This window comes from Ascaphus truei, chromosome 1, assembly GCF_040206685.1.
Source record: "Ascaphus truei isolate aAscTru1 chromosome 1, aAscTru1.hap1, whole genome shotgun sequence".
In the NCBI taxonomy this organism is placed as follows: domain Eukaryota; kingdom Metazoa; phylum Chordata; class Amphibia; order Anura; family Ascaphidae; genus Ascaphus; species Ascaphus truei.
In genome coordinates this window covers 143,688,742-143,760,830 of record NC_134483.1, presented here as the reverse complement: position 1 = coordinate 143,760,830, position 72,089 = coordinate 143,688,742, and positions in this window count along the sequence as shown.

Below are 72,089 nucleotides of genomic sequence, written 5' to 3'. Positions count from 1 at the left end.
TTAATTTAAAGGGCAATACTCCCCTGATCATAAAACAACCTGACAATAATCAAGGCTTCTGCCACACCTCTCTAGAAAACACCAAATTCTTATTGTGATTTACAACCTTCATGACTGAACATGTTACATCCAAATGTCATAATTGTGTGATTTTTAACAACAATTATTAATATTGGCTCGCATCATCACTTTGACTGTGGATTATTGAATGGTGTTTATTTTCGGATTTCATCATTTTATATTATGTGTGCAACACATCACATTCAAACTATAATGACTGCTTGGATTAATAAAATTCACATGTTCTAGATACTATAAAACACATGTGGTCTCGTTAACACTAATGTGGTTGATGTCTGCCTATTTAAAGATACATGGAAACACTTACCTTGGAGGGTGAAATGGTGGTCATAGGCAATTATGCGGTGATAGAGTTCGTATTGAGGAGGAGGAGAGAGATTATTTTACAGTAGCAGGAGAGCAGGGAGAGCAGGGAGAGGAGGGAGAGGAGGGAGAGGAGGGAGAGGAGGGAGAGGAGGGAGAGGCAATTACATTGGCGCCACGTAACTTTAGAACAAGATGCTCCTAGAGGGGTTAAGTGAGGCCGAGGTTATCAGCCGCTATCGATTGAGCTCAGCGGCTATCTTGGAACTCTATGAAGAGTTAAGAGAAGATTTAGAGCTAATCACAGACAGGAGTCATGCAGTCACAGAAAACACACACAGCGCAAGAACTCTTCTCAAATGTGGTAAGTTGTCGATCAAGTAGAAATCTGGTAAAATGCTGATGGTAATCTCAATTTCCAGTATGCAAAAAAAAATATAGTGCAACACAATTTATTACAAAAACAATTCTATAGCACAGAGCTCATTACACTCACATGCTCGAATAAAAACAGGCAAATTGATCACTCTGGATTCTGTAGTGTTGGATGCCGTTATGCTGTATCCTAGGATAGCCCGCATGTCCTCCAAAGAGCTCACTTCCGCGATTACGATGGTGTGTGATGTCATAAGCCCTCTCCACCAATCAGCGTCTGCAGCTGCAGCTGAATCTCCTTGGACTCAGCAGCGGCGGCGGGGATACGGGCAGGCAGATGGAGGACACCTCGTGGACTATTATCACTCTTGAATCCTGTGGAGCTGTTGGTGTAAATTGCCTGTCGAGATCCTTTGTGGCTCAGGTGTCCTCCATCTGCCTGCCCATATCCTGGCCGCCGCTGCTAAGTGCAAGGAGATTCAGCTAAAGTTGCAGCTGCAGACACTGATTGGCAGAGAGGGCTTGTGACGTCACACGCCAACCTAATTGCGGAAGTGAGAATGGAGATGTCAACATCTGTGAAATAAGTAGATATGTAATGTTACTTATAAATGTACACGTTTAAGAAAACATTTCAGCTGCATATAAACACACATGATACGTGTTTTTTGATTGTAACAGTTGTCTATTACACGTGACATTTTTTGTATTTAATAATTTGGGCCCATCTTCCAACTAAATATTGTAATATTTTTTTGCTTTGTTAGGCATGAATATGTTATCTAACAAATAGATGAATTTTAAACATGTTAAAATGCACAAACTGGCTGGACTCAAATGTATTGTGTCACACATACTATCACTGCAACAATGTTATATACACAATGCTTCACTACATTAATTAGCTGTGAATCATACTACATATTACCTGTAAATCTGCCGCATTTCTGCATATTTATCTAAGTGACTAACACAGAATGAGCAGATCAAACATATCCTAATGTACCCATAGGCAAAGTACTCCAATATTAAAGAATATATCTACTGCATTTCTGCACATATGATATTTGTTCAACTCATGAAAAATTATTTTCCTTTTTTTTCCCACGTTGTGGAATGACATTTAAGAGATGCATAGGAAGAGCTCAGATTTCCAGTGCCATTGCACAGCACATTTAACTATCTTGCCACGGATCTCGTTAACTGGATCTTACCTTCTTTCAGAAGTCTGTTCCGGCATCTTTTGCGCTTCACCCGCGATCTCTGTAATATTAACAGATGACAGAGAAGAGGTAAAAGGGGCACTGAAATGTTTACAAACTTTTAACAAAATTTAGCAATGTTACGCGCATGCATAATGGCTGGAACGCATATGCTTGTCCTTCGGAAAGAAGCGATTCACAGATTGTATACAGTACATTTGTTATAGTTACCTGCATTATATTGCATTCATATTAAGTTCAGGTATGCGAGGGGTGTTTTGGAGGTAGCTGCTGTAGTCAATCAATTGGTTGTTCTCTGTGTTCATTTCGATAAAGTTGGAGCTTGCTCTGTAAAAGTTTGGCTATTGTGTCACGTACTGAGGCGGATACAGATAGTTACTTTGTGGCATTTCATCTGCTTGAGCCAGGTCGTTAGTATACATGTTAGCATCATAGCTAACTCCATCATGGTTCTGGAATTGGTTGTACACATCCAGTTGAAAAGAATAACAATTTTGCGGAACATTTAAGGCACCTATATCATGGTAGTTGGGTCTGCAATTTCTCTCTCTTCTTCTTAAACTTCCATTAGCAAACATATGCATACATGATTCATGCAGTGATCAACTGCAACCCCTCTTTCAGGGAGACAGAGGCTTCCCAATAAAACAATCATTGCTTTATAATGTTCGTCTGATCGAATTTCGCCATGCTTTGGATGATTTGTATAAAATGAGTATTTGGCAGTGATATATTCATATATATCTGACACAGTTGTTGTTTTCTCTGTTCGATATTGAATAGCGCTATATATTAGATATAACACAACAAAGGTTTCTTGTTTGAAGACATTTCTAACGGCATGTGTTCTCATGGAATGGAGGAAAATAACGTTAAGTCTTCCTTTAAAATCATCTTGTGTACAAAAGTATTTTTCGTAATGTGTTCAACCCGGTTCAAGACAAAGGAAGAAGTGTCCATACAGGTGGTCAGTGTATTGCATAATTTTACAGGCCACATTCAACATAATTCATTAGGCAAACTACAAAACACACATTTTTTGGAAATAATATTGTGTATAAGGAAAATTGGCAAATGTTCCCAATTAATTATTATGTTTATCTGTGTATACTAAATAATTATATCTTTCTCATGTCAGCATAATGATCCTTCAACAGAAAATGCCTAATATGAGCCATACTGCACCGACACACTTTATTCGAGCAAATACCCAGTATGTACCTGGCAGATACCTGGAATGCGCCGCTCCTCACCTCTGACAAGCCCCGTTGCGTTTGCCTTCCCAGCCTGGGTTCATGCCTGGCTGACGGGCGGCTGATCTGTTAAATGATAATGATTAGGATTTAATAGGCTGCAATGCTTCGCGTGTCTACCAGATGGCATAAATTCATGAATTGTAATGCAGTATATATATATATACTGTGCAGTATTGCAGCCAGCGGGAATAAAATGCTTCAATCCCTGCCTGGAAAATACCTCAATGCACTCGGGCAGAAAACAGTCACAAACCTCAATACACCCGGGTATACCCGAATTCGTGGGACTAGCCGAGCTCAAATAAAGTGTGTCGCCAGTGTATTCCTAGAATTAGTCCCATTTGGTCTTACCCAAGCTCATACAGTATATGTATGACAAATTGGGAAAAAAGATTTGTAGATGGAAATTTTGGAATACAATTGGGCAGACAGTTGGGCTAATGTCTCCAACACATCCATATGCAGAGTAATAAAGGAGACTGGAAGCAGAAAGGGGAAAAGCCTCTCCCCAAACAAGTTAAATCCTTCTGTTTCTTTCTCAAATTGTAAAGTTCCTTATTTTTGTTTGTTGAAAGCGGCCAAGCCGCCCCAACCCCAGTCAGGGTGAACCTCGGTTAAGTTATTGCTCAGATGAGCAGGGTTTTGTTTTGCTTGTGTTTTGCTTTTGTACAGGCATACCCCGGTTTAAGGACACTCACTTTAAGTACACTCGCGAGTAAGTACATCTCGCTCAATAGGCAAACGGCAGCTCACGCATGCGCCTGTCAGCACGTCCTGAACAGCAATACCGGTTCCCTACCTGTACCGAAGCTGTGCGCAAACGGGGAGACTATAGAGCCTGTTACCAATGCGTTATTTACACCAGTTATGAACGTATATGATGATTGCAGTACAGTACATGCATCGATAAGTGGGAAAAAGGGAGTGCGTCACTTTAAGTACATTTTCGCTTTACATACATGCTCCGGTCCCATTGCGTACGTTAATGCGGGGTATGCCTGTATTTAGTGTTGCAGTCTCAGTGCTTGGGACTGAATAAACCAGGCAGGATCCTGTTTAAAGGAACAGCACGTTACGCCTCGTCATTTAACCTACCCTAAAAGACCGTGTATTAGCAGTCCCGGACAGACAGCGGAGCCCTGGAGTAAGCCGTTTGTCACAATATATTTATATATATATCTGAAAAAACAAGAAAAAAACAGGTGCACTTCTATTGTATTAAAGTACAAAAAATATTTTATAGGACTAAAACATATAAAAAGCGCACTCACAAACAGAGCATAAAATCAAGCATTTATGAGATATACTCAATTGCCATAGACTGCAGGATTCCACGCCAGCCACTCCTTAGGTGCCTCCTCTGCTGTAACCGATCACTCTTCAAGAGGATGATGTCATCACTCCGCGTCTCGTTGAAGGTTCCCTCCGGTAACAACAATCTCTGCTGGTATTAGCCAACATGAAAAACTGCACACATCACAGCTAGGGGGGAATCGGCAATCCAAATGCAGTCCACAACAATCACACAGGTAACCACTCTGCTCGTGAGTACTAGCTAGCGTGCTCGCTACTTTAGGGAACGCCCTACGCGTTTCATCACTAATGACTTCGTCAGGGGGTGATTCCACTGGTCACAGTAATACATTTATATTCAGACAGACGTTGTGATTAACCAATAAAAGTGGTGGGAGGATTCCCTACATCACACATGGTTTAACCCTATTTCATTGCCGGACAGCAGTGTTAGCCATTCTATAGCATAAGGAAGAATATTTTACGATGTAAATAAAGTATTATATTGGAACATTATGAACAGTATAAACAATATAACATGAACACTACAAACTTAGTATTTAAAGAGATACAATATACATCAGTATACCAACGACCAACTCGCTAAAATAAACAAATGATGTGTATATATATGATCACATTAATGATGATAACAACATAACAGGTAATCATTAAATCTCCAAAGAAAAAGCAATAAACGTTATTTTTTGCCTAATAGGAAAAAGACCCGAGTTATAGTAACAGACATTTTCATATATAATTAAATCCCAATGACAATGGGATCATGAATCAGAGGAACAGAAGGGAAGAAGGAAGACGCTGTCCCTCACAAACAGAGCCAATGACAGTACCACCATTCAGTCACTAACTAATCAAATTGACGCTATAAATACCACTCTAGAGTCTACAGCTAGTGCAAGTGTTAAGCAGATTGAGAAGGATCTGGAGGCTTATACTGCAGAATTAATTTCTTTTAAAAAGAAGAAATGTTTTGGAATTTAAATTAAACAAAGTCTATAGATGGACACATAATAGCCAAAACAGGAACAAAAATAAGTTCACCAGAATCCCGACAACTGCCACAGACCCTACTTCAGGATTCGTGACATCTGATATTGAATCCTCAGACAGTGACATTAGAGGTCTGGAGACTAGCGATCAAGATCACCAGTCTTTTTTAGGATCAGACCACGCAAGGGGAGATCTAAAACCAGAAGAGGCAAAAAGAACCCTGAGAGGCAAACCACAAGGAGCCTCGGGGACGGACTTTCGGAAAGTGAACAACAAATCAAACAAACAGGTGATAGTAATCCATGAGTACACGAGAGGGGCATCCCAAGGCTGCTTTTCATCCTGTCTCTATCTATCCCCTGCTTACTAGCCCCCCCACCCAGTTATTTAGTCTGTATCCCGTCCTCCTCATTGACTTTTATTATTATATTGCTTCAGTGTCAGCAAGGTTGCCATTTCATCATTGTTTATGTCAGAGGTTGCAAATATATCAACGGACAGTCGTGTGTGTGTTGTGGAGCACCGGATATTGCGGGTTTCATTCTCCTTACTTTATACATGTTCCAATTAGTCCTGGTTGCTCACATCTACATGGATATACACTTAAAGGAATATTGACTTATTAACTATTCCCCTCCTGGAATGACTGGTTTTCTTGTTGTTTATATATAAGTGATCTATGCATTTTTTGACCTATACACTATAGGAACTCAGCCATTACACATTTTTTTCATTACACGGTTTTGATTATAGAATTGTTTTTATCAAATGGAGGAATTCAGTGGAGAAGAAAATGTTTTATCTGACAATGAAAATAGTACTTATGTACATACTTGTGGAGACAATACTAAAAGATCCAGAAAGGCAACACACCTATTTGATGGGGTTTCGGAGATTATATGTGATGAACCTTCAGACTTAACACATCATTTTGTTAAGCTTGAAAAGCTCTTGGTTGAAAATTTAAGACTCTGGTGGGATATTACCTCACTGGAAAATTATATTAGATGTAATCTGATCCCTAGGGGACTACGCATAAAGAAAGTACCATCATTTGGCTTTATGAGCAAACAATTTGAACAGGACTGGGTGGAAGCTTTAGATACCTGTTCTAAAAAATTGATGGAGCTTATCATCCAGCAAAAAAACAATGAAAAAACTATCCTAATGGCAGAGATAAATATCCTTCAAACTAAATTGCAGCCATCTAATAAAAGGGAGCAATTTATTAAGAACGATAAAACATTATCATCTAATATTGAAATAACTGAAGATATCATTAGTGATAAGAAACATCTAAAATTTGAAAGAGATCGTGTTGATTACACTAAAAAAAATAAAGTTTATTGCTGGCAGAAATCAATAGCAGTCAGTCTAGTACCCCTAAGGGCAAGAAACAACATCCCAAGAGATGGTCTGCTAATCCCCCTAATAAATCCATTCTAAAAAATAAGCATGTAGAGACATCTAGTTTCGAATCTGATTTCTCTGACCCAGAATTTAGATCCCATTCAGTGTCTTTTGGTAGACCTAGAGAGTATTCTAGGGATCGAGGGGCTACTAATTATGAGAACAATGCCACTACTTCATTTGCCCAATCTAAAGCCAGTAAATCCTCTGGGCAACCCTTCTCTGGCTTTTTAGAGAATTGGGAACAAAAAGTCGGGGAGAACGCGGAGATCCAAGAGGAAACGAGGGTGGACGAGGGAGGTCCAAAAGGAAGAAATACGACTAGGGGTACCCGACAACATTATCAATTTATCTGAAGTAGACCTGTCTCTGGACCAACTGTCTCTCCTCAATAAGGGTCTGGGATTTGCGCCTAGCCAAAACTTCCAATTATTTCAGACTGTAATAGATTTATAAAAATTCACACGAAAATTATCCTTAAAGAAAATGTTTGCTGCCAAAAATGATTTAGAAGATACCAACATACTGGAGGATTCAACAGGAGGGGCTAATTCTCCCCCCACTAATGATATTCAGTCCTTGAACTTTCAAGAAAATTGCGTCCTTTCCGATATGGACTCTTTACTGGAGTTACAAGGCGAACCTCTAATTACATATACTCAACCATTTTTTGGTTATGAGGACTCTGGTTATCGTCCAAGATCATTATTTTGTCCCAGCTTTAATAGAGGTCCATCTATTACTATGTTTGAATGTTTGGTTGAACGTGATTTACGCATTCTAGCTAAAGGGTTTTCAAATTCTCATGTAAAGACAGGGAATCTAACTTATACAGAAATCCAAGAAATTAATTGTATCAAAAAAGATTATGATATAGTCCTCAAGAATGCTGACAAGGGAGGGTCCCTTGTAATTATGTCTACAAATCAATATCAATGTGAAGCTATAAGACAATTGAGGGACACAACCACTTATCAGCATCTTGGGAGTAATCCTACATCCAAGTATCGCCTTAAGTTTTGGAATTATTAGATATGGGCAGAATTCTTAATGTCATTAATAAAAAATAGTTTGAATTTCTTTCCTGTCCACATCCCGTGATTACGGTATTCCACCATCTCCCAAAGATTCATAAATCGCTGGTTGACCCTCCTGGCCGACCTATAGTTGCGAGTATTGGATCTTTGGCGGATGGGTTATCGCGGTATGTGGACAGGTTTTTACAACCCCTGGTATTTCAGTTACCGTCTTATATTAGAGACACGACTGATTTCATTGTCAGTATACAGGAATTCACTTGGCACAGGGAATACAGGTGGGTCACTATGGATGTGACCTCCTTTTATTCCATTATTGAAAACCAGTTTGTTTGAGAGGAGAGAAATCCATCCAACGAGGAAAGCTGAAGGCACAACGAGGAAAGAAGTCCCGACCGAAGAAGAACCTATCCTCCAAAGAAGAAAAACAATCCAAAGAAACCTTGATGTGACAGAACTTACACAAGGTCGTGTATGTTATTTATTCTTTTATCTTCCCACCTACAGTACATACACATATCACTGTATGTTCGCCTCCCATAGATGGAGTCCACTCCATAAACTGTCGCCTCAATAGAGGTGTCTCTTACCACATCGATCACCAGTCTAATAGGACATATTATTAACTGCCCTTTTTCCTCAAATTGTGCTACCCCATCTTTTCTTGTATATTATTGAACACCAGCACGGTCTTGCCGCCATTAGGCACTTTTTTGATTTATCCACTTTATCTATTTCACATTGCACTTTTTTATTAGAATCCATATCTTTTTTACTCACGCACAATTATTTTTTATCCGATTCACAGTTTTATTTACAGAAATTGGGCATGGCAATGGGCACAAGTTTTGCATCATCTTACGTGAATTTATTTATGGGTTTTTGGGAATCACGTTTTATTTATCACAGCGACAATTCATTTAGTCATAATATCATTTATTTTAAGAGATATTTTGACGATCTGATCTTAATTTGGAAAGGTGACGAAAATTCACTACTTTCTTTTATTGAATATCTTAACACCAATGATTATAATCTTAAATTTACTTTTGAACACAATATTAATCACATTCATTATTTAGATTTGTTCCTGTATATTGACAATGATATGAACATACAGACAGACATCTACAGGAAACGAAATTCCAGAAATACGCTTCTTAGCGCACAAAGTTGTCATCCACGCTTTCTGATTAAGAACATTCCAGGAGCACAATTTGTCAGATTAAAAAGACTTTGTTCGGACAATGAAGTATTCTTGTCCCGAGCAAAAGAGATGTCTGATTCTTGACCAGGGGTTATTCTGCCAAAGATATAACAACAGCATTTGCCAAGGCGGATGCTATGGATAGAGGAACCCTTATCTGTAAGAAAAAAAAACATTTTACCTAAAAGAGAGAGAGATTTATTATCATTCTCCAATAATACGAAGAGTTAATTACTACATTTAATTCTCAGTCTTAACAAATTTGTAACATCATATCAAAACATTGGCATACATTGTTGTTAGACAAGGAAATGCGTAATTTTGTACAAAGTGGTTCAAGATTTTCTTACCGCAAAGCCAAAACATTGGCCTTTCACTTATCGCCTAGTATGTTTGACTCTAGATCCAATTTCCCTAATGTTAAAAGTATACCCAATGGTTTTTTTAAGTGCGGCAAATGTTCTATGTGTTAGTATGCAGTCCAGACCAGATACATTACATACAATGAGAACCTTAGAAAATATTACATAAAAAACTTTCTTAATTGTAATATCAGTTTTGTTATTTATGTCCTCTATTGTGGTTGTGGACATAAATATGTGGGCCGTACTACAAGGCCCCTTAAGGTCAGAATTGCCGAGCATGTTCGTTTGATTAAAAAGAGAGATTTAAATCACCCTGTGGCCAGACACTTTTCCCAATGTCCTAAAGGCAGTATCAATAATTTTTCTTTTTCAGCTATAGAACATATATTATGCCACCCTAGAGGTGGCAACAGGGAAAATGTTCTAAATAAACAAGAGATGTATTGGATATACACTCTCAACACTCTCCACCCACATGGTATTAACCTTGATTGGGAGTTTAAACATTTCCTTCAGGGTTAGTGGTTTGGGGAGTCCTGGGAGTGTGTCTCTCGGTACATCATATCATATATAATATATTATATATCTCAATATATATCATTTTGCATGCTCGGCCATTCTTGTATTAGGTATTGATTGTTTTTCCACACATAGTTCATTTTGTATATGTATTCTTTATGACATCAGGTCAAAAGTGTTGATATGTTATTATGTCTTTAACAAATATCAATATATTGCTAAATTGACAACATTGTCACTATGTGACACTTATTGTACTTCTCCAGTGGGTTATAATTCCATATGTGTATTCTTTTGTTTATGTGAATTTATGTCATTGATGCTGCATATCACTTGTTCTTGTTTTTAATTTTTATATGTTTTTTGACATTTTGATATTCTTTTACATATGTGTATTGTTTGTCCTTGGTCTAGATACTGGTTTATCTTTTGTCAGGCAACTATGATTCCCTTCATGGCTTTTCAACGTGATAAGTTGATTGCTTACTACTGAGTGTGATTTTTTCTAAACCAATCAATAGAGAGGGTTTGCCTACAAAAGATACCCGTGTTGAAAGACTTTTTACTCTTTGATAAAGTCCCACGACGGGACGAAACACGTCAGAGGTGCTCTCTGTGATGTGCAGCATTCAAGTTCAATAAAGCTGATTTTATTTTCCTTGGCTGAGTTCCGTTATGCACTGACCACCTATACATTTTTTCTTCTATAACAAATCAAACAAATCGGGGAAATAGATGATCTTCAGGTCATCAATTTATCAGGGTTGTCCTTGACCCATGATCAACAAACAGTATTAAAATTAGGGTTATCTTTTTCACCCACGTCATCAACTGATACTTTTGACTGGGTCAAGGACCTTCATTTATTCTGTAGAAAACTCTTATTGCACAAATTTTATGTTAAAAGGTCGGTTGAGACAGATGGTGCCGATTTGGCCTTAGAACAGATTTGGAACACACAGGAGCGTAACCTGATCAGGGACTTGGAGGTTAGTCTTGATGAGGAGGTGGTTTCCCAGGCACCATCGGTTAGCGATACCACTTCCAGAGTCCTGTCGAGTCTGGTGCCTAAATCTGTCTTTTATCCTCCCCTACAGACCTCTTCACAGATTGAGATCTTCACGAACCTGGTCTCTAATGAATTCTCTAAGATGCTCAGATTGTGTGGCCCCATGAATTTTACTAGAGGACAGTCGTGTGCAATTATGGAATTGCAGGACCTCGGAGACGTGGAGATCAAGCCGTCGGACAAAGGTGGGAATGTTGTCTTGTGGCCAAAGAATATGTTTCAGAGGGAAGCCTTACGCCAGTTAAAGGACAAAAACTGTTACTGTACTCTCCCGTGCGACCCCACAGACAGATTCAATCATGATTTAGATAATCTTATTATGGAGGCCATTTCACAGGGCATCATTACCACTAAACAGAGTTCGGCCTTGGTCTTCAGGTTTCCCGTGGTCCCTACCTTTTATATGCTCCCCACGATCCATAACGATTCCTCCCGCCCACCAGGACGCCCCATCGTTTCTGGAGTGGGGGGGCTGTGCGAGCCCATCTGCCATTTCCTTGACAAATTTTTAATCCCTGTTGTTGAAACATTGCCATCTCATCTGAGGGACACATCTGATGTGCTCCTCAGATTGGACCAGGTCGCCCTCGAGGGAGGTATCGTGCTAGCTACTTGTGATGTAGAATCAGTATACACCAATATTAACCATGGTGATGGTTTACTAGCAGCGCGGTACTTCCTATCGAGGGAAGGCCTGGCCCCTGAGATGGTAGAATTTTTGTTGGACTTGTTACAATTTATTTTGACCCATAATTATTTTCTTTTTAAGTGCCAATATTATTTACAAGTCAGGGGAACGGCGATGGGTGCGACATGCGTGCCCTCCTATGCCAATCTATTTTTGGGGCTTTGGGAAAGGGAGGTTGTCTTTCAAGATGATGTGATTCTCTGGTTGAGATTCATCGACGATATCCTTATCTTCTGGGATGGTACATCTCAGGATTTTGGGGGGTTTGTCGATGGTCTCAACCAGAACTCACTTAATATTAAGCTCACGTCTGTCTCGAGTCTAACATCAGTAGAATTCCTGGATCTCAGGATCTCTCTCAGCGGGGATGGATATATTGAGACTGACATCTTCCACAAAATGACTGCTACTAATTTCATCCTTTATGCAAGTAGCAGTCATCCGCCCCATCAGATTAAAGGGATCCCCGTGGGAGAGTTCCTGAGATTTAGGAGAAATTGCTCTACACAAGCAATCTACACTAGTAGAGCCAACGAAATGACATCAAGATTCCTACAACGTGGTTACAGTAAGACTTTGGTCAAACGAGCCAGGAGAATCAGTGAGGCCGGGTCCGATCCTCTCTTCTGGTTACAGGGAAGGACAATCGACTGGCATCAGACAAGAACATCAGGTTATTGCCACATACGACAGGAACTGGCAGTGTTATCGCCAGGCTATCCAGAAACACTGGCATTTATTGCGATCCTATCCGGACCTATGCCAAATTTTAGGACCCACAGTGGATCTGGTAAGCCATTGAGCTCCGAACCTAAAGGATAAATTGGTTCAGAGTCACTATAGTGTCAATAAGGTTACTCATTTCCTCTCCAAAAGGATGCCCCCTGGATTTCTTGCCTGCAAAACATGTTCAGCATGCCAATATATGATGAATACATCTATCTTTCTTAATAAACAGAATTCAAGGACATTTAAGATTAAAATGCCTCTAGACCAGTGTTTCCCAAAGTGTGCGCCCCGGCGCCCTGGTGCGCCGCGGCTTGGCTAGAGGGGCGCCACGATCAGGGCCGCCAGCAGCGGGAAACAAGGGCTACTAGCTAATTTAAAAAAAAAAAACCTGCGAGGGGAAGCGGAGGAGCGGTCACGTGACCGCTCCCATCCAATGGGGCTGCAGCCTGCCCGGCATTGCAACTACAGAGCCACCAGACAGAGGCAGCACCAAGATGTGTGTGTGTGTGTGTGTGTGTGTATGTGTCAGCACCAAGGTGTGTGTGTGTATATGTGTCAGCACCAAGGTGTGTGTGTGTGTGTGTGTGTGTGTGTGTGTGTGTGTGTGTGTGTGTGTGTGTGTGTGTGTGTGTGTGTGTGTGTGTGTGTGTGTGTGTGTGTGTGTGTGTAAAACGGGCTGCAGGGGGTGTGTGTGTGTGTGTGTGTGTGTGTGAAAAACGGGCTGCAGGGTGTGTGTGTGTGTGTGTGCACAATGTTAATAAATAATTTATTCTCCCAACATGTCTTTTTTTTATGTCTTTAATAATAATATTATATAATAATATAATACACACACACACACACACACACACACACACACACACACACACACACAAACACACACACACACACACACACACACACACACACACACACACACACACACACACACACACACACACACACACACACACACACACACACACACACACACACACACACACTGACAGCTACCAAGTGACACACACACAGTGATACCCGCCTCCCAAGCGCGCTTGCTGTCTCCTTTGCCAGGACAGCAAAAAGCTCCTGGCAGAGTGAGCGGCAGCAAGCAAGAGCGAGCAGCAGCACCTTAGCGCTTACGATGTCCCAGGCTGGAGGAACTATAGCCGCGCTGATTACAGATGCAGGGGCTTTGTGTATCTGTTCAGCCCGGCTCAGCGACGCTGAGTGCCAGACGCTGAGAGAGGGTGGCCCGGCGCGCATGCTGGAGGAGCAGCACCGGGAGACAGATGTCTCCCAGCAGCACTGCAGCCTCACACCCCCCCCCCTCCTTCCCTGCAGCACACCGGCCCTCCCTCCCCGCAGCACACCGGCCCTCCCCCCACGTGGCACAGGCCCCCGCAGCATTGACCTCTCTCGTGCAGGGACCAGGCCGTTTAGCTATACCCTCCCCCACCCCCCCGTATCGGTGTGTATTTATTTGTGTGTGTGTGTGTATCTGTGTGTATTTATTTATTTATGTGTGTGTGTATTTATGTGTGTGTGTATTTATTTGTGTGTGTGTGTGTGTGTATTTATTTGTGTGTGTGTGTATTTATTTGTGTGTGTGTGTATTTGTGTGTGTATTTTTGTGTGTGTGTGTGTGTATTTATGTGTGTATTTATTTTTGTGTGTGTGTGTCTGTGTGTAGGGAGCTGCCTGCACGGATCTCCTGCCTTTCCTCCCTCCCTGAGAGAGAGAGAGAGTGTGAGAGAGAGTGAGAGAGAGAGAGAGTGTGAGAGAGAGTGAGAGAGAGAGTGTGTCTGAGAGTGAGAGAGAGTGTGTCTGTCTGAGAGAGGTAGAGTGTCTGTCTGAGAGAGGTAGAGTGTCTGTCTGAGAGAGTGAGAGTGTCTGTCTGAGAGAGTGAGAGTGTCTGTCTGAGAGAGTGTTAGTGTCTGTCTGAGAGAGTGAGAGTGTCTGTCTGAGAGAGTGAAAGTGTCTGTCTGTGAGAGTGTCTGTCTGAGAGAGTGAGAGTGTCTGTCTGAGAGTGAGTGTCTGTCTGAGAGAGTGAGAGTGTCTGTCTGAGAGAGTGAGAGTGTCTGTCTGAGAGAGTGAGAGTGTCTGTCTGTGAGAGTGAGAGTGTCTGTCTGTGAGAGAGAGTGTCCGTCTGTCTGTGAGAGTATCTGTCTGTGAGAGTGTCTGCTTGTCTGTGAGAGAGTGTCTGTCTGTGAGAGAGTGTCTGTCTGTGAGAGAGTGTCTGTCTGTGAGAGAGAGTGTCTGTCTCTGAGAGAGAGTGTCTGTCTGTGAGAGAGTGTCTGTCTGTGTGTGTGTCTGAGAGAGAGAGAGAGAGAGAGGTCAGAGAGAGAGAGAGTACAGAGAGAGAGTGAGGTCAGAGAGAGAGTGAGGTCAGGGAGAGAGTGAGGTCAGAGAGAGAGTGAGGTCAGAGAGAGAGAGTGAGGTCAGAGAGAGAGTGAGGTCAGAGAGAGAGTGAGGTCAGAGAGAGAGTGAGGTCAGAGAGAGAGTGAGGTCAGAGAGAGAGAGTGAGGTCAGAGAGAGAGAGGTCAGAGAGAGAGAGAGAGACAGTGAGGTCAGAGAGAGAGAGAGAGAGTGAGGTCAGACAGAGAGAGAGAGAGAGACAGTGAGGTCAGAGAGAGAGAGAGAGAGAGAGAGAGAGAGAGAGAGAGTCAGTGAGGTCAGAGAGAGAGAGTGAGGTCAGAGAGAGAGAGAGAGTGAGGTCAGAGAGAGAGCGAGAGTGAGGTCAGAGAGAGAGAGAGAGAAAAAAAAAGAGAGAGAGAGAGTGAGGTCTGAGAGAGAGAGAGAGTGAGGTCAGAGAGAGAGAGAGAGAGTGAGGTCAGAGAGAGTGAGGTCAGAGAGAGAGAGAGTGAGGTCAGAGAGAGAGATTGAGGTCAGAGAGATAGAGTGAGGTCAGAGAGAGAGAGTGAGGTCAGAGAGAGAGAGAGGTCTGAGAGAGAGAGAGGTATGAGAGAGAGAGAGGTCTGAGAGAGAGCGAGAGAGGTCTGAGAGAGAGAGAGTGAGGTCAGAGAGAGAGATAGAGTGAGGTCAGAGAGAGAGAGTGAGGTCAGAGAGAGAGAGAGCGAGGTCAGAGAGAGAGAGAGAGTGAGGTCAGAGAGAGAGAGAGTGAGATCAGAGAGAGAGAGAGAGAGAGTGAGATCAGAGAGAGAGAGAGCGTGAGATCGAGAGAGAGAGTGAGGTCAGAGAGAGAGAGAGTGAGGTCAGAGAGAGAGAGAGTGAGGTCAGAGAGAGAGAGAGAGAGAGAGAGAGAGAGAGAGAGAGAGAGAGAGAGAGAGAGTGAGATCAGAGAGAGAGAGAGCGTGAGATCAGAGAGAGAGTGAGGTCAGAGAGAGAGAGAGTGAGGTCAGAGAGAGAGTGAGGTCAGAGAGAGAGAGAGTGAGGTCAGAGAGAGTGAGAGTGTGTGAGAGAGAGTGAGAGTGTGAGTGTGTGAGAGTGTCTGAGAGAGACACCAACTGCGCACTGCAACTGTTAGGTATGTATGTACACCTTTGTTTTTACTTTGGGCGCCGCGTAAAAATCCTGATCGCCTTGGGGAGCCTTGAAAAAATTCTGATTGCCTTGGGGAGCCTTGAACCGAAAAAGTTTGGGAACCACTGCTCTAGACTGTAAGAGCAAGGCAGTAATATACTCTCTTTCATGTCCTTGTTCTAAAACATATATTGGGATGACGACGTGAGAAGTTCGCTTCCGCGTCCTTGAACATGTTAGGAACATCAAAAATGCAGAGCAGAATCTCCTTAGGGGTAAGAAATTGACCTTAGTGGCAAGACACTTAAAAAAATTTCATAACTCCAATCCAGGCTTTTTATCAGCTTTTGCCTTTGATCAGGTTTCTCTGGGGTTACGGGGCGGAGATTTAGAGAGGCGTCTTTTGCAGAGAGAGTGCCGGTGGATTTTTACATTGGGCACTCTTCTCCCTCATGGCCTTAATGAATATACAGGGTATGCCATGTTTTTGTAAAGGAATGTCCTCTCTTTTTCCCCTCCTGATATATCTACCAGGGGGTTCCTATATGTTACACACTTTTTTATTGTGCATTATTTATGTGTATTAATTTATTTTAGTTAGCACTTTTATTATTAACCTATTTAATTAATATATGATTTATTTATCATATTACACGTACCTGTTTTTTTATAGTTGTTATTGTTATGGGAAAAATATTTTTTCCTTATTAAAAATAGATTATTACATACACTTTATATTTATATTTTTATATAAACAGCATATTTTTTTTATATATTTAGGTATTTACACTTTTATTATTATTACACAGTATTGGGTGTTTTAAATTGTATAACTTTAATCACACTTTATGCATTTTGATTTATACTGTATATATGACCTCATACCTCCTGTGTGTTCCTCTTCTCTTTTTTTATGGATTTAATATCTTAGTTAAAGAATCTGTACGTTTCTGACACTTATTTGTGCAGTGGACTTTTCTTGCAGTAACTTGTGGTACATTATTTTTATTTTTACTGATTTGTACCTTTCCCTTTCTGTTTTCTGACTTAATTCCTCTAGTTTGACAAGTTCCTAAAAAGTGATAATCCTTATCAAAGATGACTCCTTTTACTGGTGGTAACGAACTGTCTGTTCCATTGCCCTGCTCAGGATGATACTGTATCTATATGATGTGTGCACCATGGGCTGCGTGATGGTGTCTGCACTGACATAGTTTCAATACGGCTGTATTTATGTTTCGAGATGGAACTCCCCCTGGATGACATAGCGCATGTCCGATGCTGCCATTTGATGCATTTGCGGGACTGTTTTGGATACTGCGGACCTGATGTTATTTGTGCAGGCATGGATCAAATGGAGCTTTGTTTACATTTTATAAACGGACCCTCCCCTGGTTGACATAATGGGAGGTGTCTATTTTGTTGCATCTGCACGCCTTATCATGATGACATGCCGCAGCCTTCAGTAGCTCATTACTTATTCACTGCTACTACTGGTGCCCTCGCGAGACTTTAAATATAGTGCTATCTGTGGGCGGTTTTGATTGGAGCAGTGCATACTGACAAACCAATAGGAACTTTGGTAACATTTTATGCTGATAGACCATCTAACTAGCATTTAGCATCACGTTGTTCCTTTTGATTCAGCTGTTCATTTTCTCTGTTCTCATTCTTATTGGTCAATGCAAATTGATTTTGTGTATTTGAACCCTAACTGGATGTTACTTTATTAAGCCCCTTGAAGAAGCAAAGGGTGCGAAACGCCGCGTCGGGCTTGTCTTTGTGTGTACTTCCTTTGGATCCCTTTCATTGGCTGTGAACTCTTGCTGCAACAATGATACCAAATTTCTTGCCTCTCTCACAACCCTAGGACTCCATAAAAGGACATAAATACTCATTATTCTCTGCAAGTATATGTAATGATTCCTTTATTTTATAAGTGGTGAATTTTTGTCATTTATTTGTTTCTTTGGTGACCTAAGTGGTATTGTTTTTGGCAACTACTATTAACAGTAAATAGTACACAGCACACAGCTGTTGTGGTAATATTGTTTTGACCGGCCGGTCTTTATATATCTCAGGAGGTTATTTTCCCCTTTACCTGAGTAGTAAGATCCTGTTTTTTCTATATTAACTTAGGATTTTAGTATTACCTTCATATTTTCACATCTGTTGAGACCCTTTGGGGATTGTTTTATATTTATATTTGTTTAGTGTTTTCCATGTCCATTCAATAAACATTTTTTCATTATTATTGTTGCTTGAGTGCTTTTAGTGGGACACTTTTCTTTTTTCATTTGTTTTTTTTTCATATATATATATAATATATTATATATATATTATTCCTGTCGGCGAACATTTCTCTGACTCTGGCCATAAGATGAATGATCTGAGGGTTGCCATACTCAAAGGTAATCTTAAAACACCGAAAGAGAGACGGTTGCATGAATACAAATTTATGCAACTGTTCGGGACACTTAGCGGTGGCCTAAACAGAGATCGAAATTTTATGAGTCATTACTGACACAAGTGAACTCTCTTCCCATGAGCGCTATAGGCCATGTCTGTACATACTGTGCTATATGTATGCACACACAGCTGTCTCTTACACATACTAATACTCCTTGTTTTTCCATCCCTCTACACCTATAGGGACCACATAGTATCCACACACACTTTTAGTTGTGCTACTATCTCTCACATTTCCACACCTACCCACACCATTTATATCCACTCCCACTCCACACACACCTTTTGTAAAGCACTGTATATACTGTGGGCTCTCCATTCATTTATATTCACACAGATACACACACACACTCTTACATCACTTGCTTTCAAGAACCTTTTAACACCTCTAGCCATAAAACACATCCACACTGGGGGAAGGACTAGCACAGATAACATTCCAAGAGACACTGTTTTTAAGTATACCTTTTGCTTGCTTCATTCATTGTAACATCGCCGGAAGAAGAGATCAGTGTATCTCGAAAGCTCGCACAAATAAAAGCATTTCGTTAGCCACAGAACGGTATCATCTATTTATTTTTTGATTATTGAAGCTCGGCTAACACAGTACTGATACCTCTACATATATATATATATATATATATATATATATATATATATATATATATACTTAGTTAAGTTATGGTGGGTAAAAAAAGGTATAACAACCCTCCCCAGCAAATGGAAATATTACTGTTTGCAGATTTGCATGTCTTAGACAGGTCTGTAACCCCGCCTTTCACCATTATCACCCAGCACACAGCACTTTCACTGCAGCAAGGGATTCTGGGAAATGACATGCAAATGAGCACACAGTGCCACCTTTTGCTTCAAAACCATTCAACATGGTTTCCCTATAGGCTTAAGCTTGCTGCAAGGTCACAGCTTTGAACACAGCCAAGGTTAAGATGCATAGCCATCAAACCCACCCACAGACAGCTGTTTTGACCTTAATGGGCCTCCTCAGTGTGGGGTTGGTTCTACTGGCTATGCAAAAATGAAGCAGTGATCGGTTTTACCATACTTGGTTAAGTTATGGTGGGTAAAAAAGTGACAAAAACCCTCCACAGCAAGGCATATAGCAAATATTCCTTTTTGATTGTCATCTTGCTCCAAAAGAGTCAAATCTTTCAAGGCCATACGGATAGTTGCTGGAGGGAATGTGGTGGAGTAGGTGACATATGGTGCTCTGCCCCAAGATTGGCAGATTCTGGAAAAATATGCAAGACCTAATTAAGTAAACACTAGAGGTGAGAATGCCTATGGTTCCAAGGGTAATGATTTTAGCCTTGCCAATAGAATGAGCCAGTCCTCATCAACACATGTATATCACATATACATACTGTGCAAGATGTTCCATAGCCAATTTATGGAAAAATTAATCTTCCCGTCCAAGACAAGTCATTATTAACAAATACATTGTAACGCTTGCGCTCACCACGAACAAGGCAGGACCCCGGTACTGAGGTGGGAAAGTACAAGACTGCAAACCCACAGCAGCAGAGGCGTGCCTGGAGAGTGGATAGTTAGCGTAGCCAGGTCTGGGTTGGAGAGATCGGGTTAGTTGAGATACTTGCCGGAGACCAGTGGCAGAACCAGAGGGATGGTCAATGTCCGTTGTGCCATGGCCAGGGGTTGGAGCCGGGAGAGTGGTAGTATATCCGATAGCCATGGTCAGGTCTGGAGAGGTGCGGGTAGTCAGACTCAAGCTGGAGTCTTTATCCAGATGGGGTCCAATAGTCAAGCTGGGGTAGTTATCCAGAGAGAGTCCTAAAGTAAAGCCGGGTCGGTACACAAGAAATCAGCAGAGAAAAACACAGGAACAAGGCAAGGCACGGTGAACGCAAGGCTACACAGATTATGCTCAGCAAGGTGAAAGTGAAAGTCTATTAATGTAAACAGGAACAAATAGCAAGGGAGGCGGAGCGGAGGTGCGGCCGCTGCAGAGGCAAGGATAGGCTGCAGGAGACAAGTGGGCAATTAGGAATACTTGCCACACAGCTGGGGAGCAGTGCACGCCATCACTTGCACGCGCCACATGTGACAGATGCGCGTGACGCGACCGGGGGGTGAAGCCAAGCTCCGTGGCACCAAGAGAAGAGCGGTGGGTGCGCGCGCGCTCTGTAACCAGAGTGGGGAGGTGTGCTGCAGCAGGTAAGGAGGGAACACGCCGCAAGGGACGTGTTCCCTGATTCCTTACATACAGGATATGATACTATTGGAAAACGTTCCTCATTCCTAAAACACACCCTCAAGAAATGTTATAGAACATAGCACCCTTAGATCCACAGGTAACCTGTAGGTTGTAAAGGGATAAACGGTCTTGTGTCAACACTTATAGAACTGATGTACTGTATGTAACTATGCCTCGCAAATAAATGTACTGTACAGTGGCGACCAACTTTATTCTTACTTGGCTAGCTCCGCGAATTTCAGAAGATCCCGGTGATGTGCGGTTTTGTGTTGTTTTCTCCCGGGGTGTATAGCGTTATTTTCGCGGCTGTGATTTAAGCATTTTATTCCCGCTGGCTGCAATACTGCAATGCCATGTAAAAACGCATGGGGGCGTTTGTGAGCTGTTGTCTCTGAAGTCTAATACCTTCGCGGTTCAACCTACAGCACACAGTCTGTGCGTGCGCGCGCAGTAATAGTAATATTGCATATTTAATTTATTTTAAAGTACAGTACTGTACATGCTCGGACCCTGTTGGGGTGAAGTGAGGGGGATCCTAACATCTGGGGGAAAATGAATTTTAATTCTATGGTGAGTACTGTCTTGTTGCCGTATTATTTTGGTGGGGCTGGCTGGGTACTTCTTTAGGGGGCTGACCATTACTGTACATTAAAACTTTTCTTTTTTTTTCCTCAGAAAAGAAAATGGCTAATGTGGGGATTTCGATGGATAATATTGTACTGTATGCTGATGTTTTCCGGCCGTACAGTATACTGTGTAATAAACCTGAATGAATAAAACTATGCATTTATTCTACATGTTCAGTATCGTTTCATTATGTGTCTTCCACAGTATACTGTACAGTGGTATACAGTGCCTAACATATATGGGCAAAAATAAATTTATTCCTAGGTGCCCTAGAATAGAAGTTCCCACGCCAATTGCCCGTGAACTTGACCGCGGCCCTAAGTAGTTCCACGCCAATTGCGCGAATATAATGTAAAATAACCCGTTCTGTGGGTCTGAGCGGGTTGAAATTTACCTGGTCCTCATGCGGGAGGACCCTTGCCATAGTGGCAAAATATCAGCCTTGCACGACCCCCGGAACTGGAGGTACCAAAAGACAGTTTAAAAGCACATTACCAAAGTGGCTTTTTTTCTGCCATGCAAGTCAATGGCAGAAACCTGAACTTTAACATCACCCTGACTCCGTTCTGTTGCCACGAGAGGGTTGCAATTTGCCTTGCAATCCTGCCGCAACTAGGACTACATGGTGACCGAATCTGAGCCCTCTAGGTCGAACAGAACCGGAGTTGTGGGTTCCAGGTTTCTGCTCATTCTGACTTAGCCGGTTCAAAGCTTTCTCCGCCATTGCGCTCAATGGCAGGACCCTCCTCGCCGGCGTGACCCTTTCTCGTCGCCATTACTGTGCGGACCCTGTTGGGGTCAAGTGAGGGGGTTCCTAACATCTAGGGGCAAAATTTTATTTCTAGGTGCCCTAGAACAGAAGTTCCCACGCCAATTGACCTAGTTCCCACGCCAATTGCCGTAGTTCCTACTCCAATTGCACGACCAGGCAGTTAAAAAACAGTGCAGTAAGCCTCTACATTTGTTACACTGGCAAAGGAGCAAATGGAAACAATGTGAGGCAATTCAACATGTTCTTTTTTTGGTGGAGTCAGTACAAAAACATTTATTTACAAATACTGTACAATGTTGTAACATTTAAAGTGCACAGCAATTCTAACCATCAACACACAATAATACATACTGCAGCCTTTATTAAATTCTTCTGACACAAAACATTTTTGGTGCATGGGGCACAGGGAGTTAAAGTGACTTGCTTTTTATGTACTGTATTTGGGGGTTGTCTTTGGGGGTTTATTCATCAAACTAATTCAGCCACACACCTCCAGAGTTTTTAATCCCTCCCTAGCCAAGCGTCAATCGGCTGAGTCACCTTAGCCTACCATCCCCCTCTGTCCACTGGGTCGTTGATCTTCTGCATATTGCCATTGTGTTCTTAATCCGCCCATAGCCGAGCTACAAACACTCAGCACGCCTGCGTCTAATCACACCATCCCCCTCCCCCAACCCTTAGAGGCCTGTTGTTTGAACGGTAATGCTTTGGAAAATCCCCTCTCGAATTTGAAATGTAAATCTGATGTGCACAGCACTGTGAGAATTGAGAGTACACTGATACAGTATTTCATCAGGGTGTGAAAATATTTGTCAGTCACTATGGTTTACAGTCACATGTTTTTAATACAATACAGTACATTCTTTAATATCTTTAAAATAAAAATATATAAATCCTGGTATAAATCCTGGTAAAATATTTTATAAATAAATAAATAAATAAAATAATTCATTGGTGCACTGTATGGGTGGCTGTCAATGATTATGATTCGCAGGAAAGTGAATAAATATTTATTTTATTTTATCAGGAACAAAAAAATACAAATATAAAAATAATCAGGAATAATACATACAGTAATGCAGTCTTTATTAAGTTATTTTGGCAGCTTGAAATTGGATAACCATTTGGAAAACCTTTGTAAAACATGGGGAAACATGAGTAATGCACATTTATAAGAATATTATTTAATACTACAGTATATACAGTACAGTACTGTAATGTACTGTATAATATACTGTATATACTGTATATTAAAATTAATTTTTCTTTAGTCTTTATCTTTTCCTCATTCTGTCTGCAGTACAGTAGTTCATTGAGAGAGGAGAGGTATTGTGTACATCATTACTGCTGTTTATATACTGTACATTTGACTGTATAAGCAGATTTGACTGGTCACAACGCCCCCATCCCCCTAGGCCACCGTTTTTCCTGGAACGACAAGAAAACCAAAAATTAGTGCAGTTACTGTACTGTATTATGGCAGAACTACTGTAGGTGGCTGGTGCAGCTTTCTCTGGAAAGAAAAAAAATGGGGCCGTTAGTAGGCAGTTACTGTAGTACTGTCAAACTAGTGTACTGTATACTGTACTGGAACTACTGTATACTCTGACTACTGTTAAATTCTATGTACTGTAACCTGATGGCTGGTGCTGCTCTCTCCGTAAAGAAAAAACTAACTACTGTATACTCTTACTATCTGGAAAGAAAAAATCTGTGCCATACTTACCTGTAACATACTGTACTTACAATACTACAGCACAGTACTACTTTCCTGATGCTTGCCCATTACACGCGATGACAATGGGCAACACAGTGGCAATATGGTCTATATATTTATTGCAGCATTCCACGGTGAGTACATCATTCCAAAAACTCAGTATGCCTTTCAACAACTCGTCCTTTTTGGAGGGTTTTGCCACTTTCCGGATATAGTCCTTCAGCTGATGCCAGACCATTTCGATCGGATTGAAGTCTGGCGACCTGTCATTGGAAAGAAAGGACAATTGGTTTAAGAGCTAAAAACAGTGGGGAACAAAAATGGGACACGGTCTACTGCACTTACTCCGCTGGCGTCTTCACCCAGTTGATGCCGCGCTCAAGGATATGCGCCGTTGACGCAGTATGCTTGGGATCGTTGTCCTGGTAGAAGCGGTAACCATTGGGGAAGTCAAGTGTGATGTATTGCACTATCTCGGGCACAATGTTGTCTTGGAAGAAAGCTTTATTCATGATTCCTATAGCAAGAAAAGAAAAGTGCTCAAAAAACTGCACAATAGTACAGTACAGTGCATATGGTAAGGAAACACTAGTCAAGTACAGTGCATTAGGTGACATTATATTTGATAAATTTTACCTTCAAAGATGACAATGCATCCCGGTCCACGCCTAGAGATGGCACCCCACACATGCAGCTTCACAGGGTGTTTTGGCCGCGGCTTCAAAGATAAGCGGCCTTTTTTGTGGAACGCAAATCTTGCAAATCTCGCAAGCGACACAGTAGACTCATCAGTGAAGATGCAATCCTGGAAAGTCTCCCCGCTGTCGATCCATGCCTGGGCCTGGAGCACTCTTTTGATTTTGTTTGCGTCCCGTATCATGGGGTACACTCTGCAATGACAAGGAATAATTTTTTTTTGCAGCACAGTGCAATACAGTTTGCGAAACAACACTTTTACCTCCTGTACTGTCCAGTACTAACCTCACACGTCCATATTTCCATTCAATGCTGCGTCTCATCTTCTTTATGCTGCTCTCGGATACAGTCAGATTGTGCTTTTCCTGCAGAGTGTTTTTAACCTTTAATGCACTCCTCTCATCATTCTCCTCACTTATTTTGTCCACCAGAACAGTTGTCTCCCTACAATGTAAATAAATTATATTGTTTTATTAATATGCAGCAATATAAAATGTATATAAATGTAATGTTGTAATATACATTAAATATAAATAGACAAAATATATATACTGTTGTACTATAAATATAAATATACAAAATAAATATACTGTTGTAATATAAATTTAAATATACAGTACATCCTATTCAGTATATACCGTTGTAAGATTAATTGAAATATACAAAAAATGTATACTGCTGTACTATAAATATAAATAGACAAAATATATATACTGTTGTACAATAAATATAAATATACAAAATAAATATACTGTTGTAATATAAATATAAATATACAGTACATCCTATTCAGTACAGTATATACCGTTGTAAGATTAATTGAAATATACGAAAAATGTATACTGCTGTACTATAAATATAAATAGACAAAATATATATACTGTTGTACTATAAATATAAATATACAAAATAAATATACTGTTGTAATATAAATATAAATATACAGTACATCCTATTCAGTATATACCGTTGTAAGATGAATTGAAATATACAAAAAATGTATACTGCTGTACTATAAATATAAATAGACAAAATATATATACTGTTGTACAATAAATATACAAAATAAATATACTGTTGTAATATAAATATAAATATACAGTACATCCTATTCAGTATATACCGTTGTAAGATTAATTGAAATATACAAAAAATGTATATTCCTGTACTATAAATATAAATAGACAAACTACTGTACAGTATGTTGTAATATAAATCAACAGAAATAACAACAGTATTACAGTAGATACAGAACTGTACTGTAGATGTACAGTACAGTTTTCAATATTTTTTTTTGTTAAGTTTTATAAATATATTTACGCGTTTGTTACCCTTGGTGCCTTTTTCCGGTCTCTGTTTTTTCCTTGTGCATGATAGCTCACGGTGTTTAATGGCACAACGAGGTCAGAAGTAGCTAACCAGCGTTGGATAGCAGCAATTTGGTGTCCGCTCCTGTACATCTCCTTAATTCGCATGCTGAGATCCTTTGAAATCTTTTTAACAGGCATTGCTGCGAGTAGAAAGAAATACAAACACAAGAATGTATATTCGATGTTTAGTCGATGTGTATTCTATGTGCAGTCAATACACAAAATGGATGGTGTATTTATACGGTAATGACTTTAACGCCCACTTTCAACACCTGTACCTGGCCGACATGCATAAAAGGTCACACACTTTGCATAGGCCACCGCTCCAGGATCTTTATCTGAACTTGCCCTTGTCCAGATACTGTACTGCATTGTGCCACCTGCTTCCATGGAGCATCCCGTTTCTATGGACGCAAGAACCCACTCACCTCTGCCGTGCCTGTCATGCTGAAAAAGCGAAAGGCGGTTGCCGTTTCCATGCCAAGGCAAAAGCGACAGGCTAAGGCAAATAAAGAAAACCTTCTGCTGACCCCAAATGTTAAGGGTTTTCTTAGACGTAAGCCTCATTATATGAAGAAGATATACGGTGATGTACTCTCGACACAAACCGAATGGCAGCTTACCCATCGGACCCGCAGACCACTTCCTCCCATATGCTTCGACGACTCTGCTTTAGCTGTCCCTGAAATCTTCATCCCGTCTTCTCCATCCCCATCTTCTCCGGTTCCATCTGACGACGCTGCCGCCTCTGAAATCCACGGGTCACTTTCTCCTTTGCTCTTAGACGACTCTGCTTCTCGCCCGGAAATCCAAAGGTCACCTTCTCCATCCCTCTTCGACGCTACCGCTTCTCCTTTACCGGGTATCCACAGGTCACCTCCTCCACTCTCCATCGATGCCGCTTCTCTCCATGGAACCCCCATCTCATCCTCCTTTGCACCCATCCCCCCAGATGTCCAGACGCCATGCACAAGAAGCAGCTCGTTGGACCGGATGCTGAATGGGATAAGTGTGGATCTCCCCGGGAATTCTATTGTGCTGGCAAAGATAGATCTGCTTCTGGAGACAATGTTAAATGTGGAGCAACGGATGCTACAAATGGAGCAACGGATGGATCAACGGATGGAGAAGATAGAGGCTGACATTGCGGGCATACATTATTTGCTTGGTGCTAATGCCCCTGTTTCCCCGACGCCGGAGCAGGAGGGTGACATGGATGTGATGAATGGGACCTTCGACCCCCTTCCATCATCAAGCGCCCCCCCTCCACCACAAGATGTAGTGTACATGTATGCCGTTGAGGAGGACATGACAACCCCGTCAAGACCACGCTAGGAGACAATACGGCGACCATGACCGGAGGAAAGCTTCCTCCCAGACATCCTACCATCGCCCGTCGCCACAAGCACACCCGCTCCCAAAAGACCTACACCCGCTCGCATCGAAACAGTGCCCGACATCACCCTGCGCGATCTGACAGCGGCGCTTAGGGAGAAGTATAGGGTGATGAGTGCTGGTGTACCCCACAAGTATGCCTTGATCATTTTTAAGCACCATGTTCCCTACACGTTGTACTGCGAGTGGGTGTTCAAAGTTAACTACGATGGGAATCACGTAAAAAAGGCCCTTCCTGCCAATTTAAGGAAAAACATTGTGGAAGAATTGCGGCGATTTTATACAGTTAGAGAACCTGTAATGAAAGGCGTTAGAGACTGCATTAATGGTGTTTTGCGCCATGCAAGGAATCGGCCATGGATGGACAATGTGGAGGACTGTCAGTGAGACCATGCTGTTGTGCTGAACTGTATTGTACTCTACATGTTTTGCCCTACAGTACCTGCTGTACTTAAACAAAGGAGATGTTGTTGTGTGTTTTTTTCACAGGACATGCACAACTCCAGTCCCCAAGGGCCGCAAACAGGCACGGTTTTCAATGTTGCCCTGAAAACCTGCCCTGTTTGCTGCCCTCTAGGACTGAACTGGTGCAGGTCTGACTGACAGTGTTGCGCACCATCCCACTATACTGTACTGTATACAGTACTGGGTTTCTTTAATAAAGGTGATGTTACTTAAAATGCTTCAACATTGTACAGTATTTATAAATAAATGTTTTTGTACTGACCCCACCAATAAAAGATCATGTTGAATTGCCTTACATTGTTTCCATTTGCTCCTTTGCCAGTGTAACAAATGTAGAGGCTTACTACAGGGTCCGAGCAGTAATGGCGGCGAGAAAGGGTCACGCCGGCGAGGAGGGTTCTACCATTGAGCGCAATGGCGGAGAAAGCTTTGAACCAGCTAAGTCAGAATGAGCAGAAACCTGGAACCCACAACTCCGGTTCTGTTTGACCTAGATGGCTCAGATTCGGTGACCATGTAGTCCTAGTTGCGGCAGGATTGCATGGCAAATTGCGACCCTCTCGTGGCAACAGAACGGAGTCAGGGTGATGTTAAAGTTCAGGTTTCTGCCATTGACTTGCATGGCAGAAAAAAAGCCACTTTGGTAATGTGCTTTTAAACTGTCTTTTGGTACCTCTGGTTCCGGGGGTCGTGCAAGGCTGATATTTTGCCACTATGGCAAGGGTCCTCCCGCATGAGGAGCAGGTAAATTTCAACCCGCTCAGACCCACAGAACCGGTTATTTTACATTATATTCGCGCAATTGGCGTGGGAACTACTTAGGGCCGCGGTCAAGTTCACGGGCAATTGGCGTGGGAACTTCTGTTCTAGGGCACCTAGGAATAAAATTATTTTTGCCCATAGATGTTAGGCACTGTATACCACTGTACAGTATACTGTGGAAGACACATAATGAAACGATACTGAATATGTAGAATAAATGCATAGTTTTATTTATTCAGGTTTATTACACAGTATACTGTACGGCCGGAAAACATCAGCATACAGTACAATATTATCCATCAAAATCCCCCCATTAGCCGTTTTCTTTTTTGAGGAAAAAAAAAGAAACGTTTTAATGTACAGTAATGGTCAGCCCCCTAAAGAAGTACCCTGCCAGCCCCTCCAAAATAATACGGCAACAAGACAGTACTCACCATTGAATTTCCCATTCAGCTTGCGCCGGCGCCGGTCCACTGCCAGTCCAGCTTTCTTCATCATCCACGTCGATAGTTGGCAGCGGGACTAGTCCACTTGTAGTCAGCAGGTGAGGCTGGAAATCGCTTAGGTACATGCAAGCTTCATCAAAACTGCATGCCAAATCCAGCTCAGCCTCAGACTCAGGCTCAGGGTTGTCACTGACAGTGGGACCGTCATTGGAAGCCGGTGCTGGTGCTGGTGCATTGCTTGGCAGCGACTGTCACTTCTTAGTTGGTTTTAACATGACCCTTTGCCTTTTGCCGCCTCCATGATCATAGATACGGGAAAAACCCGGTGATACACACCAATACCCTCCAACAAATTGGGGCTCAATACGGTGAAAACAGGGGTCATTACATAACCTTTTCCTTACTGCACGCTTCCACGTATGAGGAGTTGGCGAAAATTTGTAAAAGTCATATTTTTCGATAAAATACTGATAAATTTGAGAAACTGTTGCCATTTTATCCTCTGTTGCATTAATCGCGGCCCATATCAAATACGCGTAACTTCTGTCAGGATTTTGGAAAGCAGGCTGCACTTGAACACTCATGGCGGGTGGGTCTCTGCAGAATAGTGTAACACAAACTGAAACTGGTCTTTGTCTTTCTTTAATATGAAAAGCCTAAATTGATACATTTTGGCAACTCTTCCTTCAGTCTCAAGGCCAAGGCCAAGTTACAATGGCACACTGTGGTACAGTATCTTTTTTAAACGAAACACCTGCAAGCCGACACATTACTGATTCGGCGCATTACAAGTCATGAATTTCTGCCATCTGGCGGACACGCGAAGCATTGCAGCCTATTTAAATCCGAACCATTATCAATAAACCCATCAACCGCGCGTCAGCTGGGCATGACCCCTGGCTGGGAAGGCAAAAGGAGCGCGGCATGCTCCAGGTGAACAGCGTGGCATTCCTGGAACAAGCCAGGTAAAAGCCGGTGATTTGTAAGAATAAAAGCTGCCGCAACAGTACAATTGTCTGTATTTGTATGAGATTAAGAAAATGTAATGGAACTGCTACCCCATTCCCCCATCCCTTCCCTCCACTTTAATTTTTTTATACTCCTACCCCCTCCCCACCAAAAAAATGTCAATAGACTTTGAGTGAAAAAAAGAAAAAAGTAGTGATTCTGTGCCTGATTTGAATGAATACATTTACTTATTACACATTGAGCAAAACTCTTTGGAAGGTATTTTAAATCTAAACAATATTTCTGCTGTAGAAATAGAAAGGCGTTTATTTTCTAAAATTAGCTACTGAAGATGTAAGTGAAGTAGTGGTACTTTGGGTATGAAATTAAATGAGTAGTTAAAAATAATTAAAGATAGACAGCACGCAAAACAAGCATAAATGGGATAAATAAGCGGTGCAATGTCGAACTGGGAGGACCCTATTTCCTCTCAAACGATAATCCAAAGAAAAAGAATTCCCAGCACACAAAAGATTCCAAAAAGGAGGGGAATATGCCCAAAAAGTTCACGCCATTGTGGTGACGTCACGGGATGCAGGAGTGCCGGTGTAGCGTATTACAAGCATAACAAATCTATCCCTGTCGTCAGAGAAACCAGGGAAATAGTGGCAGCAGGCAAAAGAAGCGAGACAGCCTTTCTGGGAGAACCCACATGGAGTAACGCAGACTGCTGTTGATCCCTCCATCATTGTCGTGGGAACCACATGAGGCAGTATTGTGCATATGTAAAAATATAAAAAGAGACCAAGTTAAAGGCAAACGTAAGACATGGTTAAAATAAAGTGTAAATGCACTAATCTTACAAGTATGATTGTAATGATAAAGTGATCTTGATGTAATCTAAAATGCAGTGAGTCTGGTGGTAGTCAAATATATGGAAAGAAAAATGAGAGGCTTCGACTAGAGGGACGGTCAGCGGTGAGGGGGATCACAGTGAAAAAGGACCGATCACAGCACATGACGATGAGAGTGACAGAGCAGGTGCATGTTTCACAGTTCAAGTGGGGGCAACCAAGTCATGGTGAACAGATCTGTGAATAGAGAAAGAGTATATTACTATGCGAGACTGGACTCAGGCGAAGGGACAAACCGCATCCAGGCGGAACAGACACAATGGCATCTTAATAAAGGATTAAAAATAGCAGCTCAGATCCATTTCCTTATTCATACCTTCTGGTGTCATAGTCCCCAAGCGCCGTATCCACTGAGTCTCTTTTTGAAGTAATAGTTTATTAATATTACCCCCACGTCTGCTCTTATACACACCATCGATTATATGAATTCGTAGTTGAATAGGATTGTGACCAGCCTGTGTGAAGTGGTGTGCCACTGGTGCCTCTTGATCACAGCGCCGGATCGTTGCTTTGTGCTGTCGGATCCTGTCCTTCACACATTGTGTGGTCTCCCCCTCATAACCTAATCTGCACGTGCTTTTAATAAAGTAAATGACATTCCTGATAAACAAGTAAATACATTTCGGATGTTAAAGGATTGTCCCGTATGCGAGTGGGTAAATTTACAGCCTTCCTGGACACTATCACACTGACTGCAACTGCAGCAACGGAAACTCCCCTTTTTTGGCGTGCCTAAAAATGTTTGGAACTGAGTAGTACCACCTAAATCAGCTTTAATTAACCTATCTTTCAGATTCTTGCCCCGTTTGGACGAAAAAAGTCCCAATGTGTGTACGAGAAGAGGGTCAGACCCAAGTAAGTGCCAATGTTTAAGGATTATGTTCTTAATGGGACCACTGAGAGTGCTATAAGTGGAAACAAAAGGAATTTAAAACTGTCTAGCTGGTATCTTTTGATGGGCTTGATCAAAATGTGCATGTCTCATTATTGCATCAGCCCTGTCACGTTGTCCCCGAAGGAGTGATTCCGGATACCCTCTAGCCCTAAATTTTGCCTGAAGAAGGGGTTGTGTACCCCGAAACATTGCCGCCCCCCATCTCCTATATCTTTTAGTTTTCCCATCCAATCCCACCCCTCACTCCCTTTTCCTTGTTTTTCTCCCGCCTTTCCTTTATGTGGTGTGTTTTTGTTTTTGACTTACATTGATGTGGATTTGTGTTTTTTTTGCTCATTAAAACTTTTTTGGCATATTCCCCTCTTTTTTGGAATCTTTTTGTGTGCTGGGAACATTATTTTTCTTTAAAAGAGTAGTGGTAATCTTTGCTCCTTAGTACAATCATACTTTGATTCTATGTAGTGATCATCCACATCATGATTATACTACTGTAACAACACTGATATGACAGCTACATTATTAGAAATATAGATGCAGTGCGACTCTTGGTTCTAGGAGCCGCTGCTACACATTGTATTGTATTGTATGTCTTGATTTATATAGCGCCATTAATGTACAAAGTGCTTCACAGTAGTAATACACGTGGTAATCAAATAAATAACAGATAATATAAATAACAGGTCAGGGGAATAAGTACTTCAGACATAAAAGTAACATTAAGGAAGAGGAGTCCCTGCCCCGCGGAGCTTACAGTCTAATTGGTAGGTAGGGAGAACGTACAGAGACAGTAGGAGGGCATTCTGGTAAGTACATCTGCAGGGGGCAAGCTTTATGTATCATGTGTCCAGTATTATCCACAGTGCTATTCATATGCTTCTTTAAGCAAGTGTGTCTTAAGGTGGGTCTAAAAGGTGGATAGAGAGGGTGCTAGTCGGGTATTGAGGGGAAGGGCAATCCAGAGGTGCGGGGCAGTCAGCGTAAAAGGTTTAAGGCACGAGAGGGCTTTATATACAAAGGGGGTAGAAAAAAGACATCCTTGAGAAGAACGCAAGAGTCGGGATGGTGCATAACGAGAAATTAGGGCTGAGATGTAAGGAGGGTCAGAAGAGTGTAAAGCTTTAAAAGTGAGAAGGAGAATTGAGTGTGAGATGTGGGTTTGATCGGAAGCCAGGAGAGTGTCAGGACCGTGCGCCCGGTCCCTGCGTGCCTCCGCTCACCCGCTCCTCCTTACCGTGGCGGTCCGAGCGGCCGCATCCTCCGCTCCTCCGTTGGTCCCCCTCCCGGCGGCATGTTTTCCCTATCTCCCGGGGGCACGCAGCGGGTTCCGTTCACATGCGCACCTCGGCGCATCACGCCCCCATCGCACGCACGCGTGCGGCGTGTTTACACATCTCTTAAAGGGACAGATGCTTATGGGAATGCCTGGACTAATCACCTGAGTTTCATCCTGCCTCAGCCTATCAGAAGTCTACCTATATCTGAGCCACTCCTCCCTGTTCTCCCTGATTGGTTCTCTTCGGTATTTATGCTTCAGTCACCATCTGGCCATTGCTGAGCATAGACCTCTCTATGCACCATGCTCACTTGCAGCCTGAGTACCTGTCTACGTTATTCCATAAACCTGTCGTGACCTTGCTTATACCTGACCTGTCTCTTCTTGTTCCCCTGAACCTTGGCTTGGCTAACGGACTTCTATGCTCTCTTCTCCACCAACTCGGCTAATGGACATCTACCACTCTACGCTCTCCAATCCACGACTACGGCTTACGGATCTCGACCATTCTATGCTCTCCAATCCCGGACCATAGGTAAGTACCTGCTACCCTCTCCATTCTCCTATCCTGACCCAGCTACGTTCACGACCCTGCAATCTGGACCTACCCAGTGGCTTAGGGCAGTGGTTTTATATATTCCCCACCTCGGCCCCGCGGTTCAGTCCAGGTTGCAGTGAGCATCCGTGACATTATGCTCAGCCCAATGCACCTGGACTCCGCTGAGGTGACTCAACAATTACAAAGAATTGAAACAATGTTTAAACAGGTGGAAGAGTAACGTAGACAGGTACTCAGGCTGCAAGTGAGCACGGTGCACAGAGAGGACTATGCTCAGTAATGGCCAGAGGGTGACTGAAGCATAAATACAGAAGAGAACCAATCAGGGAGAACATGGAGGAGTGGCTCAGATATAGGTAGACTTCTGATGAATGCTGAGGCAGGATGAAACTCAGGTGTAGCCACCCTGAGATTAGTCCAGGCATTCCCATAAGCATCTGTCCCTTTAAGTGACGTGCATACACGCTAGTCAAGTGTGACCCCCTAAGCAGCGTGCTTGGGCTACTGGGTGAATGATTGTACTTCCAACAGTAATGTGGAAGGAAGTAGTAGGGCCAGGTTTGGGAGGAAGTATACGGAGTTCTGTTTTTGCCATGTTGAGTTTAAGGCAGCGGAGGGCCATCCAGGATGATATAGCAGAGAGACATTCAGAAACTTTGGTTTGTACAGCAGGTGTAAGATCGGGGGTTAAAAAGTAAATTTGTGTGTAGTCAGCATAGAGGTGATATTTAAACCCAAGAGATGTTATTAGGTCACCTAGAGAGAGTGTGTACAGAGAAAAGAGAAGAGCCCTGGGGTACCCCCACAGAGAGATCAGTAGAGGAGGAGGTGTTAGCAGAAGAGACACTTAAAGTACGATGGGAACGGTAAGAGGAGATCCAGGCTAGAGCTTTGTTCCGAATACCAAGAGTATGGAGAATGTGAAAGAGAAGAGGGTGGTCCACGGTGTCAAATGCTGCAGAGAGGTCAAGCAATATGAGCAGAGTGTAATGACCTCTGTCTTTGGCAGCATGGAGGTCATTAGTTATTTTAGTAAGGGCTGTTTACGTGGAGTGAGCAGTGTGGAAGCCAGATTGTAGAGGGTCTAGGAGAGAAAAGGTGTTGAGAAAATGGAGCAAGCAAGAAGACGTTCAAGAAGTTTAGAGGCAAAAGGCAGGAGGGAGACAGGTCGATAGTTAGAAAGACAGGTACGGTCAAGCTTGCTGTTTTTGAGTAATGGTATGACTGTTGCATGTTTGAAGGAGGATGGAAAAATACCAGAGTAGAGGGAGGAGTTAAAAATGTGTGTGAGGTGTAGGAATTATAGTAGGAACAAGAGGTTTTAGGAGATGGGAGGGAATGGGGTCAAGAGAGCAAGTGGTAGAGGGAGAAGAGGAGATCAACAATGACACATCCTCCTCTGAGACAGTGGAAAAAGAGTCAAGGAAAGCAGGAGGAGAGTTAGGAAGAGGTGTAGGATGGGAGGAAGAAACAGAGGGGATGTTCTGGCATACGGATTCCACCTTTTCCTTAAAATATTCATCAAAGTCCTGAGCTGAGATGGAGGAAGAAGAGGCAGCTGAGGGTGATTTGAGTAGAGAGTCAAGGACAGAGAAGGGTCGGCGTGGGTTAGACTTGTGCGTGTTGAATAGGGAAGGAAAGTAGGCTTGTTTAGCTTGCGAGAGGGCAGAGTTGAAATAGGATAGCATAAATTTGTAGTGAAGGAAGTCTGCGAGAGTATGAGATTTCCTCCAGAGGCGTTCAGAGGAATGAGTGGAAGAACGCAGCATGCACGTGTAGGAATTTAGCCAGGGTCTGGGATTAGAAGGGCGAGGACGGCAGAGAGAAAGTGGGGCATGTAGATCAAAAGAGGAGGATAAGGCAGAGTTATAGTTCATGACCAGGTTTTCAGGGTCTGTAGCAGAGCTAAGAGAGGAGAGGAAGGAGCGTAAAGTGGACTCAAAATCTGGTAGGTGAATAGAGTGCAGGTTTCTGCAGAACCTAGGTTTAGATGGAGGTGGAGAAGAGGAGAAGTGAGATATAGAGAATGAGATGAGGTGATGCCAGAGAGAGGAAAGGGGAAATGGAGAAATCAAAGAGAGAGAAGTTTTTAGTGAAAACCAGGTCTAGGTAGTGGCCATCCTTGTGGATGCTGGCTGCAGTCCACTGTTGAAGGCCAAAAGAAGTTAGAGAGAGAAAGCGGCAAGCCCAAGGGAAAGAGGGATCATCAATGTGGCAACTGAAGTCCCCAAGGAGAAGAACAGGGGAGTCTGAGGAGAGAAAGAAAGAGAGCCAGGATTCAAAGTGAGAGATAAAGGCAGAAGGGGAATGGGTAGAGGTAGGTGGGCGATAGATGACCGCCACGTGGACAGGGAGAGGAGAGAAAATTTGGACAGTGTGAGCCTCAAAGGAAGGAAAAGCAAGAAAGGGAGGAATAGGAAGGGTATGGTAGCGGCAGAGAGAGGAGAGCAGGAGCCCCACACCTCCACTCCTGCCATCAGGGCGCGGAGTGTGGGAGAAAGAAAGGCCACTATGAGCTTCCAGTTAGAGTCAGACTGAGTGAGCCGGGTCTCAGTTATAGCAAATTGGAGCAGAGAGTGAGAGAGAATAAGTCATGCACAGAGAGGAACTTGTTAGAAAGGGAGCGAGCATTCCAAATGGCACAGGAGAAAGGGAGAGATGAGGGAGGGTGGCAGGGGATGGGTATGAGGTTGGATGGGTTGACCCCAGGAGTAGAAGTTGCATTTGGCAGGTGAGGACAAGAGCATGTATAAATAAGGCAGGGACCAGGGACATGGTATTGCCTAGGTCATAGCAACTGACACTTTAATAAATGATAAGGTACAGTAGATGTAGTACAGATCATTGTTCCCAATTACATCTATAATTGAGTATCTGGCTGTACAAAAAGTATTTTAGCTTTAATTTTACTATGAGGATGTCAATTTCCTTCACTTTGATGGGTCAGCAAATAAACAGTGTGTGAGGGGCTTTTAAGGGGTGATTCACTAAGGTCTGTTGCAGGACAATGCACTCAACCCAGTGTTAATTGGCATTAACTTGAAAGGCAGCGAGTGTGGAATAGGGTGCATTAACCCACAATGGACTTTAGTACAACTCCCCCTTAGAGAGGAAATTGTAACCACATCAATATGTTGTGATGACATCTTCCTTTATGTTGGGAAGATTTAAATTTCATTAATTGAATGAAGATGGCACAGCAAATTGAACAAGGGCCAAACTACTGTAGTCCTTAAAACAAATATTGTTCATAAGCCCGTAGATTGTGAGTTTTTTTAGGAAAAGAGTAAGGTAATACTAATTCTTCTGTATAATGTGTTTAGCTCGAACTTTATTCCATCTTTATAAGGCAACCTCTTCATCAACCTCAACCTGGTGTGGGTTCAGTGAAATAATTGTAAGATTATAATTGGATTCTCACATGCTACATGTATATATTTTGTGAATATGGTTAGAGAACACTTGCATTTTTATGGGTAAGGCATATAACCAAAATACTGCAGTGGGCTGAATAAACTTGCTCATAATTTCTAGTTACAAGTAATTTGTAAAATCATAATATGTAAATGACCTTCTCTTGTATTTTATATTCTCTTGGTCCCCTTAATCAAGGTGGTTGGAATCTGAAACATGATCTGTTTATCTGAACACCATATATTTTTTTATTAGTATTAGCAATTTAAGGAGTCTAAAATGATCTTTGAGGACTATTCACTTGAATACATTTTGTTCTGTCATTTGTATAGTTTAAATTAATAATGTGATAATATTTCTTGCTGCAATTTATCAATTGCCCAGAGCAAGCGGTATTTTTATTAAGTAAATGAAAGTGACATTGTGATGAATCAGGCATTGCAAATACCTACTTGCTGCTGCATGAAATTTATGAGGAAGCAATGTTACTTATGATGATAATTATGAAAAGATTTGTGGCTGTGTTGTTCTGTTTTGGCATGTACTGTAAAACAAAATAAAAAGGAGAAAAATAAATTGGATATGTAACAACGTTCTCCAGCTACAAAAGTAATACAAAATTGGAGCATGAAAGAGAACTAAATGTATTTAAAAAATCCCAATTAAATGTTTTTTTCATTAATACATTTGGTGGTTTTTTTTGTTCCAGTTTTTCAGCCAAAATACTTTGATACACAACCACTACTGTTTATTTACTGGATTATTAAACCAACATAGTGGGTTGTCACGTTATACAGTAACCATGAAACTTTGGGTACTTTATGGAAATCCAAGATGTTAACCTTTTGCTAAGTGTACACTTAAGATACCCAGCCGGGAGGCTTACCCACATACCCTTGGGGCCAACACCCCCTTCCCACACCCCCAGTACCCACAATAAAAACAATACACAGCCCCACAATAAACATCATTATATTTATTAAAAACATAACCCACCCCCTGTGCCCCCCCATAAATACATGATTTATTATTTTACATACAGGGTTAATCCCCCAGGTCCACGGGAGTCCCCAGTGGGCCTGGCGGGTCACCTCACAGACCTGCAGTAGCCCAGCACCATGTTTCAAACAGGGTCTGGAGGCCTATGGTTGGTCCCCGCCAGGTGCCGTGGTCCACCAGGTGGTCTCTGCGGGTCACCGTGGGCCACAATGGGGTCCCCACAGGTAGGCCCACGGCTGTATGTGGGGCCCTGGGTCAGACCCACAAGTGTCTGAGGGGCCTCGGGTGGTTCCCATGGGGGTCTGGGGGCCCTCAGTTGGTCCCTACGGGTCCGCGGTGCCCCCACAGATGTGGGGCCACCGGTTCTTCCCCGCAGGTGTCCCCCGTGGACCCGGCAGCCGTTTACCCGTGAGAAGCCCAAGGAGACCGCAGGTGGTCTCCATAGGTCCCCCGCAGACCTGAGGAAACAACCCTGTATGTAAAAAAAATAAACATGTCCTATACATTAAATACATAAATCCCCCAACACATACAGTACAATAATGTGCAAAATAACTATTATCCAGATAGGGATAATAGATTATATGCCCATTATTAAACACATTAACTAGCATAATAAAATAAATAAAGTTCTACTGACCTCATCAATAAGAAGCCCCCCTCGCCAGCAAAATCCATGTCCTCCATTGCCAACAAAATACATAGCCAATACATTGCAATTACATTCTGATATCAATTAACCCCTTAATCACCTTATCGGATATTAACCGCAAAGGTAATAAGGGCTTAAGGGTGGGTATGGGACCAGGGTGGCTTAACCCCTTAATTACCTATGCGGTTATTATCCGATAAGGTGATTAAGGGGTTAATTGATATCAGAATGTAGTTGCAATGTATTGGCTATGTATTTTGTTGGCAATGGAGGACACGGATTTTGCTGGCGAGGGGGCTTCTTATTGATGAGGTCAGTAGAACTTTATTTATTTTATTATGCTAGTTTATGTGTTTAATAATGGGCAAATAATCTATTATCCCTATCTGGATAATAGTTATTTTGCACATTATTGTACTGTATGTGTTGGTTGGGGGGGGGGGGGGGATTTATGTATTTAATGTATAGGATATGTTAATTTTTTTTACATACAGGGTTGTTCCCGCAGGTCTGAGGGGGACCTATGGAGATCACCTGCGGTCTCCTAGGGCTTCTCATGGGTAAACGGCTGCCGGGTCCACGGGGGACACATGTGGGGAAGAACCGGTGGCCCCACATTTGTGGGGGCACCGCGGACCTGTAGGGACCACTCGAGGGACCCCAGACCCTGGTGGGAACCACCCGAGGCCCCTCAGACACCTGTGGGTCTGACCCGGGGCCCCTCAGACAGCGCAGGCCTACCCGTTGGGATCCCATTGTGGCCCACGGTGACCCGCGGAGACCACCTGGTGGACCACGGCATCTGGCGGGGACCAACCGTAGGCCTCCAGTGCCTGTTTGAAACATGGTGCGGGGCTTCTGTAGGTCTGTGAGGTGACCCATCAGGCCCACCGGGGACTCCCGTGGGCCTGGGGGATTAACCCTGTATGTAAAATAATAAATCATGTATTTATTGGGGGGCACAGGGGGTGGGTTATGTATTTAATAAATATAATGATGTTTATTGTGGGGCTGTGTATTGTTTTTATTGTGGGTACTGGGGTTGGGGAAGGGGGTATTGACCCCAAGGGTATGTGGGTAGGCCTCCCGGCTGGGTATTGGGTGAGTAAGAGTGGTTAGGCCGCATGGGGTGGGGGGTAGTGGGGGAGGGTATGTAGGCCTCCCGAGTGGTGGGTGAGGGTGGGTTAAACCCTTAATGACTGTAGCAGTTAATAACCGCTATGGTGATTAAGGGGTTAGGGGACATTACATTGGCTGTTTTTTTTCTTGTTTATGTTTTGCAGCATCGGAGGGGGCATGGACAGTGATGAAGATGAGGGTGGCCTTCATCGTGGCAGCCGGACAAGGGTGAGAGCAATATGTATTTCATGTATTTATTGTTCTTTATGTATTTTAAACTGGCAAATGCACTATTATCCATTTGTGGATAATAGTAATTGTGCCCATTACTATACTGTATGTGTTAGGGGGGGGGTTATTTCTTTATAAGTATGTATGTGTTTTTAAATTATTTTGGTGAGGCACAGAATTGGTACCCCGCCGGCCTATAGTATCATTGCTGTGCATATATGTACTGTATGTTTGGGGGGTATAGGGGTTGTTGGCGTAATATATATATATATAATCAAAAAATAAATAGTTGATACCGTTCTGTGGCTAACGAAATGCTTTTATTTGTGCGAGCTTTCGAGATACACTGATCTCTTCTTCCGGCGATGTTACAATGAATGAAACAAGCAAAAGCTATACTATAAACAGTGTCTATTGGAATGTTATCTGTGCTGGTCCTTCCCCCGGTGTGGATGTGTTTTATGGCTGGAGGTGTCAAAAGGTTCCTGAAAGAAAGTGATGAAAGAGTGTGTATGTGTATCAGTGTGAATAAAAATTAATGGAGAGCCCACAGTATATACAGTGCTTTACAAAAGGTGTGTGTGGAGTGGGAGTGGATATAAATGGTGTGGGTGGGTGTGGAAATGTGAGAGTTTGTAGCACAACTAAAAGTGTGTGTGGATACTTTGTGGTCCCTATTGGTGTATACATTGAAGCTCGGCTAACACGGTACTGATACCTCTACATGTATATATATATATATATATTTATATATTTATTTATATATTTATTTAGTGTGGGGCTGTTGTGTGTGTATTTTTTTTTATTGTGGGTAGCGGGGGTGGCCGAAGTGGGTATTAGCCCCAATGGTGGTTGTTTAGGCCTTGCGGGTAGGTAGCGGAGGGCTTAACCCCTTCATGACCGTAGCGGTATTAACCGCTAAGGTCATGAAGGGGTTAAGACCATCCGCAACCCAACCGCACGCCCTAAAAAACCACCAAGGGCCAAATACCCCCTTTACTCACCCCTGCTACCCACAATAAACCTGGCACGGCTGGTTAACCCCTTCATTGCCTATGGGGTTAGCCGCTAAGGTAATTAAGTGGGCTTTAAATGCATTTTTCCTGCCTCGGATGCCTGCCGGGGGGCTCCGGTGCTGGTATTAATGGGTATCAGCTCTGGAGACCCCCAGCATCAATCCCAGGCAGGAAAAAGGCCTGAATTTTTCTAAGTGCCGTTCCGCCGCTCATCCGCATCCTCTCCCCAGCAACTTGCCAACTTTTTGGGGCGAGACGGATTGACGTGAAAATCTCAATTCTAGAGTGGCGCAAAGTTACTCGCCACTACTAGAATTGAGCGGGTTTCAAAACATGGCTAGTTGCGGCGCAAAGTGCCTTTTCGCCGCGCTGATGACGAAAAAAAAAACGGCCAACAAACTTGCCGTTTTTTTTGCTTTTTGCCAAGTTTTCGTCCCTTACTGATTCGGGTTATGCATTTTTGGCGCAAAGTGGGCGAAAAGTGACTTTGCACCGCTTACTGCATGAGGCCCCTTGTCCCCGTCCGAGCATTGTATGTGTTTAGCTGTGTTCCTGGCCACCCTGAGCCTTCTAGTTCCTTAGCGTTTCCTGTTCCTGAGCCTTGCCCGTTCCTGAGCCTTTCCCGTTCCTAAACCTTCCATGTGGTTTGCTTATTGCTGTGGCATGCCTATCCCTGTAGCTTCCCCATTCCTGAGCCTTCCAAGTGGTTTGCCTATTGCTGTTTCGTGCCTATACCTGTTGCTCCCCTGTTCATTGGATTTCCCTGTTGCTGACCCCAGACCATGACCCCGACCTCTCTGCTTTCCGCCTGCACTGATCTTGGCCAGTTTCCTGGACCTTGCAAATCTGATGCCAGCCCTGACCCTTGCTCTATACTGAATACGGATACTTTTACCCGTACTCTTACTCTTACTACGGATACTCTGTCTTGGGACCCAGGTCAGTTTATTTGCATCCCTACCTCAGACCTGTGGGTCCGCTTCCTGATCAGAGTCAAGCACTGTCACACGTTTACCCTTGTAGGGGTACATTTTCAAGGGAAGGATTCTACTCGATCTGTGTCGCGTTTTGCTGCAATTCGTAGTTGAGCAAAGTTCTTACGTTTGCAGCTCTTCTTGGTCTTTTCAGTCACGCTTTACCCGTTTGCCTGTTTTGATTCCCCTGTTGCTGACCCTGGACTGTGAACCCAACCTCGCTGCTTTCTGCCTGCCCTGACCTCTGCCTGTCTCCTAGAATTTGCAACTCTACTGCCAGCCCTGACCCCTGCCTGCTTACTGACTACAGATACTCTTACAGGACTCAGTCCCTTGGCTCTGGTCGGTTTATTTGTGTATTTTTTTGGGGACAGATTGGTTAGCATTTATATTAAATTATGTATTTTGTTGGCTACTGGTTTTCATTTATGTGTTGCCTAGTGGTTGTATTAATTAATTGTTGTGTTGCTTCCTGACTTTATGTATTAAATGTATTGTTTGGCTGGTGGTATGATTTATGTAATTGATTGCCTAGTGGTTTTAATGATTTTATTGAATGCATAGTGGTTTTATTTCTTTAATTGATTTGCTAGTGGTTTTCTTTAGGTAATTGATTTGTTAGCTAGTGCTTTCAATTTTTATTTTTGGGAGTTTAGGTTCTTGTTGTATATGTTTGATTATTGTGTATTTTGGATATTCATGCTTTTGTATTAGGGTGACAATTGAATGCTATAATAGCTTATCATGCCCACCCCCTGCTCTGATGCATACATCAAGATTAACCACTAGCATTGGCTTTTACAGCTATGATCCGTGCTCTGATTGGTCACCAGCCCCTTTTCCATGTTGAACATAGAACAGCGAGGTCTATGTAAAGAGAATGGTCGATCAGAGAAACAGACTATCTTGAAACTTGGTCTGGTGAAGCGTTGGTGGGATATTCAAAAGTGCATTGCTCTGAATAGCAATGCATTTGGAATGTAGTTGCTGGAGAAGCCTGTCCTAGCTGGGGACAAGTTCTAGGATTACGGCCAAGTTCTAACTTTCATCCAAGTGGTGGTTAGCAGGGAAAGCCAGGTTTCTTCTCGAAAAGAGTACCATGGTGTTCTTGGACGTGGAGCGGACAGGGTAAGCCTTCTGAAGCAGGTGCCCTGCACCAAGGGAGTTTAGAGACTCCCCCCCAGGCCCCCAGTTATGTGTGTATTAACTGTATTTAGTGTTTCATTGTGTGTCTGCTGGTTTTACCAGAATAAATCTCATTTTATTCCACTATCTTGTCCTGCATAGTAAATTAATCCCTGAAGATAAAAAGTGTTAAAAGTAATGGTCTCCTTTGACAATGAGAAAGACAAATTACGTGGCATTGGTTGCGTTGTGGGTGTATACTTTATAAAACGAACAATGAGGCCACACACTGCAGCACAGAATACAACAACGGCTCTATTATAATAGCATTAGATATGCTTCTCATAACTGCTACTGACTACCCAGGCTTTTACAGGTTAATGGAAAATGTATACCTATTCTACCAAATTCCATCCAGAAGATGCTTCTGCAGAAAAGCAACTCTAGAGCTATATAGGGATATGTTTTTTAAAGTCAGCAACGCCATGACGACTTCCATCATGTAATCAGTGCACTTAACTAAAGATTGGGCATTTTACTCTTTAGTACACTAGACAGAGAAAAGAATACAAATATATGCCACAAACTACCCCAAATATCTGAGCTATTCTATAATTTGCACTAATATATTACTCTTATTTACAATTCTTAAAAATAATTATACTATTCACACTCCAAACACCAACGATGCAACATTAGCCAAGATATAAATTTAAAGTTACTTCTGGCTATATGTTCTTATCTAGTGGATCAACCTGTATTCAGATTAAAATTAATCCTTTTCATTTACATTCACTTAAAATAGTGCAGCCACTTTGGTATACATAAACAGATTGATCAATGAATAAGGCTACAGAATTATAGGTAATTCTTTTTGAGATGCTGGTAGTGGCACACATGATCTGTGGTCAGTTCCATCATTCTTCCATAACATGCAGTCACCTGAATGAGTTGCCATCAGTTCAAACTAGGTTGTAACCAGGTGTAATTAAACATTATTCATGTTAGCTCTGTTTCTACAGCAGAAACAATCAATATCCATTTACAAAACAACTGATCACAGTAGAAACTCATGACTCATGTTTGAGAAATATAGCAACTTTCTGAAGTAGCAACACGGAAGTGACGCAGAAAGAATATTTCCAGCAGGGCGTTAAAGGACATGAAAGCCTCAACAACTACCAGTCTGCTGCTCTTAATGAGCACCCATGTGTCACATGTATTTAAAAATATATAAATGCTATGTTTTAGCTACAATTCTAGATCCTCAATTTAGAAACAAACTGCTCTCCTCTCTCCTGAAAGCACGGAAATCAATGCCTATGAAATGCTTTGTATTATCAGCCTAGTGTCAGATAAAATGCCAGACTTGTTTAATCCTTCTGAGACTGTACCACTCGGCCCTCCAAATTCCCTAGCTGCTCATTGCTAATATATTTTCTTGTGCGAGTCAGCAACCAGCTAAAAAATATCTCCATAATATAAGTGGTGAGGATTGACATAAGACAACATATCAGGCTTTGCGTTTATGGCAAAAGACACTGATGATGCTTCTGAGGCCTACTGAGATTTCAAGATAATAAAAAATGCACAAATGCGCACCAGGGATTAGTGGAAGGTAATTTATTAAAAATACACAAAAACTGAGGGGATCCAACCCCACCTCAGAACACTGTACAGCTGGACGGCTAAGTACTACCAAGGAGAACACCTAATGGTGACTAAACCCTAAGCTGCACAGTATACAAATACAGTGAAATTTATATAAAAAACATGAATGAAAAAAACAAACATGAAAACAACCTATCAACAGATTTGTATAGAAACCGCCATAGGGTTGGGCACTGGCAAGGGGAAACGGACATTCACACTGAGACAGTCAGCAGACTCGCGGTGTCTGCACAGGATCCGGATCTCGGCACCGCGGAGATGGAAAAAAACGCTGCTGTCTCCTGCAGGCTCCGTCTCAGCTTACCAATATACACGCGCAGGATGACCTGTCGTGACCTCTACGCGTTTCGTACCAAGTACTTCGTCAGGATTTCAGTGCAGTGGAGGATCTATTTTAAAGATACAAAAATCATAACAACAAGGACAGTCCTTATTTATGTTGTCCACTTTCCAGTGTCTACTCTGACCATTAGTACTAATAGCAGCATTCTTAGTGAGCATTGCAGGAGGCTATTGGCAAATAATGCAGATAAGTTGGTATTCATTATAATGAACCACAGACTCTTTGACAAAGATGGTGCAAAACAACAAGAAACAATTCTAGCAGGGATGGACGACGACGACGACGACGACAATCAGGAGGAAGCCAATGATGATATCTGAATGGAATAGTCCCTTGTTGCTGACTAGCACCAGTATTGTTTAAAACGTGGGGTGTTTCAAGCATTTTGTCTTTTGCAATTTTAAGTTTTAAAGTTTTGTTATTTTAGTTTCTTAACTGTTATTATGATTTTATACTTATTTTAAGCTTTTTTCATTTTATTAGAATCAAACAGAATTTTTTTCCAAACACCAAAAAAACACCAGTGAAAGTGCCCACCATTAAATAACAATTGTTCCAAATAAATGACATCACATTAAAAAACACAATTTGTTTTTTAGTATATACTGTACACTAATATTTGTACTTCTCAAAGTTATGGAAAAGCAACAACAAAATTATTACATTTAATGTTTTATCTTAATTGTTTTTGTTTTTTTACTTACAGTACCAATAAGCCTCCATGCTCGACCCAATTATATGAGTCCTCAACCAAACCACATGTTTTTAACATTTGCTTTCTCTATTTCTGTTATCATAGGATGAAGAGCAGGGGTGCAAACCTTTTTTCAAGAGTATCAATAAATGAGCAAATATTTTTGGGCAGGCCACTGTCCTTCTGCCCACTACATCCGGTTGAAATGAATAGTTAAACCTAAACTAAATAACACCAAAAGTAAACAAGGATAATAAAAACATTAAAATATTACACATTGGTTTTAATGATGACAGGAAAAACGGGAAATCCTATTTAAAAAAAAAAGAAGAATCTGAGCTGGCATTGATTTTCGAGGTTGATAACAACTGTGCACATGAGCAACTGTCAACACAGATCTGTACTTATTTTTAACAAAGTTCACTGCCAAAATCATTTGCTCACAAAACAAATATGGGGAATAACTAAAATGTAATTGTATTCAAATGTTTTTTTTAAATTGATTTGATTTACTTAGTTTTTAATTGTTAAGTTATTCAAATTGTGTTCTTTCTCAAAATGCCTGTTAATATTCATAAGTTTCCTCTGCTGTTTTTTAACTTTAAGGATTTCGTAATGTTCCTTAATCGATTTTTCAGTCGATTTACATTTTTTGCTCCTTCATAGGTACCCCATTCCGAAAAAATGCTGCAGGCCACAGGTCGGCCATCCCTACTGTAGATGATTTCAAGATTATTTTTGTGATCAATCCTTGTTTAGTTGTGCATGACGTGGAGAAGATGCAATCCATTTTCTTTGCAATGGTCATTACTGTTCTACCTTTGCCTAATCTTGAACAATTAATTGTGCTGCACTGTATGTCAGTTGAACTCATTTAAAAAACAAACAGACAGATCAATCATGTTTTCAGCTCACCAAAACCACATATACATTTACACCTGCACACACAAACACACCTGCACACACACAAACACACACACTGAGTAAAATATATATATTTATACAACACACAAAATGAACTGATTTGGCAAAATATTGAAATGTAATTCTAGAAGACTAACTAGAAGAAGAGAATTATCCATCAACATGGTTAGAATCACATTTCAGAACAATAATGAATTGTCTTTCTGGTAAGAAACATAAATAATTTAAAACGTCGATGTTCAGATTTGTTGGAGGATTATTTATTCAGTAGAAAAGAGAATCCCTACAGAAGCTGCAGTATGCTAAGAGATAATGGTCGGGTTGCAGACCAGTCTTAGACATGGAAATGTGCTTACAAGTGATATTTTTATTTGCTCATAGATAACATAAATGAAAGTGTACGTACAGATGCAGCGGCCTTTATCTGACCATTTTTCAAATTAGTTTTCGAGATCTCCCCGAAATCCTTTCAACATTTGACGCGGCAGACTAATGGCCCATCTGATTAACACAGCAGGGGTCCATACTGTGTTAATCCTACTGGGGTCTACCTGTCTGTAAGAGACGCGCAGTAAGAGATAGGCTGAAACAGTCACTCTACCTGCGTGCCTCTAACAGGCGATTCCGGGGGTAGCATTTAAATTTTAACATTACAGTATAGTAGCTTAGGATCTCCGGAGCGGAACCACATTGATTTCTGTCCGGGGACCCACTACTTCCTGAGTTACAGGCCCCATTATGGGGTGCCAGTATACCCACCATTTTAAAATCTTTTGGGTAACGTGACATTGGGATCTAAACACAGCAGAGGGATACCAGCACCCAAAAACAGTGCCTTTAACTCAGGAAGCAAAAGCATCCCCGAGGCTGAAATCAACTTCCTTCAGCCTAGGAAACCCCCAGCTTAGGCACACTATGAATAAAAATAAAATGTAAGCAGCTTCATTACCTTAGCAGCTATCCACTAAGGTAATGATTTTTTCTTTGTGTGTGGGTGTTTTATACTAGTGTGTGGGAGCTTAACAAAGTTGATTTCAGCTTTGGGGACCCCCTACTTCCCGAGTTACAGGCCACGTTATGGGGTGCCAGTATCCCTCTGCTGTGTTTAGATCCCACGGTCACGTGACTCACAGCATTTCAACATGGCGGGTATACCGGCATCCCATAAAGGGACCTGTAACTCAGGAAGTAGGGAGTTCCCGGATCTGAAATCAATGCGGTTCAGCTCCAGAGACCCCCTGCTACAATACTGTAGTGTTAATATGTAAATAAAGCCCCTGTTATTGTCACGGGAGACCAGGTATTTACACATTTCAACTAGATCATTGACTGAGCAAAACAAGATAGTAAAACAAATGGTCATTTGTTCAATAGAAACAGACGTACACACAGTGGATTACAAAATACAAAAGAAAACACACTTACTGAGGGTCTGGGCTACAAAACTAGACTTTTCTAGATGAAATAAGAGGTAAAACAATATCTTTAGGTTGACCGGGACTTGTCCCGAAATGTCCTGGAACTTAAATCAGCATGAAGTTCCTGACGCCACCACTGTATCTCCTCCGGAGATGCCGAAATCCCTTGACCGGAACATAGTACCAAACGTCCTGCTACACTTTTCGGCTTGGAATCTACATTCTATTCTCAGAATTTGGCTTCGAAAATTAGGATTATTTCTCCAGAATTTAGAATTTGCCGCTGCTGTCTTGGCGATTAGAATCTCGCGAACGGATTGGCGGAGGGTTTCTAATAGTATTTCAGGGTTCATTCATGAAATACTGCAGCCAATCCGAGCATGGGAAGAATCCTACAAGCCTATCACAGTGCTGCCAGGCTATCTAAGCTGGAGAACTCGAATTTGGAATCTGACAAGGGCATGCGCCAACCTGATACCTCTGCCACTGTCAGGTGGCAAAAGCCATCTGTGAAGTTATAAAAACTCCCAGCAGGGAGAAAATGGGGCTCAAAGGTATGGGATGAACTAATTAAATGAGAAAAACACTTAAGGATAGACAATTCTTCCAATATGTTCACTCAGAATTAGAGATATATGCAATATAAGATACACACTAGGCAAATCTATGATAAATCCATTTTAGAGCATTAATCTTGTGGAGGACTCCACTCTTTGCAAAGTGAAATAGGCAAAAGACATTGCATGCCCCAATATCAAGACAATCCAAAGCTTGGAAGAGTACTCATAGATGAATGTCTTCTCCTGGTGTAATCCACTTGAAACAGGAGTCTTCACTTGCCCAGTGCAATCTCTAGTGTGCAAAATGTTGGAGATAAGCAATTTCAAGAAAGAAAACTGTCAATAAGCCAAAAGACACTGCACCACTTTGTATGAGACAGTGAAGAGGGTGAAAAAACGATTTAGTTGGTGCAAAAAAAAAAAAACGGGAGAAAATTACATTGTCATGTTTCGCAAATAAATTGTTTTTTCACCCTCTTCACTGTCTCATACGAAGTGGTGCAGTGTCTTTTGGCTTGTTGACAGTTTTTTTCACCTGTGAAATTAGGCTCCTCAAAGTCTGGGCATTTATCCCAGGACGTGATTACTTGAGGCTAACTCCACTGCCCAAATGGATTTAACACCCTGGATATCTCTGAGGCTTTCATGTCCGTGACCTGGGCAGACTTTATGGCACCAAGCTTGGAAGCCATATGGTCTCTTGGAACCTGGACCTGGAAGTCCCCAGGATCTAATCTTTACCTATGTTTAGTAGGTTTTTGTTGCTATATCCTAAATATTGGGCATTTTAGAGACTATCTTCCATCCCTGTGCTTTGGTTGCTGAATACCGCGACTGTGATGTCACTATACAGTGCACCGCGACGGAGCAACTGTATTTCTAGCCGAAGCTATTGCTGTAAGAGTGTTTGCTCTCGGCTGTGGCTGTGCCGGTGTCTGAGCACACTCTGGATGGTTTGAGTCCCCCTCACTGCTCAATCTGGGAACTATCGCCATGTGACTTTAGGCTAAAGAACTTTCGGATACTCCATGTTCCACCTGACCAGAGGGAAGGTTTCTACAGAGGCTGCAATTCCATTTCTGGGTATTCATGTGAAGGAGGAACCCCACAGCTGTTACCTGAGACATTTGCCAGAGAAACCAGTTCCTGACTCATGAACCCTCACCTGCCCAGTGGAAACTCGTGTGCTGTGCACACTCAATGTTTATGTTCTAGCTTCTTGATGTACGCAGAATATTTATCCCTATTTTAATATGCAATAATATTTTACTTATTTCACTATTTGCGTTTTGCGCTGTTTTTTGTTTCCGTTTCCTCAGTGCTTAGGGGGGTGCCGAGCCACCCCCTTGTTTATAGCTGCAGAAGCCATTATTTACCACACATCACGGTTATGTATAATTTTTTATATCACACTGTGGTAATATGTGGATTAACTATTTAGTTTAAATTAGAAGGGTATATGTTATTACACAATTTTATTTGATCACTGTTATCACTACTAATGGTTATTTAGTTGTGCACTCTATATTCTATTCAGATCCCAAGTGTTTGAGTTACATGGGCATCGAGCATGTCAGCATCCATTGGAGGGGGGGGGGGCGATAGATTAAATAGCTTGGCTAAGAGGGTAATGTATTGGATCTACAAGATGCAGACCCTTGCCCCCGTGGGTTAAATGTGGATATATATATATATATATATATATAGGTGCCTTTTTAAATTAAATTTTAATTTAATTTTTATTTTACATTATTATTCTCCTCTTTCAGTTCATTTAGTGTTTTTTATGTATTGACATTGGCATTTATTTTATATATTAATGAGTTTATATATTTTATATAGTAGGGTAATGTTTTGTTTCTTCTCTTCCTCCAGTTTTGCCCTGTTCCATTTTTTCGATATTTTTTATTATTTATATATTTAGATTTTTTTAGAATTAATAAAGCATTATAGCCTATTAGACATCTGTACCATTATCACTGTTTTTTTTGGCCTCGCGCTATGTTTGAGCGGCAACGGGGTTAAAATTTACATATTTCATGTGTACTACTTAATTGGTGGGCCTATATATAGTCATCAGATAGACCCATACAGCATATATTCCTGACGAAGCACCAGCGAAACGCGTAGAGTTAGCGTTGCTGGAGAACCGAGAGATCGAAGGACTGGCAAATCGGAGCTGTTCCCAGAGGCAGATTGCACTTCCGCCCTCACCTGTGACGCTGTCCCAGAAGTGACGCATGCGGAACTCAGAGTGTGAGATGCGAGTGAAGTGCCAAGAAGCTGTGTACCGATGGGGTCCTTCTATGTTCGGCGGTTCTCCCCAATGCCTGTTATATTCTTTGGAAATGTGAGTTTAATTGCTCTTAATACTCTGCATTGAATACATTTGGTCAAATAGTATGCACTATTGTGGCTTTTTTCTTTTTCATGCCAATACCTTACACCTACTGAGGGATATCCTGAGAATTACTACATACATCCATCACAGGGGCTCCAGTCAGAGAAAGAAGAATCTCTGACATGCTTAATTTTACAAGAAGTTTTGTGAGTGCAACTAACTAAGGCTTGCAGATTGACATTTTAGTATTTACACTCTGCACTATATTTGCCTTTATTTATTTTATTCACATGTACCACTGAGCACATTTGCGCTCCTCCTCTCCCAGAAGAAAAGAAAATACACATCCTGGGACTTGGAACAGTCCCATTTGAGGAAGTTGAGCTGCCAATCACTATTTGTATTTTTAATACTTTTTTAATTCTGGCTGGTGAAGGGTATTATTTAATTATTTATAGGTGATTCACATTTGTGTTTTTTTGTTTTTCTTTAACACTGTTTTGACATTCACTTTTAGATGCGCCCTGTTCATTTCCCTCCCCCTTTCCCCTGCACATTTCATACCTTTATTGATGGCCTGGTTACCCATTCACCATCACAGTGATCGCCTGTTAGAGGCGTGCAGGTAGAGGGACTTATTCAGCCTCTTACTGCGCATTTCTTACAGACAGGTAGACCCCGGTAGGATTAACACAGCAGGGACAACTGCTGTGTTAATCTGAAGGGCCCTTTAGTCTGCTGAGGACCATCTCAGACTATGACGCACTATAGTGCATCATTCAACCCGATAAATGGTCGGATAATGGCCGCTGCATCTCTATATACTGTGATGTCTCCATCACAGCGTAGGATCTTTTGTCCCAGATTAAGGAAGGAAATTTAGTATTTCTCTATGTGGGGTTTATTTAGAAAGATAAATAATACACTAACAGGCCCACAGGCCCTTTAAGTCAAAACAAAATCATAAAATAAACTCCTACTCCACTTAGGAGACTAACAACACATTCAGTTTCAACCCTTACTACCTGGATGGACAGCTAAGCTTGTTACCACCCCAAACAGGTACTATTGCAGCTGAACACATGCAGTCTCTGAATACAGCAATAAAGTGTTTCTCTTATATGTTACTCCAGGGTTTAGAGCAGACATCCCTGCTTCAGCACGGTCTCACGTCCTTCCGTCATACGGGAGCTCAGCCCCACGAGAGCTCAGAAAGTCTTTCCTCTGTTAGACCAATGTTAAGGACATGACATCCCAACTTCAGCACTCTCTCGTCCTTTCTTCTTCCTGGGAATAGCAATCCAGGCAGTCCCAGCAGACTGTGCCAGCTTCACATGGCAGCTCTGTGTCTGCCTTAAAAAACTTCCTTGTTCATTCAAAACTTCATGAGCAATCAGGTTTTCGGCCTACTCAAGTAGTTTGCAGCTGCTGCTGGCTTCTCTAGGGAAATTAACACTCTGCATTGGAAAGTCCCATAGCTGCCCTATTCCGGCACCAAGAGGACAGTGATGGTATCACATCCCCTCCCCAGCATAACATTGTCCTGTGACGCGACTCATGCACTTTTCCCGTGCTCCAGTCTCTTTGTTAGAGACATCTGACATCTCTTCTTTTTCCTTGCCTTCCAGTTGTATTGTATTGTATGTCTTTATATATATAGCGCCATAAATGTACATAGCGCTTCACAGTTGTAATACATCTTAATATATAAATTCGAAAGTTGTGGGGTTGAAATGACATCTGGCCAATCAGATTGGGTTGAAACGACATGTGGTGAATCTGATTGGTCCAGCCTCTGGCCAATCAGATTGGTGGCTCTATGACGTCACCCAACTTCCGCCTCACCCAACTGCCACACACACACGCACACACCACCACACACACCACCTCCCACCCAAACCGCCGCTTCACACCCCTGCACCTCCAGCCTCTCCTCCACACAGCACCACACAAACCACCTCCCGCCTCCCCTCCCTCACCCCGGTGCCTCCCGCCGCAACCGGCCGGGACAAAGCGGCGGAACGGACGGCCAGGAGGGGGCAGCCCACCCCCCTCACCCGTACCACTCACCCGTACCACTCACCCGTACCACAACACCCCCCTCACCGTAGGGTGCGGCGCCACACAGAACTGCGGGGGGGCGGGGCCTGCACCCGAGAAAGGCGCCGCACAGAACTGCAGGGCCTGCGCCCGAGAAAGGTGCCGCATGGAACTGCGGGGGGGGCGGGGCCTGCGCTCTAGAAATGTGCCGCACGGGACTGCGGGGGGGGGGGGGGGGTGAAGCCTGCGCCCTAGAAAGGCACTGCACGGAACTGTGGGGGGTCGGGGCCTGTGCCTGAGAAAGGCACCACATGGGACTGCAAGGGGGGCGGGGCCTGTGCATGAGAAGGGCGCCGCTGAGCGCCGCACGGGACTGAGATGTGTGTGTGTGTGTGTGACAGTCTGTGTGTGTGTCTGACAGTCTGTGTGTGTGTGTGACAGTGTGTGTGTGATACTGTGTGTGTGACACTGTCCCCCCCTCCTGTCCACTGTCCACCCCCCTCCTGTCCACTGCCCCCCCCTTCTGTCCACTGTCCCCCGCCCCCCCCTTCTGTCCACTGTCCCCCCCTCCTGTCCACTGCCCCCCCCCTCCTGTCCACTGTCCCCCCCTCCTGTCCACTGTCCCCCCCTCATGTCCACTGTCCCCCCCTCCTGTCCACTGTCCCCCCTCCTGTCCACTGCTCCCCCTCATGTCCTCTGTCCCCCCTCCTGTCCACTGTCCCCCCTCCTGTCCACTTCCCCCCCTCCTGTCCACTGTCCCCCCCTCATGTCCACTGTCCCCCCCCTCCTGTCCACTGTCCCCCCCTCCTGTCCACTACCCCCCATCCTGTGCACTGCTCCCCCCTCCTGTCCACTGTCCCCCCCTCCTGTCCACTGTCCCCCCCTCCTATCCACTGCCCCCCCTCCTGTCCACTGCCCCCCTTCCTGTCCTCTGCCCCCCCCCCTCCTGTCCACTTTCCGTCCCTCCCCTCTGGGGGGAGGGAGAATGGAAAAAGAGGGGAAGCACAGAAATAGGGGGAGAGAAGGGAGCGCAAAATTTAACTCACGGGCATCGCCGGGTCTCTCGACTAGTATCATATACATAACAAATAATATAAATAACAGATCATGGGAATAAGTGCTTCAGACATAAAAGTAACATTAAGGAAGAGGAGTCCCTGCTCTGAGGAGCTTACAATCTAATTGGTAGGTAGGGAGAAAGTACAGAGACAGTAGGAGGGAATTCTAGTAAGTGTGTCTGCAGGGGCCAAGCTTTATGTATCATGTGTCCATGATTATCCAGTGCTATTCATATGCTACTTTAAGCAGATGTGTCTTAAGGTGGGTCTTAAAGGTGGATAGAGAGGGTGCTAGTCGGGTATTGAGGGGAAGGTCATTCCAGAGGTGTGGGGCAGAAAGTGAGAAAGGTTTAAGGCGGGAGGGAGCTTTATATACAAAGGGGATAGAAAGAAGACATCCTTGAGAAGAACGCAAGAGTCGGGATGGTGCATAGCGAGAAATTCGGACTGAGATGTAAGGAGGGGCAGAAGAATGTAAAGCTTTAAATGTGAGGAGGAGAATTGAGTGTGAGATATGGGATTTGATCGGAAGTCAGGAGAGGGATTTCAGGAGGGGAAATGCGGAGACAGATTTAGGAAAGAGTAGAGTGATTCTGGCAGCAGCGTTTAGGATAGATTGTAGTGGAGACAGGTGAGAGGCAGGATGGCCGGACAGCAGGAGGTTGCAGTAATCGAGACGTGAGAGAATGAGGGCCTGAGTCAGAGTTTTAGCAGTCGAGTAACAGATGAAAGGGCGTATCTTTGTGATATTGTGGAGGAAAAAGCGACAAGTTTTAGAAATGTTTTGAATATGAGAGTAGAATGAGAGAGAGGAATCAAGTGTAACCCCTAGCAGCGTGCTTGGGCTACTGGGTGAATGATCGTATTTCCAATAGCAATGTGGAAGGAGGTAGTAGGGCCAGGTTTGGGAGGAAGTATAAGGAGCTCCGTTTATGCCATGTTAAGTTTCAGTCGGCGGATGGCCATTCAGGATGATATTTCAGAGAGGCATTCAGAAACTTTGGTCTGTATAGCAGGTGTAAGGTCAGGGGTTGAAAGGTAAATTTGTGTGTCGTCAGCATAGAGGTGATATTTAAACCCAAAAGATGTGATTAGGTCACCTAGCAAGAGTGTGTAAAGAGAAAAGAGAAGGGGTCCCAGGACAGAGCCCTGGGGTACCCCCACAGAGAGATCAATAGAGGAGGAGGAGGTGTTAGCAAAAGAGACACTGATAGTACGATGGGAGAGATAAGAGGAGATCCAGGATAGAGCTTTATTCCGAATACCAAGAGTATGGAGAATGTAAAGGAGAAAAGGGTGGTCCACGGTGTCGAATGCTGCAGAGAGGTCGAGTAATATGAGCAGAGTGTAATGGCCTCTGTTTTTGTCAGCATGGAGGTCGTCAGTTATTTTTGTGAGGGCTGTTTCAGTAGAGTGAGCAGTGTGGAAGCCAGATTGTAGAGGGTCTAGAAGAGAATAGGTGTTGAGAAAGTGTAGCAATCGAGAGAATATAAGACGTTCAAGGAGTTTGGAGGCAAAAGGCAGGAGGGTGACAGGTCGATAGTTAGAAGGACAGGTAGGGTCAAGCTTGCTGTTTATGAGTAATGGTATAACGGTTGCATGCTTGAAGGAGGATGGAAAGGTACCAGAGTAGAGGGAAGAGTTAAAGATCTGTGTGAGCATAGGGATTATAGAAGGAGCAAGAGGTTTTAGGAGATGGGAGGGAATGGGATCAAGAGGGCAAGTGGTAGAGGGAGAAGAGGAGATCAGCAGTGACACATCCTCCTCCTAGATAGAGTCAAGAAAGGCAGGAGGAGAGTTGGGAAGCAGTGTGGTATGGGAGGAGGCAACAGATGGGATGTTCTGACATATGGATTCCACCTTTACCTTAAAAAAGTCAGCAAAGTCCTGAGGTGAGATGGAGAAAGAAGAGGGTGGTTTGAGTAGAGAGTCAAGGACAGAAAAGAGTCGGCGTCGGTTAGACTTGTGTGTGTTGATTAGTGATGAAAAGTAGGTTTGTTTAGCCTGAGAGAGGGCAGAGTTGAAACAGGACAGCATAAATTTGTAGTGAATGAAGTCTGCGAGAGTATGAGATTTCCTCCAGAGGAGTTCAGAGGAACGAGTGGAGAAACGCAGCATGGGTGTGTGGGAGTTTAGCCAGGGTCTGGGGTTAGAAGAGCGAGGACGGCAGAGAGGAAGTGGAGCATGAAGATCAAGAGAGGAAGATAAGGCAGAGTTATAGTTCCTGACCAGGTTGTCAGGGTCTGAAGCAGAACTGAGAGAGGAGAGGAAGGTGCGTAAAGTGGAATCAAGAGCTGGTAGGTTAATAGAGCGCAGGTTTCTGCAAAAACGAGGGCGAGATGGAGAGAAGCGAGAGAGAGAAAATAAGATGAGGTGATGGTCAGAGAGAGGAAAAGGGGAAATGGAGAAATCGGAGAGAGAGAAGTTTTTAGTGAAAACCAGGTCTAGGTAGTGTCCATCCTTGTGGGTGCTGGCGTTAGTCCACTGTTGAAGGCCAAAAGAAGAGGTTAGAGAGAGAAAGCGGGAAGCCCAAGGGAGAGAGGGGTCATCAATGTGGCAGTGGAAGTCCCCAAAGAGAAGAACAAGGGAGTCTGAGGAGAGAAAGGAAGAGAGCCAGGATTCAAAGTGAGAGAGAAAGGCAGAAGGGGGATGAGTAGAGGAAGGTGGGCGATAGATGACCGTCACATGTACCGGGAGAGGAGAGAAGATCTGGATTGTGTGAACCTCAAAGGAGGGAAAAGCAAGAGAGGGAGGAATAGGAACGGTTCGGTAGCGTCAGAGAGAGGAGAGCAGGAGCCCCACGCCTCCACCCCTGCCATCAGGGCGCGGAGTGTGGGAGAAGGAAAGGCCACCATAAGAGAGGGCAGCTTCCAGAGCAGAGTCAGTCTGAGTGAGCCAGGTCTCAGTTATGGCAAATTGGAGCAGAGAGTGAGAGAGAAAGAAGTCATGCACAGAGAGGAACTTGTTAGAGAGGGAGCGAGCATTCCAAAGGGCACAGGAGAAAGGAAGAGAGGAGGGAGGGTGGCAGGGGATGGGTATGAGGTTGGAGGGGTTAACACCAGAAGGAGTAGAAGTTGCATGTGGAAGGTGAGGACGAGAGCAGGTAGAAATAAGGCAGGGACCAGGATTGGGAGAGATATCCGCAGAAGCGAGGAGGAGAAGCATGGACAGAAAGAGAATGTGTGAGGATGATTTGTAGGGGTGTGTTTTAGTGAAGGGGGTATAGTTGTGTGGTGACAGAGGGCGCAGGTAAGAGAGGAGTTCATGTGAACTGAGAAGTGGTGAAGTAAGGAGAGATGGCGAAATATGAATAGAGTTTGACACATGATGAGTCTGGTGGAAGGAAATGCATAATTTGAAAATAAGTGAGGTTACAGCAAATATAAAAAGTAAAGGCGGCATCACAGCAATAGTAATGTGTTGAGATGTGCTGTCTGGGATGATATACTCCTTTCCAGCATAGTACTAATGCAGGAATCAGAAGCAGTAGATGGTGTCCACTTTTCCACTTCTTTTTGAGCTTCCTTTTTTAAACTTCCTCACTACTCTCCAGCTCTCACTGTACCTTGTCTTCACGGGCATTAGGTTCTCTGGGATACAGATACTTGGGCCAGGCCAATAATTTTTTCTGTAGTGGAGATACCTGTGCATTACCTGTGCATTACTGTTCCACATAGCTTCCTTTTGTTTTAACTCTACTGCCATCTTACTGCTTCTGTGACCCAAGTGTCTGTTTTAGGTTTCTGCAACTTCATCTGAGAAACCTCCTGCTGGGCAGCAGTAGAGTCCAACATTGCATCCCGATAAGTCTTCAGAGCTTCGAGCTCCTCGCCTAGGTCATGCTTTTGTTTCTCTGCCATCTTGCGGCCAGCACACTCAGACACCAGGTCCTTCCTCAGGCCTTGAAGCTTTCCTTCTGGATTTCTTTTTCCACTCAGTGCAGCTGTTAGTTCAGCGTCTTTGGCGTTGAGTAGTGATTCCACATCTGTCAGCAGATTCAAAGCAAGGCTTAAATCTAATTCCTTTTCTCTCTTTCTGTCCTGCAGCTGCTGGTGCTCCTCCCAAACCTTGTCTAGCTCCAGCTGCAGTCGGGCACTCTCATTGGCCGTATGGTCCAGAAGTTTGCGGGTATCGGCCATCTCGGTTTTATAGCGCAATGTCAGGCAGGCAGCCTGATGGCCAGACGCCTCCTCCCTCTCGGCGAGCTGCATCTTGCGCTCAGAAATCTGCATCTGTACTTCTTCAATTTGATCCTGCAAGTCCCCTCTCAGGGCCTTCACTTCTTCCTGGTGCTTGCTCTTGGTTTGCATCAGAGCCTCCTTCATATTTTAGAGCTCTGCAGTTTTTGTTGCTAGGATCGCTGCTACTTCTGTTTTCCATGCCTCTTTCTCCTGGGTGTACTTACTTATGAGTATGGAGCAACCTCTCTTCTTCTTAATATCTTGCTCCAGTTTCTGGACCTTTTCCCTCTCATACAGAGTCACCTGGCATCTAAGCTCTGTCTCTAGCAATGCTCTGGTGACACAGAGCGTAGCCTTCAGCTCATACTGCTCTGCTGGGACACACTGGATACTCAGCCATTCCTTTAGCACTTATACTTGGTTAACAGCCTGAACACTTTCTTCTTGTAGAACTCGTTGCTTTTCCTCAGCGTCCATCTGTTTCTCCTTGGCCTACTGCAGACTCGTGCGCAGACCTTGCACCTGCCTCTGCAGTAGATGTGCTTCCTGAACTTCTAACTTTCCTTCACTGACCGGGTCAGTCAAGTCTGAATTGTTCTGTCTCAGACTTGCATTTGTTCTTATTACAGTCTCTAAACGAATCAGGATCCTTTCATTCACAGACCACTGTGCTGAGAGTGTGGATCTCGTGGCGTTAGAGTTCCAGTTCTGTGCGGAGAATGTGTATCTCTTTCTGGGTGACTTCAAGCACTTTATTTAATTTTTCATGGTAAAGATCCAATTCATGTCTGGTACAGAGCAGAGCATTTTCAGCGGGGTTCCCTTCTGACATTACAGGGTCATCTTTAACATGTCTATAGATTCCTGTGTAAGGAACCTACAAGCCATCTTTTTCTTCTGTTTCTTTACTGGGGTAGATTCTGATACATCAGCAGTGCTGGGCACACATTCTTTCTCTTTCTCATCAGTGATAATAAATGTGCACATTCTAAAGAAAACGTCTGCATTTTCCTTGTGACCACAGCACGTTGTTTGCTGCTGCAGTTGGCTCTCTGGAAAAAAATATTTCTCTAGCTGCTGAGGCTGTTCTTTTCTTCGGGCCCCATAGGAGTCCTCCTCCTCCCCTTCCTCATCGTCATCATGCAGATTGAAGGGACAGAGTTTGGTATGGCCAGGCTCTTTACACCATAAACACATTTGTGGTTCCTTTTGTGGGGCCCTGCAGGGATGCTCCTTCCTCAAAGGGCAATGCTTCATGTGGCCAGACATATTACACAGAAAACACATTAAGTCCACCATTTTTCCTTCCAGGAGTATTCTTTACCTTGACCTCTTGGAGGCGCTATTTCTGCAATTCTTCATATCTTTCCCTGTGTATCCTGTATGCTCACCTGGTCATAAACAGTGGGACAGACTTTACATGCAGAATTTGTTTTTTCACTTCAGATGGGTGGCCATTTTAAATCCCCGCATTTATTTTCAAACCCACAGTTTCCGCTGCTCAGTGCCATTTGGACTGCCCACATTAAACACCACCAATTGTCACAGTGTTGGATCTTTTGTCCCAGATTAAGGCAGGAAACATAGTATTTCTCTGTGGGGTTTGTTTACAAGGATAAATAATACACTAACATGCTCACCGTCCCTTTAAATCAAAACAAAATCATAAAATTAACTCCTACTCCTCTTAGAAGACTAACTACACATTCAGCTTCACCCTTGCTACCTGGATGGACAGCTAAACTGGTTACTACCCCAAACAGGTACTATTATAGCTGAACACATACTGTACCGTCTCTGAAAACAGCAAAAAAAGTGTTTCTCTTATATGTTACACCAGGTTTTGGAGCAGACATCGCTGCTTCAGCATGGTCTCACATCCTTCCTTCCTAGGGGCGATCAGCCCCATGAGAGCTCAGAAAATCTTTCCTCTGTAAGTCCAATGATAAGAACAGGACATCCCTGCTTCAGCACGGTCTCTCATCCTTCCTTCTTCCTGAGATTAACAACCCAGGCAGTCCCAGCAGGTTCCGTCACCACCGTCCAGCAAGCCTAGGGGACTGTGCCAGCTTCACATAGCTGGGGAGAACACTTCTCTGTCCTCTTTCTCTGGGAACAGCAGTCAGTCTCCCAGCATGGCAGCTCTGTGTCTGCCTTAAAACACGTCCTTGTTTATTCAATACTCCATAAGCAATCAGGTGTTCAGCCTACTCAATTAGTTTACAGCTGCTGCTAGCTTCTCTAGGGGAATTAACTCTCTGTGCATTGGAAAGTCCCATAGCTGCCATATTCCAGCCCCTAGAGGACAGTGATGGTATCCCAATACCTATGAAAATGTATCACAACCTACAGTACTTCAATCTGCATGAAATTTTGAGAAAATACATTTTTTTAAGTCAAAACTGTTAGAATCCAAATTGAGTCCACCATTTGTGTAACAGAAAAGGAGTTTATGACTAATTGTTATACATGTTTTAATGATACATTAAATGTTATGTTAAAATTGAGATCAAGGCAGATATTGTTCTACTTCTTTCATACTGTATGGGTTATTTTAATTTGTTTGCAGGGATATGCATGTCTATTCAGTGCTGTCTTAACCTATTACATAGTTACATAGTAGTATGTGACCTCTTTATAGATCTTCAATAAAGTTTCTTATTTGTTTACTCAAAGAACCAGTATGAGATGTTGAAGAAAAGGTTGAAACATCTGAGGTGGTATCTTATGTAGGCCGATGAAAAATTCTTAATACAAGCAACCAAGCCTTTTTTCATTAATCAGTTTAAAATAGCACCTAAGATTCCCGGATCAAACTCTTGGGGTATCCTATAACTCCAGAACCCCGATACATAGACACATTCTGTAAAGACTTTCTCCAGCAACCCCACCTTGAAACCTACAGCCTATAAATCTCTCAGTCCCAGCACCACAGGAAAGGCAAAACACATATAAATCTTTGTTGCATAATTTGCACACAGTCACAGAAATGCATTTTTGACATCTGTGTCCAAGAGCAGACACTCTAGGACCTCAACACATGGATCAGGGGTAACCAAGTGGCCTTAACCTTTATTAGTGAGCCTGGTTAACCCCTTCACCATCACAATGCCTTTCAGACAGGATTTAATCTTTCATTAAAAGGACAACAGCGACGTTCAAAACTACTACCCTCCCAGTGTTATAAGGGCTATAAATTGTTTTTTCTGTAGTGTTTAAACTACCTTCAGAAAGAGAAAATATAAATAAATAAAGAGAAACTTTTATGCAATGCCCATGAAGGAGGAATGATTCTCTTACATTTACATTCTAAATGTGGACCTAGGTTCCCATAATTAACTAAGTTTATGTGGATGCTTTAACAGCTAAGTCTATTTAAAGAACTGGCATTTGATATGCTTCACGTGACTTTTCCCTAAGTAAACAGGAAAAATTGTATACAGCTTACATTAATATTTTATTACAGTTTTTGGTTCAATATATTTTTTTTCTCCTGAAATACATTACTAAGCAGTCACATATTAATTGTAAGTATAGCCTAGTCTCCTGGCAGCTACTTCTTTTTCCTGGGCCTTTCCAGTGTCAGTCCTGTTAGTGCAGGCAGTAGAAAGGTTAATTCCTTCTGTAGGCCTGTGTGTGTGTTACAGCCTTGGATGATGTAATCAGTATCCAAGGGCGGGCCTAGCAACTTTTTAGAATGTCAATCTGAGGGGTGGATATTGATTGGAACACACCCTGTATGTGAGGGCCTATCAGTATCCAGATCTGTCTTGTTATGAGTCAGAGTTACAGACACTCCCCAAAGATTATAAATTCTGACATTCTCCCAAATTAAGTCAGTCCAGTTCTGAGAGAGGATGGAGTTATAGGAGAAGAGAGGAGTCTCTTCCTCCCACCCACGAGGAGATGGGAGGGAAGAGGAGTAGGCCTGAGTCAGGGCTCTGACTAGGAGATGGAAAAGGAATACAACAGGCCTAAGCTGGGTCTAAGGCTTGGAGCAGGGCAATGATCTGCAATTAATAACATACAGCTATGAAGAATGTCTGCCTCTCGGTGGTGATCATCTGCCAACAATAAACATCAGAAAATACAATGCTGTCTGTACCTGTCTCTGTTGTATGGAGGAATGTCAATAGGGGCTCATCCCCTGAACAACCACAGAGGATCCCTGCTGGCTGGAGGCACTGCACCTACTGAGAACATGGTAACCTGTCCCTCCTGTCCTGCTTCTCCCCACACCACCGCAGAGCACTCAGCCCTCCTGTTACCAACAGGTATGCACCACCACACAGTGTAGCCAGAAAAGGGCATACCTACCCCAATCTCACTTAGGGGCAGGGGTAGATGGGCTACATAAGGATAAAAATAATTTAGGTGGAAATATTTTTCATATAAATGTGTGTATTACATTGTGGATTAAACACACATCACATCTTTCTATATTTAAAACATATATATGCATAATTAGCACTAATGTGACTGTGTTGGTAGCCTGAGACACTGGTTAAAATAGAGATAGGCAGTAATTACTGTATATCAGACATCGCATGCAACGTTGCGACGCTGCACAGCTTCAAAACAAAACAATCAAATGCAATGAAAGCTCACATACCAATCACGACGGTAGCGCCGCGACGTACTGCAAAGCTTCTGTCTAAAGAGATTTGAGATTTTATTTTCACAAGCGACGGCTGCATTACGTGATTGACAAAGCCAAATCAAAGTGCATATTAAACAAACCAGGAAGTGATGAACTGGTAATTTCTCCTCTGCAATAGTGCTGCAAATCTCTTCTGTATGTGCTCATGTAGCGCCGACGTCACTACGATGGCTTCACGAGATCGCTCTGCGTTTTCTGGCATAATTGAGGCCTTAGCTCCGACAGATTATGTTGTAGTTTTTAAGAGTTCCTGAAGTTTTCAATGGTGTGAAATATTTATCAATAGACTATCACATATACATACTGCAGCATCTGGAACTAGAGATGGACAAATCCGCTCAAAACCGTTTCCCGAATTTCTTTGCACAAGCTTCCGCAAAATATCACACGTATTAAAGGGAGATAAATATACCCAAAACAGACTTACAGCAAATATAAGAAACTAAACAAATAGCATAATGCCAAGTATTATTAATGATTGCTAAAACTGACCATGAAGTTCCCAATGCTATATCCAATATGATAAAAAAATATATAGTTAAATACTTCACTGTATGTCTTCTCATAAGAAATTGTCATTTACTGTAGTTAGATACAAAAAGAGAACAAACTCCAAAAACCGATGCTCCAAATAGTGTAGATGAAATCTACAATTCCACAATAATTATATCAATGTAGTAAGCGCTTCCGATCAGTTCCATAAATCCATGTAGCATATAAAGGGGAGTGAGACTGTCCAATGGTCCTTTTGGTTGTACGAAACGCGTCAGAGTTACTCTGTGGCAGAACTGTTCATTTTGCATGCACTTATAAAACAACCTTTTTATTAATTGCATTTGAGAGTATCTGATCGTACCCCTACGGTGAGCTGCGAACCGCCATTGCAGCACTATTTACTGTAGTTAAACTCTTTGGCCAAAGTTTTATAAACTTACAACCACATCATGGCACAACCACTCTGCAGGTCCTAACAAATTTTCAGCAGCAGGCTTTTCATGCACCTGTGGAAGACTTGTCTTTTAAGACATTTCACCACCGATTGCAGAGGTAAATGAGAATTTTCAGTTTGTGTTACTGTAGGACCTGCAAAGGGGTCTTTACGTGGCTGCGGGCTTATAATACTGTAGTCAAAGAGTTTAACTAAATAAACCTTACTTATGAGAAGACATACTTGTATTTAACTATATATTTTTTGTCATATTGGTTGTAGCATTGGGAATTTTTGTCTTTTGTTTTATACATTCGGTCACACCCAATAGCACTTCTAACACAAATATATATGATATGATGTGGTGGGTATTTGGGTTAGACCTTGCAGGAATTGTGTATGTTTTTAAACTGACCATGAACTACAATGAATGTCTACCTGTCAGTTCATAATGTGCATTTCAGTTCATGAACATTGCATCATTTGGCTTACATTATTAAAGCACCACTCTCATTGGCCCAAATACTGTACCTTATTTTTCTCTTTCAAGATTTATCTTTGCTAAATCTCACACTTTAGAGCAACAAGGTAAAAATACATCTGACCAGAAGACAGGAATATGCGTTGAACTCTCTGCTTAAGAAGTCTGAATCTGTAATGCATTTTATATCCCACTTCTGCTGGTGTGTTAAATCTGTGTCTGAATTTCCAATAAATCAAGGTATGTATAGACTCAAATCTGTCACTGAGGATTGATAAGGGTTACCACAATTTTCCAACAGTTTCTATTCTTGTCACTACTCTTATCCCAGTTATTAAAATTAGAATATTTAAATACACATCAATAGGATTGGATGAATTACTGTATAGTACTACAAAACTGCAAGTACTGTAAGAGATATTTCTTGCAGTCAATCATTTCCACTGTGCTCCAAATACTTTGTTACATTTAAACTATACACTATGAAGAAAAAATAATGACTACAAAGAAAAGCCATTGTTTAAATTAGCAGAGTAGAAAAATGCCTGTTTATATGAAGGTTCTCTGTAATATCAGGAAAATATTGTGAATAGCATCAACACCTGAATGACATATTGATCTGTGTTTTTCTTCAGAAAGAGGATGTCACCTGAAAGATTCAAGCTTCACATTGTAAGAGAATAAAGGATTTCATGCCAGAAGCATGGTAAATACCTATATACAGTACTCGTAAGAGACAGCATGTTTTTAAGTAATGGTAGAAATATGCATTTCTGTGTTTGTGAACTATAAATCAAGGCACAGATCCCTGTTACCTTCCCACTTGTCCTATTTGATAAATGTAACATGTCCCTTCTGCGTGTTCAAACAGTGAACAGATTGCATGTAACAAATGTGCACACAGAATGATAGCTGACACTAATTCAATGAACAGGAAGCTAAACCAAATCATAATCCTTACTTAATGGAGAAAGCATGGGTATGTAGAACGCTAAAGAAGCAAAAAGAGATTAAATGTGTCTCACTAGTCTTACCAAAGAATCTGTTAACCCATAAGATGTTGGAAACTGCTGCATCAAACATAAGCATTTTCGATTTTTGGTTAATATTGATGGAAGGAAAGAGATAGATGGGAAAAGTAGTCATGGAAAGTTAGTGAGCATATTATGGCAAGAAGTCAGATACATGAGCAGCATTAGTATATCTACTAAGCCTGTTGAAGTGGATTGAAGTGAAAGGAACTATGATAAGCGTGTGAGCACAATCAAAGCAAGAGAGATGCTAAACCAGGCCTAGTGAGACTAGGGGGCTCATGCAGAAAAGTCGATAGAAAAAATCCCTAGGGTTTTTAAATCACCATTTTTACAGCGTTGATATCACGGTATCAAGAAAGCCCTGAATATCTGTGATAGCAACATTTTTAAAAATGGCGAGTAGCCGTTTGCGTTATGATTGTCTCTCTGAGAACTAGGGAATGGCGTGGAGTGTTCAACAATGTTATTGTGTAATTGGGCCATAATTTTGCGAGACAAATAATTTCTCGAGCAGCCTATTTAAATGCTGTATTTCTTAGTAATCTTTCTATGTGCTGTTGGGAGTGAGTGAGAGACAGACAGAGCTAGGCATCTGGAGTTTTTTGATTGCTACAGTTGGTGTGTATTTTGAAAGATTTGTCTTGTGTTGTTTTGTTTTCTTACAACAAAAAACAAGGGAGCCCAATGCTACACTACCGACACACTTAATCCGAGCAGGGCTAGTTCCGCAAGCCGGGGGATGCCCCGGCTTGCTAGCCCCACTCCCTCGGCGTGCCGCGCGTCACCGATGCGCGGTCACGCGTCATCGGGTGCCAGCGCCCCCTGCACGCGTGTCCAGGGCTCCCCGAGGGAGCCCTGGTGTCCCGCGATGTGGGGGACGGCGGCAGGGGGTTCCGGGGGACCCGGCAGACCCGGCAGCGGGAGGGAGAGCGCCCTGATCGGAGGGCGCTCTTCCGCTGCTTCGGCGCGCGCCCGGCACCCTCCGGCGCGCGCCAGGTTACTGCTGCGGCCGAGAACGGGCAAATGCTCGAATAAACTCGGCCGCAGCAGTACATCCAATTGACAAAACATATATGGTAATAGGTGTAACAGGTATTCCCTGGGAATACAGACGCTACTACCGGGCTGTGTAACCTGTGTGGCTCTCAGGAGCCTAAGCCTCCGCTGGGGAAGCCTGGGGAGCATGCATGGAACTCGATCTCAGGGTGCAACGCCTCCACCTGAGAGGAATCTCAACGGAGTGGGATGAGGCCCCCGCAGGAAACAATCACATCAAACAACACTGGCAAGACAGAACTAACTTTACTGCATAGCATATATTCAATGAACAGGTGTCCCTCTATTAGGAGACACTAAATACCGTGACGTGTATGACTCTCCCACCTACACCGGGTGATCCAACCCCGTGTCCAACCCCACACAATATGTCCGTTTCCCTTTTAGGGAGCAGATATGTGTGACTGCGCAGCCACGTGTCCCGAACAATAATAGGTAGAATCGTTGGTGCACTTGTCGATAAGAGTTACCTGCCAAGCACTCCAGTACTCGGGCCTGCAACGGTCTTCACAAAGGATCCGATGACCGAAGAACACCGGAACCATCCTCCGGACCGATCCCATGCGGAAAGCCTCTGCAACGCCAGTAGAGGTCTGCGCCCAAACCTCTGGATGAACAGCAGCATACGCGGTGCTTCTACTGACTCATTAAAGTAAGGGGCAATGTCCCTGACCTGGGGCCTGTCCCTACAATACTCAGCTATTAGTGAATCAGGGCTATCTGGGGCCTAGAGGGCTGCTGGCCTAGTGCCAGGAGTCACTGACTCCTGCACCCTACCTCCTTCCCCTAGCTCCTCCTGGCGCCGACTGACAAACGTGCTCAGAGCCCGCAAAAATGTATCAATCCCTCTGTGCAGGGAGATACTCCAGCCCTATTGGCTCCCTGACTCACGTGGGGCACGCAGAGGCTCATGGGACTTGTAGTCCCTTCCCAGAGCCTTCCCTGGTAGGCTAGGATTCGCGCTCTTCTTTCTGCGCATGCGCAACTCTCTGAGCGATGGCGGCGGCGCCCTGTACTTCGAGCCACTGGGACCTTCGCAACGCGACCGTGGCCTTAGCAACGGCCAGCACACATCCCCGGCAACCGGCTGCATCCCTGCAATGGCGCGCTGCTCGCTCACATGCCCCTACACCTCTCCGCGAACGGCAGTATGTACAAGGAGGGGGGGTCCACCAAGGAAGGGGGGAACCTGGCTACATAGGTATAAAGTTTAAATACTTCAATAATAATATTTTCTTGGTTATTTAGTTAAACCCTTTGGCCAAAGCGTCATAAGCCTGCATACCAACGTCAAGGTATAACCAAATTTGCAGGTCTTAACACTAAACTGTGAACCTTTCCTTTTACAGTACCTCTGTATGAGGGGAAACAATCATAGTAGATCCTGTTCATACAGCAAAATTAAAAAACCTTCCAAGTTAAAAAGGTGGGAGGGGTGAGCTCTGGGAGGGAGGGGCTGTCACGGGAGCTTCAGGGCTATAATATACACCTTATAATCTGGGTGGAATTGAATGAGTGTGATATAATATAATAAAGAGATTTTATTCCTTACAGTTCAGGTGGACACACAGTATTGAGCAAATAACAAACAGAATATAACACTTACTTGGGAAGGGGACAGATGAAATAGCCCAGGACACAGGCTAGCAGTGCAACAGGCAACAGGATACAAAACGAAGACACTGGGCATAGAGCTTGCAATCGTTTATATGGGATTTGGGCTCTATCCCTTTAAATTGGGACTCAGGTATTGGATAACAATTACCTGGACCCAATTAACTCTTGCCAGCTAACGTGGGAAGCAGGATGGTACCTTCCCCCAGGTGGTTGGCACATGCGCTCATCCCTTCAGTCAGAGTCCCATTTCCTGAACCCCACACTAAAAAGTTGGTGTCTCAAAGTCTGCCATTTGGGATTCTGGACCGGGGAACTCTGACCAGAGGTGTGAAGTATGGCACTTAACTTGAATAGCCATGTCCTGCTCTTTCTCCGCCCTGCATACTTAATCTGGGGGAGGGAGCCTTTGTTCGGAGCTTGCTCCTCAGATAGGCAGACGCCCTCTGACCATTAGCATACCTTATGGGCCAGTAACTTTAGCGGGCTTTACAGTAGGCAAAGAAATGCAGTAAGCCTATAACAATTTATACATATAAAAATATTCAGTTCGTTTAATCTGAGATGGCTGAAAATTGCCATGCAATCATGCCGGAGGGCTGACTGCATGGTCGCCAAATGTCAGTCTTCTAGATATCACCTAACTGGAGATAGCAATATTGGGTTTTAAAACCTCATGTTACACAAACCACTTTTCTCCGCCATTGGAGTCAATGGCAGCAACCACACTTTATACAGTTAACCATACTCCGTTCAGTTAGCTTAAGAGGGCTGGAAATGGCCATGCAACCATGCCGGAGGTGTGACTACCGGGTGGCCAAATCTCAGTCCTCTAGGCCTCACCGAACTGGAGACAATGATTTCAAGTTTTATACAATCTTTAAAACCGGCAACATTTTCCCTCATGGCGGCCAATAGCAGCGACCGAAACTATACATATGAAATACCCTCTGTTCGGTTAGTCTGAGAGGGCTGGAAACTGCCATGCAATCATGCCGGAGGCATGACTACCCGGTGGCCAAATTCCAGCCTTCCAGCTATCACCGAACCGGAGATAGGAATATCAGGTTTTAAACATTTTTTAAACCTAGCATCTTTTTTCCGCCATTGACCCTCGTGGCGGGCGCGACCATTTTCTTGTGGGCATTGCCCATCGGACCTGGTTGGGGGTCGAGTGAGGGGGTCCCCACGATCTAGGGGCAGAAAGAATTTTATTGCTAGCTGCCCCAGAACCAAAGTTATAAACTTTAATAGGTGTTGAACTTGTCCGTAACCTAGTTCTCACGGCAATTGAGTGATCAAAGCTCCTTCAATGAAACAGTAGCGGCACTCGGTTGCTGTGGTTTTGGCCGCCTGCCAACACAGATACATTAGGGCTTCCCCTGACTCGCTACAGTTACCAGCGGCCATTTCTAGGAATCCTATGTTAACCAATGGCCCTGTTGTTTCCTATGGCGAATTCCTCGAGGTACCTTGGGACGCCACCTAGCGGTCTTTACAGGAACTGCAGCAGCCCTTTCAACTTTGCATAGGAATACATGGCATTCTGTACCTCACTGCAAATGGTGGCCAAAGGGCGGGAAGGAGCAACCAAAGGGTCAGAAAACCAAATACATTAAACCCGTGCCCTCCCGACCTGATCCCAGTGTATATGTTTGGTACAATCACTGAATAGGCGGGAACACATTAAAACCAAGGTTAAGACCTTATACAAAGGGGAATACATTTTGTGCTGAAGCAGGGGAATTCATACAAATTATTACACATAATTAAATTAATCCCTCACCTCTTCAATGGGTGTAGGGGTTTCCAGCTGGGGAGTCACCCCTTTATTACTGGGTTAGCAACCCCCCCCCCTACGTCCAAGGGGCCACCTACCTCCAAACAACTGTTACACAGTTGGGGTTTGAGCTTACTGGGAATGTTGGGGTTTGAGCTTACTGGTAATGTGTGTTTTGTTTTATTTACACATTTTTGTTATTGTGATTTTGAAAGTGTTTTGTGAGTGTGTCTTTAATTTGTTTATCTGTTATTTGTAAGTGCTGGAGGTATGGAAAGGAGGCGTGGGAGTCAGAGGAGTGATGATGGGGTGATTGGTGGGTGAGTGCTGGTTCGGAGGTGAGTGGTATTTGGGTGAGTAGGTGTGGAAGTGCAAGTGTGAAACAGAGGAGTGATGGTGGTGTGAGTGGTGGGGTGACTGGTGTTGGTGGTGTTCAGCTGAGTAGACATGTGAGTACCTGTGTGAGTCAGGGAGGTGATGGTGGGGTGACTGCTGGTGGGGTGGTGGGGTGTCTGGTGGTGGTGGGGTGTCTGGTGGTGGTAGAAAAATATGAAATATATGTTTCAACGATGAAGAGAATCAATTGTAATGACTTAAAAAAAAGTCTAGCCATCTATGACCTAACATTTAGGAATTCACATTGAACAAACATTTACATATAAATATCATTAAGTAAAATAGCAAGCTGCGCCTGTATACTTCAATATAGTTATAATCTGTGCGTTGTGTTATTGTATTCTTCATACACATAGAACACTAGCTAGATATATATATATATATATATATATATATATATATATATATATATATATATATATATATATACACATTCAATGTTACAAAAAACACACACATATGTAAAAAAATAGAAAAACAAATAAAACACAAAATAGAAAGTGAGATACCAGTCCCTTTAAATTCTGCACAGCCTTGACAAGCCTTTGATAAAGTCTCACGAGGAGACGAAACGCGCTAGGACAATGACGACGCCAGTGACGTCACTAGAGGTGTACTGGAAGTTGATTGGTCGGATCCTCCGCTGCTCCCATATGCCGATAGACGGAGGCTGTGCTGACTTCGTTTCCCTGTCTGCAGTCAGTGTGATAGAGGAAGCCATTCCGCTGGTACATTTGGAGGAGGAGAAAGACTGACCAAGATCCACACCCTTAAAGATTCTGAGGACCTACCGAGATGGCTGCAGTACTTTGTGATATGGTATCACTACATGCCTGATCTTTTAATATCCTTGTGAGTGAGCCTGTTTCCCTCTGATTTTATTCATTAAAGTTAAAATAGAATCACACTATGGGCCATGCGCTTTCTCTTTTCTTTTTTCTATATAAATGTCATTGTTTATATATACACAGGTTATCATTGAGTGTTTCCAACCAGGATTGGAATCGAGCAGTTTTATAATTGTATGTAAATATTACATATTCTCATTCATCATTTGGTTATTATGTATCCACATTTTTTTAATTTCATGTGCCACGCATATTATTTGTCAAATAGCATGTTAAAGAAATGTTGTAAGTGTTCTCACTTGTTTCTAAAATAAATTGCAATATAACATATTTACATGAACATCTTTTTTTTGTTGTATCTAAAGGCAAGACCAGTTCACATGTCAAAAAGTATTTGTGGGACAGAATAGACTGTCTTTGTCCGCCTGTGGAAATCAGGTCAGAACTCATGATAACTGCCGAAAGCGATTTGATAATATTAAACAGAAATTGAAGGCAAAAATACAAAGTGCACGTTTACATTCTTCCGGCACTGGAGGAGGACCTCAATTACACAATTTAAGCTCACTCCGTTGGAGGAGCAGCTAAATGAAAAATTGTTACCCATCATGGTTGAAGGCTTATCTGGTGATAGGGATATCGGGATGTTCGATCACCCGTTTCCCCCAGATCAGTACTTTTGCCGGAGTAACCATTTTAATTAGGAATGTTGTAAATTAAAAATTAAAACAACTATATCATTAATGATTCAGATTGTTTATTATGTTATAGTAACATGATTTTATAGTGTATGTGAACAAAATAATACTTAAACAGTATGTATTATGTAGACTCACATAACAAACAGTATTACACACTCCTTCATACATATCTGCATTCACATAGTATGTATTAGTATTCACATTGTATTTTAAATTATTATATGTCTCAATTTCAAACATTTTTAATATGTAACATATACAG